The sequence below is a fragment of the Vigna unguiculata genome, chromosome 7 (assembly GCF_004118075.2).
Source record: "Vigna unguiculata cultivar IT97K-499-35 chromosome 7, ASM411807v1, whole genome shotgun sequence".
Lineage (NCBI taxonomy): Eukaryota > Viridiplantae > Streptophyta > Magnoliopsida > Fabales > Fabaceae > Vigna > Vigna unguiculata.
Genome location: NC_040285.1, coordinates 29,998,777 through 30,070,734, shown reverse-complemented (window position 1 = coordinate 30,070,734; position 71,958 = coordinate 29,998,777). Strand labels below are relative to the sequence as shown.

The following is a 71,958-nucleotide window of genomic DNA, read 5'->3' as shown; positions in this document are numbered from 1 at the left end:
TAGAAAAAAATCCCCCTTAGAAAAGTACCATCTTATCATAACCTTATTTTGTACTATCCATAATGCAAATTTGAAAGACAATTCAGAATACAAATTATATTTCGAACTTTACAACCCGTAATGCAAATCTAGATTCTGAATTGTACGATCTGTAATGCAAATGTGAAAAACAGTAAAAATGCAAAATATATTCCAATTATATTCCATAATATAAATTTCCGTTCCAGATTGTAAACCTCGTAATGCAAATTTACATTCCAAATTATCTAATCCATAATACAAATTAGAAAAGTAACATTGGATACAAAAAAATTTTAACAGAGGATAACAAAATCATTTCACTCAAACTATTGGGGATATAGAAAAAAATCCCCCTTTAGAAAAGTACCATAACAAAATCATTTCACTCAAACTATTGGGATATAGAAAAAAATCCCCCTTTAGAAAAGTACCATCTTATTTTGTCAGAGACCCCAATATGAGCCCATCCCATATTTTATTTACATAATGGTCTAAAGAATTATATTTTTCTACATCTTACACAGTACCTGCCAGCTTAGGACAGTCATCATTCAACCCGGTAACTAACTTGTAGTGAACAGATCTAGGGATTTTTGCTGAGGATGGAGGGAGTAATCATGTGCCTAGAACTTCACTATCATGTACGATGAGGAGAAACAATGACTAATAGAGAGGGGAGAAGATTGGAAAAGATACAGAACGAGGAAATTAAAAGAGAGGGAGAATAAAAGAGCTCAATGACAATCAATTCTAAATCATAAGTTTTTAAATCAAAGCACATAGTAACAGCTAAGAAATCCACTTGCTAAATAGAAAGCTATAATTAAATGGAGCTCTCAAATCCCTAAAAAAACTCAGTTAACTGCACATTTTTTCTGTGTGTGAATCAAGAGTATTCCACAGCGGACCAATTCCTTTCTAGACAAAAAGAAAAATCACTAAGTGGATAAAATTTCTCAACAAATATTTTTTTTTTCTCATGCACAACCAACAATAACATATTAAGGACCCACCTCCCTACCCACTGTGCTGGGAATTATTAGTACCAAAATAACCAAGCTTATAATCCTAATGTTCCTTTAGCATACACCATTTGTCCTACTTCATCTTGTTACCTTGAAAAGGCTTAATATAATTTCAAGCAAATTGCCTAGAGAGAAATCAGTCATTCTAGGTAACAGACTCTGCAAACCTAGGATTTAAATTTTAATTCACCGAAAAAATAAATTGCAATATCATCACTAACATTAGTCTGAAATAAGATTTGCTAGTTTCAACAAAATGCCGAAAATGTTTTTACTCAACAATGTTATTAGAGTCAGGTTAAAGCCTATCTTAGCAAGATTTTTTGGACATTCTGTTCTACTCACTATTTCGAGCCATTATCGAACCACCCATTAATTTCTAGTCCCACGCACAAGATGTATATACCTCGACTTGAGAGGATTTGTTGAAAGTCCCACATCCACTAGAGATAAGGTAATTTCATAATATATAAGTGGGGTGCAAACCTCACCTTACAAGCCAATTTTGTGGGGTTGAATTAGGTTTAAAGTCCAATTCCAACAACAATTACTAAAATGCAGTATGGTGACAAATATGGTAAACATTTGCCAGAAGAATGTATATTAAAGGTTCTTGAAAATGAATTTAATTAAACGTCACAATTGAAACGAAACTTTCATCATAACACCATTTTAGAGGACTAAAAGCAAGCAACAACAGTGTAGTATCCCAAAGTAGTTGAAGTCTTGAAGGCTAAGGAAATTATCATTGTACAATCTTGCACATTTTTTTCTTCTCTGGGCTAGAAGTTTTCATACAAGAGAAGAGGGATTACACAACTAGAGAATGGATAAGGTGTTGTCTTGAACGAAAAAATATGTTTCCACGAACCTAAAGTTGCCTCAATATAGAAGAAATGGAATCACTTTGAGACAAAAATGGAAAATAAAAAATGTAACTCCTTTTAAAAGAACAAGAGCAGAACACATAAGAATTCTTCATAGCTTTTTGCACCTTTCCAAGTTTAAGGGCGAAGGCACACACTCAAAAACATTGTATTCCTAATATACTGACATTAGTAATTGAAAAGGTTAATAATTTTGATGAAATGAAATTTGAGTATAGTCTTTATCCAGTTTAAGAAGACTTTATAAGGAAACAGGTACAAGAATGGATGAAACAAACGCCAGAGACAAAAAAATTATCCACCAAGAGACAGATTGAGACACTTTTGTTTTATGAACTATTCAAAGAAGTTTTTTTATTCACGGGGGTTGTCAACTGGTGGGAAAAGGGATCCAAAACTAAACAAACCAATGAACACAAACCTGTTGGAATGAACCTCTCAATGGCTAGACAGCTTAATTAGAGTACCAATTTCAAAATCAATAAAATGTTCTGAGATGTGAAACCTCTCTCCATTAATCTTCAAATTGTGTGTGCTTTTCCAAAGCAACAAGTTTCCAACAAAATTCTAACTCAATTTAGACGTGTTAAAAGCTCCCTCAAAATTATATGTTTCGAAAGGACAACCTAATCTTTATGCTTGAGACACCAAGTATTCATGGAATAAAACTAAAAATTTCAAATATATTGACCAGATATAAATGCAAAGCTCACAAGCTTAACATAAAAAATAAGTTAATGAAAATTATCATCTCAAAGCTAAGAACAGCTATTGCACAAGCAACAAAGGGAAAATATCAAATTTACTGCCACTGAACTTTGCTTGTAAATATCAGTCCTCCCTCCACTTACAAGAAATTGGAATCAATACAACAAACAAGGGTAGAGGTTATGATACACTAACACTTCAATTTGTTTCACATATCCATATTTGATACCGATATTTTCAGATACTTCACCAATATGTATTGATAAAGTGTACAAACTTTTAAAGTGTCTCGTTAAAAACCAATACAACTGCATCTAACACATAGGCATAAGCATGTATGATATATAGAAACAAACAAAAAATTGTCCTGATGAATAAAAGGTGGAAATCGTTCTCTATATGAATGATTTCAAAGAAGAGATGAGATGGATATATTGTTCCTATATGTAAATAATTGAAAGTAAATTATAATGACAATAAGATACAATTTTGTTGCTTTTAGTAAAGTCTAAGAAGTATGTTTTTAATTTGAATATGTAGAATAACAATTATATATTTATTATTTTATGAATTTTTATATATTTCTAAACGTGTATCTCATGCATATAATATCCTATATATTTTTAAAATAATTGTATTGCCGTACTGTATATCTGCATCATAGGGTGGAGGGTATTCAGAACATAAAAAGCCTACTACAATATTCAAGTTTGCTCTTCTTCTAATAAGAACGTGCCTATTTTTCTATCTCCATAATTGGGCATGCAAGTGCTTGCTAAATAAATGAGCATTCATGCATTCAAGAGAGAAGGAGAAAGAAAGAATATTACCTGCAAACTAATATAGTTCAGTGAACCCTGATGAACAAGCTGCCATATACATTTAACCAAAAACACGCAATGAACCAAATCATTTTTCCTTAGAGAAAATATCACAAGACTAATAATTGTTAAACTAAAAACAAAATTCCAAAACGGTTATGCAACCACACCTGAGAATTTTGACCTGCAAGGCCAACTTGATCTGGTCTACCAGATCCATCACCACCTCTAGCAGATCCTTTGGTGTCACCCTATAAGAATTTGTGTCCCCAAACATTAACATTTCCATTGGCAAAAATAGTCCAAGATAAATTACAAATAACACAATTAAACCAAGAGGAGGGCTGACTAACTAACCTCCGCCTGTGATATTGCGCACATTCCAAAGTCACCACCAAATAAAAAGGAAAAGGAAAAAGTCAGTTAATTACAGTGTCATAAGCAACATTATCAAAGCATCATCATTTAAATGAAGGGGATGGAAGAGAACTTTATGAATTTTTTCCTTGAAAAGTTTCCCCATGCACCTGGCTCATCCAACCATCCACAGTTCAAGATGGAAAGGGAAATGAAAACTGGGATGAATAATTCATATTCTACACTTGCATTAGACAACAATTTAATAAACGAGTCCAATTGTCTCCTGAAGTTTTAATACTGTGCGTGTGTGTATATATCCCAGTGTCCTATTTGTATATCAACTCAGAATAAAAAACAAAAAAGACAGAATTTTTATATATATGAACAAAGAATTTATTAAGATAGAAAGAGCAGACACTGCAAACCGATAAGTAAAGAACCCTCAAACACTATACCAAGAAAGACTAAAAAAGAAAAAGAAAAAATACCTCTCTGTACCTTGCCAGGTACACCTTAAGCGGTTCTATGTAGTCTTCAAAACCCAAAGTGGCCATTGCCCATAACAAATCGTCTCCATTGATAGTCTTTCTCTTCTCTTTCTGACATTTGTCACTCGCCCTGCACGTAATTCAGTAACCAAAAATCCTCAGAAACCCCCAAATGCCAAAAAAGACAAAAAAAAAAAAAAAAAAACTGAAAACAAATCATTCTGAGCTACAAATGTTTGATATATAATGTTTAACCAAACATTCTCAGAAACCCCAGTTACCAAACCAAAATAAAAAATAAATAAATAAAAACCGTGAACTCAAACTTTTGTTATATATAGTTGCGAACTAACTCGCTGGTAATGAAGCTGATGAACTCAGAAACACATTCTTGCATGGTATCTTTGGCGTCTTTAGCAATCTTGCCGTTGGGAGGAAGACCCTTCTTCATGATGCGGCTGATATTGGCAATAGGAAGAAAGCGGTCTTGTTCCCTCGCACCAGACGAAGAACCGCGCGGGCTCTGCTCGCCCCCACTCTCGTGACTCGGGCTGGCTGGCGCATCCGACATCTCACAAACCCTACAAAACGCAACGACTCAACAGCGAAACAATGAGAAAGGAAGAAGAAAAAATTCAGAGTCTGTTTATAGACATGGATGAATGTGCGTGTGGGAAAGGAGAGGGAATGGATTGATTGGTGATGAGATCCAAGATGTGACATGGGTGGACGATGTTTAACAGAGCGAAGTTAAATTATTACCGGTGTGGGAGTGAGAGAGGAAGGAGGAGAATGGAAAATGGTGGTGGTTTTTGTATTTGGCGCGAGAAGGAGAGCGATGATTGGTGGAATCGGGTTACAAAAACAAATTTATGCAGACAATAAGACACAGAACAAAGACGATACTCAATTTCGCTATTTTTACCTAACTTCAATATACACCCTTCATTTTCTTTAAAGATTGTTCCGTCAGTAAATTATATGCACTATAATTCACTACTTGAGCTTTTATAATATAATTATAATATGCCACTGAATTAAAACCATGTATATACGAATTAATTTTACATTAGTGTCTATTTATATATAATCTAATTTAGAGTAATGTATAAAAAGCTTTTTGTAATTATTTTTTGTATATACTGTATTTTTATTATTGGGTTAATTATGTATATGTATTTGGTTTATGAACTTTTACATGAAATTGAAATTTATAAAATTTTTATATATTTTATCTTCAAATTTGAAAAAGAAAATGAATATAATATTTTTATTTTGATTAAGTTAAAATTTGTCAAACAATATAAATAATTTAAATACTAACATAAAAAATATATTTGACATAAAATCAATTAAATTTAATAAAATTAAGTTAAAATTATTATATTTATTAATTTTTTAAATTTAATAATTAAAATATATAATTTAAAATAAAAATAAATTTCAATTTCAATTAAAATTTAAAAATTAAAAATTAAAAATTAAAAACATACTTAATATTTTACAATTTTATTGTAAAATATAAATTTACTTTAAGTTTTATTAAGCATCTTGTAAATTTTTATATTTTTAATTAAGTTTATATTACATTTTTGTTCACAAATTTTTTATACTTTGAAATTAGTTTTCACCGGTCAATATCTTGCCCCTAAGTGTTAAGAGTTGTGATATTTTCTTGTTAATGAAAAACGTTGTTGTAATTAAAGTAAGATGACAAATGATTTTATTTAATTAAAAATAAGTTGGATTGTCATATTTTTCTCATGACTTTTGTGTCATTATTTATAACCACGAAGAGACTTTTGTCATCATGAACTTTGAGGTAGACGACCAAGATGTTTCTTTATTATATTATTCATTTCTAATAAAAATTAAATTCCTACTTTTAGTATTAATTACAAAATTTTACATTTATATAAAATTAAATAAATAAACGATGAAATAAAATAGCAATTACATCTAGAACTGTCAAAATGGGTTAGAACCCGTGAGCCAATATGGCTCATCACAGGTTTTGGTCGAGTTAGGTTCAAATTTTTTTACAAATTTGAATACGGGTTGATTTTTGACCCGACTCATCTAGAACCTAGCTCACTCGGGTTGAACCCATGGTGAGCCGGGTTGACTCACCAACCCGCAAATATAGGGGTCACACAAGTGTTTTTTATTTTTTTTATTGAGTTGGGCTTTATATTTGGATTATGTTAGGTTGTTTTTTCTATCCAATACATAAATAATTTGTATTTTTTTTATTTTGGTTTATATTTGGATTGTCTTAAACTTTATTTATATTTTAATTAGAATTACAATTTAGTTTTGATTGAAAAAAAATAAAAAAAAAATTATTTTTTTTAATTAAGTAAACCCGTGAGCCAACTCGTTTAACCCGCCAACCCGTGGTGGGCCGAGCCGGGTTCAAATTTTTTTGACTTGTTAAGAAGTAAGCCGGATTGAATTGACTCACTAAATCATCAACCCGTGATGGGTCGAAACAGGTCGGACCAAATTTCGTATTTTGAGAACTCTAGACATCACCAAATTAAATGTTATAAAGTCAATTAAATAATATTATATATATATATATATATATATATATATATATATATATATATATAAAATGTTAAGATTCTCAAAGAGACACAGGAGTTGTAACTCCAAATAATATAAGTTAGGTTCGTAAAAATTCTCTTTTAACTTATTTTACAATTGTGTCTTAAAATCAATAAATAATTCTAATACTTAATAACAGTTGTTGGAGGTACATGACTAGTGAATAGGACAAATTCGGTAAAATTCTTTTGAAAATAAATGGCTATGACATATATTAACAAAAGGAAGTATTAAAACAAATTGTAATTTTTTCGACTATTATCATTAGAATTTTGATATTATAAGGCCCAAAAAACAATGGGTAGTGATACTTTAACCCCGTAAATCTTACTCTTTCTTAATCTACCAATGTGTCACTTTAATTGATATTTTAATTTTATTTTAATTAATTTTTTATCCGTGATGTGGTAATTGAGTGAAGTGTAAGCACGTGTGTGCGTTTGAAATTGTACGATAAAATTGAGTGATGGAATGCATCTCCTAAAGGAAACAGCAAAAATTAAATATATACCTAAAAAAATATAAATGCATTTAGGAAAGAAAGTTTTTGACTGAAATGGTCCGCATAAAAAAAAAATGTGATATCAGTGGTTGTATAAACATTTTTAATTTTATACCTATAAATTGTATATATTATTAAAATTATATAATAATAATTTGATAAGTAAATTAAAAATAAAAAATATACATATTTATTTATTTAAATAAATAAGTTTTAATAATAAAATTTTTTAAACGATTTAAAATGAAATTTATTTTATATAAGAAATCAAAAATATTATTTTTGTTCATTAATTGAATTATTAATAAACATCTAAAAATTAAGAATAATAAATAATATATAATTGTATAAAAATGTATGAAAAGATAAGAAATTTTTTAAAAGTCATTAGCTATATTATTAACAAATAGTATAAAATTAAAAAAATATGGTTATATAAAATTTTAAAAATATAAAAACTACAAACTTCTAAACATATATAAGTAATAAATAAATAAATAAAATAAAAAAAATGTATGCCAGAACCACAATTTGTATAAGTTAAAATAAAAATATACATACAAAATGGTAGATGTGATAGTTAAAATAAAAATATACAACTCTTTTGTATAAAGGTATAAGTCTCACTTTTTAAATACGACTTTATTGTTGAAATCATGTTCTTTGAACCCAACTTTAGACCTATTTTGGTAATACTTTTAAAATTTGCCTACATAGGTAATTTAAAAAAAAAAGAGTACAGTAATTTGTTAAAAAAATGTGAAAAATGATTGTTTTACATGACCTATTAATTCAAATGTGATTTTTCTTTTTTACAAAAACTATGAAACAAAGAAACACTTTCAAAAGAAATTGTTTTTAAATTTACAATTACGTGTCTTTTTCTGCATAAAGACTGCTTATATATTAAATTGTATATTGAATAGTTTCTTAGACGTGGTACTAATGAGATAAAGTTCACTAATTTCATCCTGAGATTGACAAAATATCAAAGTGCATAAATTGTTCCACAATCAATAAAATAGACTTTTAATATTGTTTATTTTATTTTCGGATCTTTTAACTTTTTCGTACTTTTAAATTGTTCCAAAAATTTTTTCTTTTGTTCATTTTTTATTTATATACTAGCATTTCTTTAGAATTTTTTAATTTTTTCATAATTTAATCCGTCATTATTAAGAAAAAAATATATTGAATTATGAAATTATAAATATGGGTAAATAATAATAATAATAATAATAATAATAATAATAATAATAATAATAATAATAATAATAATAAGATAGTATTGAATTATGAATAGGATTGTGAAGTAACCATTTTGTACGTGGGAACTACGTGTGTGGAAACTACATAATTATATTTTGTGTGGAACTACTTAATTGAACGAGGATGACTATGTGCACAAAACCTTACAAAGAAAACGACATATATTTGTACACAAAAAAACAAGTTTGTTACTAATATTGTGGTGTGGAGATAGCTTTTCAATTGTGAGTTTGTGGTGTCAATGAAGACGTTAGTTGGTAAAGCAATTGATCAAAATTTATGGCCTACTCGAAATAACCATTGAAGTAACACAAAAGAGAGACTTTCTACACATATTTTGTCAACTTCACAGTGAAGTTAGTGATTTTATCTCATTAGTAACACATCTAAGAAACTTTGATATTTAGTGTGCAATTTAATATATACAAAATCTGAAGCAGAAAAAAACACATGATTGATTGTACATGTTAAAGACAATTTCTTTTGTAAGTGTTGATTTGTTTCATAGTTTTTGTAAAAAAATCCACATTTGAATTAGTTGGTCATCCAAAACAATCATTTTCACTCTCTTATTTGTAGTTTTTACCAGACTAGTGTACTTTTTTTTTTTAAATATTACCTATTAGACAGATTTTAAAAATATTATCAAAATAAATTTATGATAAATCTAAAAACTTTGCATGTAGCTCTTTAATAAATTTAAAAACTTTGTAGGTTGATCTCGAATAAATTTAAAAACTTTGCACGTAGCTCGTTGATAAATTTAAAAATTTTCAATTACGTATACGATAAAGTTAAAAATTTTCAATTAAATCCCTGATAAATTTAGAAATTTTGCAGTTAGGTATCTGATAAATCTAAAAATCTGCAGATAGGTCATTGATAAATTTAAAAATTGTGCATGTAGGTCCCTAATAAATTTAAAAACTTTTGAGGTAGGTCTTGATAAATTTAAAAATTTTGTAGATAAGTCTCTAATAAATGTAAAAACTTTACAGGTAAGTCTCTGATAAATTTAGAAACTTTGGGGTTAAGTCCCTGATAGATTTAGAAACATTGTAGTTAAGTCTCTGATAAATTTAAAAATTGTTGATTAGGTCTACTATAAATTTAAAATTTTTTAATTAGGTCCATGGTAAATTTAGAAACTTTTGAGTTAGGTTCCCGATAAATTTAGAAAATTTTAATTAGGTATTTGATAAATTTGAAAATTTTCAATTAGGTCCACAATAAATTATAAATTTTGGAGGTAGGTCCCTGATAAGTGTAAAAACTTTGCAGTTAGGTCTTCAATAAATTTAAAAACTTTGAAGATAACTAACTGATAAATTTAAAAAAAAAAAACTTTACAGGTAGGTCCCTAATAAATTTAAAAACTTTGCAGGTAGGTCCCTGATAAATTTAAAAAATTTGCAAATAGGTCCATGATAAATTTAAAAACTTTACAGGTAAGTTCATAATAAGTTTAGAAACTTTGCGATTAGGTCTTTGATAAATTTAAAAATTGTGAATTAGTTCCTTTATAAATTTAAAATTTTCCAATTAGATACTTAATAAATTTAAAAACTTTTGAGTCAGGTCCTGATAAATTTAGAAAATTTCAATTAGATTTATGTTAAATTTGAAAATTTTCAATTAGGTCCTTGATAAATTATAAAATTCGGAGTTAGGTCCCTAATAAGTGTAAAAACTTTGCATTTAGGTATCAGATAACTATAACAAACTTTGCAGCTAGGTTCCAGATAATTATAAAAAACTTTGCATGTAAGTTCCTAATAAATTTAAAAACTTTGCTTTGCAGGTAAGTCCATGATAAACTTAAAATTTACAGGTAGGTCCATGATTAATTTAAAAACTTTACAGATAGGTCCCTCGTAAATTTTAAAATTTTGCAGGTAGGTTCGTGATAAATTTAAAAAGTTTGAAGGTAGGTAGGTCCTGATAAATTTAGAAACTCTGCAGTTAGGTCCTTGATAAAATTAAAAACTTTGCGGGTAGATCCCTAATAAATTTAAAAACTTTATAGATAGTTGTTGATAAATTTTTAAAAAAACTTTACGAGTAAGTCATGATAAATTTTAAATTTTGTAGGTATGTCCCTGATAAATCTAAAATTTACAGGTAAGTCCGTGATAAATTTAAAAATTTTGTTGGTAAGTTCTTGATAAACTTAAAAATTTGCAGATAGGTCCTTCGTAAATTTAAAAACTTTGCAATTAGGTTCTGATAAATTTGAAAACATTACCGATATGTCCTGCTAAATTTTAAAACTTTACAGTTAGGTCCCTTATAATTTTAAAACTTTGCAGGTAGGTCCTTGATAAATTTTAAAAATTTACCGTTAGGTCCTTGATAAATTTAAAAATATTACGGGTAGATTCTTGATAAATTTAAAAACATTGTAGGTAGGTCCCTGATAAATTTAAAAACTTTGCAAGTAGGTTCTTGATAAATTTAAAAACATTGCAGGTAAGTCCCCAATGAATTTAAAAAAATTATTGGTATGTTCCTGATAAACTTAAAAACTTTGCAGGTAGGTCTCTCATAAATTTTTAAATTTGGAGTCCTCATAAATTTAACAACTTTTCAGGGAGGTCCTCAATAAATTTTTAAAAACTTTGCAGGTAGGGTTCTCGTAAATTTAAAATTTTTTAATTACATCTATGATAAAGTTAAAATTTTTAAATTAGGTCTATGATAAATTTAGAAACTTTGCAGTTAGGTCCTTTATACATTTAGAAACTTTGCCGTTAAATTTCTGCTTAATTTAAAAACTTAGCAAGTATGTTAATGATAAATTTAAAAACTTTGTAGGAAGGTATCTGATGAATTTAAAAGTCTTGCAAGTAGGTCTTTAAAAATTTACAAACTTTGCAGGTAGACCCGTGATAAATGAAACGCTTTGTAGGTAAGTCCCTGAAAAATTTAAAAATATTATAGGTAGGTCCCTAAAGAATTTAAAAAAATTGTAGGTATGTTGCACATAGGTCTTGATGAATTTAAAAAATTTGCAATTACATTCATGATAAATTTAAAAACTTTGCAGTTAGGTCCTGATAAATTTAAAAACTTTGTAATTAGGTATTGATAAATTTAAAAGCTTTGCAAGTCTCTAATAAATTTAAAAGTTTTGCAGTTATGTTCTGGATACATTTAAAAACTTTGCAATTAGATCTCTGATAAATTTACAATTTTACATATAAGTCCTTGATAAATTTAAAAACTTTACAAATAAATATTTTTAAATTTATTTTTCGAGTAGAATTTCTTATAAAAAAACATTGTTAAAATTTAATAAATTTATTGTCACCAAAATACCAAACGATTACTTTTTAATATGAGCGAGTGAAGATACTTAATATAAAGTGGTTTTAATTTATCATTTACTTAAGTTTAATCACTTTCTAAAGTTTCATAAAATACTTTTAAATTTTTCATAAATTTATAAAACTCTTTTTGAATTTTACTATATAAATTTTTTAAAATTGAAATTACAAAAATGTTAACATTTTAAACAAATTTGAGTAATTACAGTCGAACATATATTTTAAATTATGTAAGATGTTCTTATGTAAAATAATATTTCGGAATACCAACCAACTCATTTGCCTTTTTGAGACAATTTTAGTTTATTTATTTATTTTTCATTCTAAAAGCATATAAATAAAAAAAAAGTTTTTTTTAAGGGAGGGAAAAGGAAAGAAACACTTTCAAAAGCAGGAGAAAGAAACCATAGTCATTCGTGGTCTCCTTCATGCGCCTCGCAGAATACCCTGTCAGTAACCGCGGCAGGGTTTGACGTTCTGAACTTCCCACCGAAATGACGGACCAAAGAAGTGGCCGAATCAGCGCTTATTTCAGTGCTTCGAAGCCCATTCTCTCTCGAAAAAGACCTTCGGATTCTTCTCCCCTTCACTCTCACCGGTAACCCTCTTTCTCTAATCCTTCCAATTTTCCATTTTATCGAATGCGATATTTCTTCTTTAACTCTATTTTTGAAGATCGAATGCAAGAAAGAGAAAAAACGTTAATGCATTTTTAAACGCCTACGCGCGAATTAATTTCGTTATTTGAAGTTCCGTAATCTTTTTGTTGTTCGTAGAATCAAGAATGCGATATTTCTTCTTTAACTCTTTTTTTTTTTTTTTTGAAGATCGAATGCAAGAAAGAGAAAAAAACGTCAATGCATTTTTAAACGCCTACGCGCGAATTAATTTCGTTATTTGAAGCTCCGTAATCTTTTTGTTGTTCGTAGAATCAAGAATGCGATATTTCTTCTTTAACTCTATTTTTGAAGATCGAATGCAAGAAAGAGAAAAAACGTCAATGCATTTTTAAACGCCTACGCGCGAATTAATTTCGTTATTAGCTCCGTAATCTTTTTGTTGTTCGTAGAATCAAGAATGCTGGTGATGTTGGTTCCGATTCTTTTGCGAAGAGGGTTCCTCTTGCGGAGGTATCGCTGAATATGTTCAATGCGACTGGGAATTACCATGGTCCATCGTCTGAGTCAATTCACGGCAGCTTCAATGCAAGGAGTGTGTCTCTTTCTGCACTTGGTTCCGCGAATGAGAATCTGTGTCGAGCTTTGTTTGAAACTCCAAGGAGAGAACCTGAAGGCTCTAAACCTAAAGAGCTGGATTATTTTGCCGCGAGTGGCCTTCTCGATGACGATTTTGATGACTCTTTTTTGGAGCAGATTGACATTTTGGTCGAGCAGAAATCTGCAGAGAAAGCAGCAGAGCAGCAGTTCGATCGTATATGTGACGAGAAAGTTTTGAACCAGAGCAATATTTCTGGTGAGGTTAGTCTGAGTTCAGGATGCAGTACTGTTTCTGTGGGTTTAGGAAATGATTACCTGCTTAACTATGGGGTGGATCTGGATACTATACAAGAGGAAGTGGATACAAGCTTGCAAGGTTTACTAAATAGCAACAGCAGCATGCCTGAGGAATATTTGAAATACTTGCAGTCCCTAAATGACAGGCAAAGAGAAGCAGCTTGCACTGATATTTCAACCCCTTTAATGATTGTAGCTGGTCCAGGAAGTGGAAAGGTCTTCTACTTTATGCCCTTTTTGGTCCTATTGAATGTGGACAATTTTCTTTTCCCTTTGAGTTTTTGGATTTTCATATTAAAGCTGAATTGTCCTTTTTTTTGTTATGATGTATTTTTTTATATCAGACATCCACAATGGTCGGGCGTGTATTGATGCTGCTCAATGAGGTGATGCAAAAGAATCGTTCCTAAGAGCTACACGCTTTTCACTTACGTATCTTTGATACCTGTCCATCTTTTCTACCTTTATGTATTTAAGTTTCTTTTTTTACTCTGTAAATTTTGTTGCTCAATTGTTTGTAATTTCTATTCTCTGCTAAACATGAGCAGGGCATTAGTCCATCAAACATTCTGGCTATGACATTCACAACAGCAGCTGCTTCTGAAATGAGAGAACGTATAGGGGCTATAGCTGGGAAGACAACAGCTAAAGAACTTACTATCAGTACTTTTCATTCATTTTCCTTGCAACTTTGTCGTTCACATGGAGAAAAGTATGTTGCTCTGAATTTGATCCAGATTTCACTTTAATTTGTCCTTGATATGCTGGTTATTACATATAACTTGTGTCCTTCTCTGTTTTCTTTTATAGATACTAAAGTTGCTGTTAATTTCCTTGTTATTTGAATGCTAGTTGTCGCATTTATCGTGGTTCACAATTCATCAATTCACTAACTGATAGCCAAAATCAAGATCGTAACAGGGATTGTAAGATCTTACAAATCTTATGAAATTTATATATATGTCCACAAGAACATTATCATATCTCATTCAAAATTCCCAATTGAGCTTCATAATATATAAAACACTACATCATTAGTTGTAAACACCACATCCTAGTTACATAGGAGTAACTCCTTTCTAGCCACTAAATAGTAAAAATTGGGCCTTGACTGAGAGGTAGTCACGGTTCTTTCAATTTTTCAATTGAGCTTTAAAAGAAAAAAAAGTTTTTTCTATGTTTTGCGTTACACGTCAATTCATGCATCCCAACCTAATAAAAAACCTAGAAGCTTGCCCGAGAACTATCGCTAGAGGTGTTTCTTAGTGCAGCATGAGAGGCGTCTTGAGCAATGTTGTTAAACTCAAGATCGTAAGAGAATCGGGAAGGGAAATGAAAACTCGTAACTCTAGGATTGTAACTTGACTCGTAAGAGTTACGAGTAGATAAAAAAATATATTCATAAATAGGTGCATCATTTAAAAAAATATAAATGACAAAAACAACTCATACATAATTCATAAAATGAATCCATAACAATTAAAATAGTTTCATAAGTGTGGCCAAGCTTAAAACATTTAACAAATTGTTCAATGTTTAATACAAACTATCCAAGAAATTCTTTCATATCAAAAGTAGGATAATCATCATTGTCCTCCATAGCATCTTCATTTTCATGTATGTCCTCTCCTTTAGGACCTTGATCATTATCAACAATTGGAGGAACCTCCAAATGATCCATAGGTGCAACAACACCACCTCTACTAGCATCTTCATTCTCTCCAACTTGAAGTAAGACTTCTTCATATTAAGCATCCAAACTTGAACTTGCTTCATTTTCCTCCACAGTCCATTCATCATCAATGGCTAATTCAAGATTGAAAAAGAAGGATGTTAGGAAAACAAAGGACTATAACATGGATGATCTTGCTTCTGATGATGAATGAACTGTGGAGGAAAATGAAGCAAGTTCAAGTTGGATGCTTCATATGAAGAAGTCTTACTTCAAGTTGGAGAGAATGAAGATGCTAGTAGAGGTGTTGTTGTTGCACCTATGGATCATTTGGAGGTTCCTCCAATTGTTGATAATGATCAAGGTCCTAGAGGAGAGGACGTAGATGAAAATGAAGATGCTATGAAGGACAATGATGATTATCCTACTTTTGATATGAAAGAATTCCTTGGATAGTTTGTATTAAACATTGAACAATTTATTAGATGTTTTATGCTTGGCCACACTTATGAAACTATTTTAATTGTTATGGATTCATTTTATGAATTATGTATGAGTTGTTTTTGTCATTTATATTTTTTTTAAATGATGCACCTATTTATGAATATATATTTTTTATCTACTTCTAACTCTTACGAGTCAAGTTACAATCCTCAAGTTACGAGTTTTCATTTCCCTTCCCGATCCTTTTACGATCTTGAGTTTAACAACATTGGTGAGAGGTTCCGCCACAAGGTACGAGCCCAGGAAAGGTGCCACTCAAGGAATGTCGAGGCTGTGAGAAGTGCTGTCGTGAGGTACATCGAGTTTGCAGGAGGGAAGCATTGTCGTGAGGAATGTTACCATAAGGTGCATAGAGATCGAGAGAATTGCACTGCAATGAACATTAAGGTTGCAAGAGGTGATGTGAGCAATGTCAAGCTTGTGAGAGGCCCCGCTGAGGGATTACATTTCCAAAATTGTCACTCACACTTGAGTTATGATTCATAACGGTGATCCAACGCTCCACCAAAATTGTGACTTTTAGGCAATGTGAGATCCAAGAGGGAGAAGAAAGATCAGACTTTCGTACTAACAACATGTAGAAAATAGAAATATATAGAGAAAGAAGAATAACTGGTAAAACTGAATCAATTACTTTCTTGTGATGTCCAATTCATGCATGGAGAGGAGTGTTGGAGATTTTCCATCAGTGAGACATGACCAAATTTTTTTATATGCAAACCTCATCTTATATGTTGGTTTCGTGAGGTTGATCTAGACTTAAAGTTCAATTTCTAAAATAAGTATGATAGTTTTGACATTGTAATAATGCTAAATTGTTTAGCTTTCGTTCTTTCACATGCATGAAATAAAAGTAGTGTGCAGAGTTTCATGTGTTTTCTTAAACTTGCAGTAAGTAGCCTAGATTAGATATATCTTCTGACGACAAATGATCCTAGATTTGAAGATAGGGAAGGGAAAAGATGAAGCAGAAGGACAAGGATCTGTGATTGTGATTGTGTTGTTTAAGCTGCATAAGCATGCTGCTTTTTACACTGACTGGAGTGCTTTAAGGTAGCAGAGCCAAGTTGAAAACGTAAAGGCTATTAAATGTGAAGGTATTGTATATAGATGTGCTTAAAAAGGTTTGCTCAGGCCGATTATCTATGCCGCTCTGCCGATGAACAAGATCCAAACTTTTGCTCATTGTGCTTGAGAAACCTTATAAATCAGTCTTCTAATAATCCAACTGAGCATTTTTACTGCAATCTACTTGAAAAATTTGCTCCTTCAGTATCATAGTTCCAACTGCAAGGTCCAATTCATCACTGTGTTACAGAACAAGGGAAATGGGATGAAACATTGATAAGATAAAATTCATTAAATTTCTGATTAATTAATGACTTGACAGAATGGTGGTTTGTTTATCAATCATCAAGCTTGGGAACTTGATGAAAAAGAAGTTTCATGAAAGGAACAATGAGATATCATCCAAAATAGAAAAAAAAGGGAAACAAATCAAATAATCCTTTCAATAATGCAATAAAGCTGTCAACTTTGTCTTACTGTCGTTGATAGAAACTGCCATGAAATATTATGAATATTGGGCCAAGGAGAAACCAAAAAGATTAGTCCTACCTTATAGCTGATCTAGGGCAAATACACATGCTTAAAGACACATATGACTCTTTTCAACCAAATATAAACATAATGCATTAGCCCTCAAAAATTTGAATTGACTTGTTGATGCTCATTACTATGGGGTGTCACTTAGAGCCATGGAAGAAACTTTTGTTGTGAAAAGAGAGAAAGACATACAAGAACAATATTTAAGATCATTAAAAATGGTGTATCACATCTTGTTTTAAAGCCATATTGCCAGTTACTTAATCATGAGCATTCATTTATTATATGACTGGATCTGTGTGAACTATTTGCTGCATCTGTAAGCTTTTTTTTCTCTTATTGTTAGAATGATTCCTGAATAATATTCAAATTATGCTGCAGGTTAGGTCGTACATCTGAATTCTTTATTTATGGACAGGGTCAGCAGCGAAATGCAATTATTGAGGCCATCAGATTGTTAGAAAATGAAAAGAGTAGAAATAAAGATGGTGCATTATTAATGGATGATTTATCCAATAGTCCAAAGAATCCTAAACAGTTCAAGGATAAGGCGAAGAAATGGCAAAAGTTTGTGGCTCAGGTACTCAGTCTATTCAAAGAGTCAGTCATTCCAAACCTCCGTTTGAAATGCTTTTGCAAAAGCTACGTTAACCTCTCTCAATTCTGTTGTAAAATTATCATCTCACTCATTGTATATATTTAAAATCAAATTGTATGTTTACAAAAAGTCCGGTTTGCTGTAGAATTTGTTTTTTTTTTAATTTATTTATTAAAAGTATCTAGTGTATGTGTACGGTATAGAGTTTTAATTAAAGTGAAAATCACTATTGTAATTTGTAATTAAAACTTTGCGAGTGTAAATATATCATGTGTGATGTGGCGCTATGGCTTAGATACAATTTTAGCATACTCTTTGATTTAAGTAGGTAGTAGGGCGGTTTGACGTCTTGCTGCTGATATGGCAAGACCTCATGTATTCCCTGCTCAACAATGTCTCAGCACTTGTTTTTTGAGAAGGATATTCCTAATTAACAAATCATAACTAAGTAAATTGCAAATTTTAATTTGAAGAGAAATTTCGTGCTAGAATATTGAATAACAACATATCTTTGTTGGAATAATGTCAAGGAAAGAGCTCTCACTCCATTATCCTTGATATTTTTATTCTAAAGTGTATGTACGTGAAGTAAATTGTCATTCCACTTATGCTATTCCATTCATCTGGCTTGAAGGGGGTGTCTTTACTCTAACATAGACTAAAGATATGATATGACTTAATTAGATCTTATAAACATCCTCAATGTACAAGTTGATTATATGAGGTTGAGTTAGCTTTAAGCCCAAATTCTAATTCTTAGAAAGTGGTCTTGAAGTCAACCTCACAATGCTTGTATATGTACTATTATATTTACACCCAATACTATAATATGACCATGTCTCTAGTCAATATAATATTTCCAACACACTTTCATGTTGAAAACCAGACATCTTGACTAAATATTTGTGAGTGGTTTGATAATGAGTAACATGATTGATCCACAAATTTTACTAGGATAGACTCTGATACCATCGTAGAAAGCAAAATTTAAGCTTAACTCAACCTTAAAAATAGGTTTGTAAAGTGAAACTTGCACCTACTTATATAATATAATACGATCGTATTTCTAATTGAAGTGAAATCCTCAACGCACCTCCTAATTTTGAAGATTGGACATCTCAAGTGTGAGAGTAGATATTTGTGGGTAGTCCAATAGTAACTTAAGGGGCCTAACAAACGTTGCTATGATAGACTGCGATATCATATTAGAAAGTGGACTTTGAGTGTAACTCAACCTCTTATAACTAGCTTCTAAGGTTGGGTTTATACCCACTTATATATTATAATTTGGTTATATCTTTAGTCAATGTGAGATCTCTAACATTAATAATCATGAATAGTTTTATTTCTGACAAGCACAAGCTACTTCATGTATCATGTTTCTTTGACTAGTATACTTAATCTGAGAAACATTTGAAATTAAATATTTGATTCTATTATGTAGTTTAATAAAAAGGTGTCTTACTGGACAAATCAATTATCATGCACAAAATTACTCTAAACTATAATTTCACCGGTTTTATATTTTCACTATTTTCTTAATTTGGGTCATGCGACTTCCCTTGTATCCATGACGATTCTTGGCAGACATCTACCTGTGTACAAATTTCTTTGTAATCCAAGGCTTGATAGTTCATTAATCTTCACCAGGCAGTTGGTTGTTTATGTTGTTAGGGACTGGAAAGTTGAGCTGTAAGCTGTTTGCTTCTAAATTATTAATCAGAAATTTTGTGGCAAAATTATGCATATCTTATAAATTAAGCTGTCACCTATAATTGCTTGGTAAGGATCTTTTAATTCTTGTGCTTAATAGGTAAAGTTTTATCCTGTCACATGCAATAATATTACACTATTTCAGGCCAAAGCTTCGGGAAGAACTTCTGCAGAATGTCGTGCAATGGGCAATGAAATTGGAGTAAGTTAATAAATAAAGGCTTTTCCACATGCATGCACACACAAACACCAATAACATGTTTTGTGGTTTTCATACTTTTTTTTTTCTGGTCTATAACCAGGCAGAAATTCTTGAGAATTATAACAACATATTAAAATCTTGTAATGCTCTGGATTATCATGATTTGATCAACTGTTCTGTGATGCTACTTAGTGATTTTCCTGAAGGTAATAATTTCATTTTCATAAATATACAACTATTTAAAATCTATTCATTTGTTACAATTAGTTGAACTAACTTGTGTTTGTTTAAACTATGAATAAGTTTTGAAAGAATGTCAGGATTCATGGAAAGCTATTGTTATAGATGAATTCCAAGATACCAGTGCCATGCAATACAAGTTTCTAAAGATACTTGCATCTCATCATAAAATAACAATTGTTGGTGATGACGATCAGGTTTGAATGTTGTCTTCTTGATACCTAAAGTTTGACAAGTCTGTGGTCGGATATTTGTATTGTTTTTGTTTCTGTCTGGTCTCTTAAACGGTCATCCTATTAACAGTTGGTCTAAAGCCTTAATTTTTCTTGCAGTCTATTTACAGTTTCAACGGAGCTGACATTTCTGGATTTACGTCATTTCGAACTGATTTTCCAAACTACAAAGAGGTTTCTCCTTCTCTTGACTTATTATGTTTGTGCTAGATACTTGACTTTTGTGTGTTTCAAACAAATTAAAATAAAATATTATCATAAAAAGTAGATTTTAAGTCTAACTCAACCTTATAAAATAATTTGTTGGGTGAAATTTGTACTAATTTATATATTGTAAATTTGTTTTATTAGTAGTCGATATGAGATATCCAACTCCTCCCCTCGCACTGAGACATACATCACAAGTTTGAGACTAAATATTTATGGGTAGTCTAATAGTGGGTGGCATGATAGGCACAACAAACAACAAATCTCGTTAGGATAATCTTATCTTTTTAAATGGTTTGAAACCATCTTAACATGTGAACTTTAAACTTAATTCAATCTTACAAAACCGACTTGTTCGGTGATGTTTGCACTTATTTATATATTGTAAATTTTCTTTATCATTAGTCAACGTGGAATCTCCAACATTCTATGTAGAGAATATATCTAACAAATCTCAAGACAAGACTTAGAAGGACAACCACTGTTAACCGACAATGCTTTCGAAAGTGTTTTATAGGGAGAGGGGATGACTATTTATGGCCATGAAAATTTTAAAATTTAAATGAAACACAAGAGGGAAATTCAAAATTCAAATTTAGACTTGAATCTAGACTATTCTAAGAAATAGCTGAAAATGTGAGGTGGTGTGATTTGTCCCATGCTTTCGTTTCCCATGCTTGTGTTGCTTGCATGTCAAGGCACAAATCAGAACATGCTTTCCTTGCCTCATCTTATCATCTTAGTTGAAGTTCTATCGCTCCGATTAGGCTTGATTGAATATTCAATTGTAGCCCAATTTGAACTAACTATAATTACAATTAAAACTCAAATTTAGAGAAATTAAATTCTACAGTTACGAGCCCAAGAAATAGAAAAGAAAGTCAAGAATTATTTTTTTGAGCAAGAATGTTGTCTTTTGTCATGTAACCCTCCTTGGGATTTCTTTTGTGCACTCTCGGTCTTTTTCATCTTCTCCATTCATGCATTCTTTAGACTGGTACAACTAAATAATGCCAACTAATTCCTTAATTAGTGTTGGCTAATTTTTTTTTTCTATTTATATTCGAGGCCATATGGAGTGATTGGTTTTACCCATATACATTCATGATTCTGTAGAATAATGGTTACATTGTTTCGTTATTAAATTTCTTCATTGGATACCTCCTTATTATTATTGTTTTTTTTTTCAGATTAGGCTTAACAAAAACTATCGATCCACACGTTGCATTGTCGAGGCTGCATCTTGTCTTATTCAAAACAATTCCAAGCGATGCCAGCTAAAGAATGTTCTTACCGATAACTCTTCTGGTTCTAAGGTTACAATCTTGCTATGCTGGTTTGAAAAGTATGTTTAATTGTGATTTTTGTATATATAGTTAAAATTTGTGTTCTCAATAATGTGTAGATAGTTATGAAGGAGTGTCACAATGAGGATGCACAATGCGCATTTGTTGTTGACAAAATCTTAGAAATGTCATCAAATCATTCAACAGATAAGTGTTGTTTTGGCAACGTTGCAATTCTCTACCGTAGGCAGGTGATGTTTATTGCTATTACAATTATCTATGAACATAATTTCCCTTTTTCTGACTGAATGTTATTTTCTATTGCCTTTCTTCCTCTTTCAGGTATCAGGGAAAGCCTTCCAAATGGCTTTCCGTGATAGGAAAATACCATTTAACATTCACGGTGTGGCTTTTTACAGAAAAAAGGTAATTAATTTTACAATAAGATAAAACTGCATTTATATTGAACAATTCATAATTGACCATTGTTAAAGATATACATTTCTAGGCCTTTGCTAATAACTATAGCCTTTCGATTTGTAAGTCTTTGGATTGCTTAATTCTCTGGGGGAATCTGGTCAGTTTTGTAACTTACTATTTTATGGTCTATGTGGAGTAACCTTCTTGGTATGTTGCTCGGAGGAGTTTGCTTTGTTTTGTAAATTGCTTCGCTCTCCCTATGGTCTCAAGTAATCCTTGTGTGTTTTGTTTGGAAAATTAAACCACTTTGTTCAAACCTTTGGGAAGCAAATCCTTTAGTTTTCTATCGTCTTACCTTCCATGGAAATGTGTATGCTTAATAATGTATGTTAATGATATAGTCATTACGGGGAATAATGTTTCTAGAATCTCTCAGCTAAAAGAACACTTATGCAATAATTTTCAGACCAAGGATCTTGTTAGTCTTAAATACTTTTTGGGCATTGAAGTAGTTCAATCAAAGGAAGATGTTGTATTTTCTCAAAGGAAATATGCTTTAGATATCCTTCAATAGACATGCATGATTGATTGTAAACCAATGGATAAGTTGTATGGACCCAAATCAAAATTTAATGGCAGGGTGAAGCTTTCTCTAATTAAAAAAGATATGGAAGATTGGTTGGAAAACTCATTTATCTTACGATTACCACACCAAATTTATCTTTTGCATTGGTGTTGTGAGTTAATTCATACATACTCGTTGTATTGATCATTGGAAATATGTCATTTGTATTCTAAGATACCTCAAATGGCTCCAGAACAAGGTCTACATTGTGAAAATAAAGGAATTTCCCAATTTTCTAGATATTGTGATGCTGATTAGGTAGGTTCTTCTATAAAGAGACACTTTGCTACAAGTTATTATGTTTTCATTGGAGAGAATATTATTTTTTTGGAAGAGCAAGAAACAAAATACAATTGCTTGATCAATAGAAGTTGAATATAGGGTAATGACATCTCTCACTAGTGAGCTTGTATGGGTAAAATAGTTTCTCCAAGAATTAGATTTTTGTGAGATTGAATAAATGAAGATGTATTTTTATATAATAAAGTGGTTCTTCACATTGCTTCTAATCACGTGTTTCATGAGAAGACCAAACACACAAAGATGTACTATCATTTCATTTGAACAATGTTGTTATCCAAAGAAATTAGAACTGATTTTGTGAGTCTAATGATCAACTTGGAGATGTGTTGACAAAATCATTGACAAGACCACAAACTGAATTTATTTGTTCTAAGTAGGCTAAGTAAGCTTTATTTGAAAGCTGATTTTTTGGTAGTACCTATTTGTAGCTAGGATTGTATGTGTTTTACTCTTTCCTTTCTCATTATTGTATCACAGATCCGTTGTATGAAAATATGACCACCTAAGGGAGACTTTTTTAAGCTCTTAATATATTTTCTCTCGTTCTTTACTTTCTCAAATTATGTGTAACTGTGTTTTCAACCAGAGCTGTATTTTTTCCAAGATACCACGTTACCTCCAACAAGAAAATAATGGGTCACATGTATCCTATCAGCAAAAACCTTCCTTAGTCTGCAACAACAAAACTGTAAATTCTATAGTGGACAATAATCTTGTGTAGAATCCTGCGCCAGGTTTTCCTTGAGATATTTCTAGGATGTGAAGAATATCTAGGGGCAAGTCATAGAAAATTAATATGAACTGGCTATTTTCGCACCCTAGGATTCCTATCTGTCAAGCTAAGCCATTGTATATATGTCTTGCATCCAGCTTCTTACATGTGTAAGTTATCTCTAGGGCTCAACAAGATTTGTTTAAGATATGTTCTAGACTATTTTATCATTGAAGTTCACAAGCTGTTGACAGTTTTATGATTATAAGTTTATAATTATTGGGCTTACAAATGATGGTATCTTTGTCTTTGCATGTATGCATAATTTGTTTACTTGTGCCTTCTTATAATAGGTAGTCAGAACTATCATCGCCATGCTTCGAACGACACTGCCTGGTTGTGATGATGGGTCATATGGTCGAGTATTCAAGGCTTTATTGCCGTTGGAGAAAGATAAAAAAAAGAGGGTACAACTTTTATAAAGGTTTTCAGTTTTAACCTTCATAACAGATGGACCATATTGTGGCTTCAAATACCTTCTTTAATTTGCATATATTGTTTCAGTGTAAATGTTTCTGATTGGTGTTTTTCCCTTGCAGATAATTGACCATATCAACAAAATATCAACAATTAGAAAATGTAGTTTCTTGTCAGCTGCCTATGACATATTTAGTGCGAAGATTTCTGGTATCTTTAAAAGGTTTTGCAAAGGATTCTCTCCTAAAATGTTATCATGCTATATTAATTTTTTCAAAAAATAGTTACTGTGTATTAGTGTGTATGGCACGAATTAAGAAAAACGAAACTTTGCATATTACACTTGTTGATCAACTCAACTATTTCAGTACAAGAGAAAGCCATTTATAAGACTGAGGATACAAAAGAGAGAAGAAAAGCTAACGGAAATAACAGAAGAGAAAGTTAACTAACTGATACTGTGTATATCTAATTGTAATAGCCCCCCTCAAGTTGGGTGATAGATATTGATAGGGCACAACTTGGCAATGTTGGCAGCAAAGGGTGTGGGATACAAGGATTTAGTGAAAGCATCAACAAGCTGATGTTTTGAAGGTACATGAGAAAGAACAATGAGCCCATATGAGATTTTAGAACGAATGAAATGACAATCGACCTCTATATGTTTTGTTCGTTCATGGAAAGAGGGATTCTTGGCTAAGTGAATGGTGGATTGGTTGTCACAATAGGTGGGAATAGGCAAAGAAACGTCAAGAGAAAGATCATCAACAATGTACTTGAGCCATTGGAGCTCACAAGCAACAGTAGCAAGGGCCCTGTATTCAGCTTCAGTGGAACTTCTTGAAACAATATTTTGCTTTTTAGATTTCCATGAAATCAAACAATTACCGTAGAAGACGCAATAACCAGTGACAGAATGTCTTGTAGTACTACAAGTTGCGCAGTCAGAGTCGGAAAAAGCTTGTAGCCTATTGCAATTTTGAACAGGATAGAAGAGCTCCTATCCAGGTGCATTCTTGAGATAACGCAAAATGTGAAAAGCAAAGTGTAAATGAGAGCTGCAAGGGTAGGCCATGAACTCACTAATCTGTTGCACGACGAAGCTGATATTGGGGCGAGTATGAGTGAGATAGAAAAGTTTGCCAACCAAGCATCTGTAATTGGTAGGATCAGGAAGGATATCACCTTTCGTTTCATTAATTTTGCCAGATGAGTTTGTAGGAGTGGGAGCAGGTTTACATCCAGTTAATCCAAACTCAGAGAGGATGTCAAGACAATATTTGTGTTGATGCAACACCAGCCTGCGGTGAGAACGAGCAACTTCAAACCTAAGAAAATACTTCAAGTTGCCTAAGTCTTTGATATGAAACTGAGAGTGAAGATAAGACTTTATGTTATTGATAGCGCTAAGATTGTTGCTAGTGAGTGCTATGTCATCAACATAGACCAATAGGGCAGTGAAAGAATCAGAGGTCTTTTGAACAAAGAGAGTAATCAACTGTGCTTTGAACAAAACCATAGGAAATAAGAGCTGTGGTGAGCTTGGCATTCCACTGTCTGCTGGATTGGTGCAACCCGTATAAAGATTTATGAATTTTGCAAACCATTTTTGGAGAAGGAAGACGCATACCAGGTGGGGGCTTCATAGAAACCTCTTAATCAAGTTGGCATGGAGAAAAACATTATCAACACCTAGGTGATGTAAGAACCAACCATAGGATACGACAAGGGCGAGAACAAAGCGAACTGTGGTGAGCTTAACCACCGGAGAGAATGTTTCAAAAAAATCAACACCCACTATTTGCGTAAAGCCCTTGGCAACAAGCCGTGCTTTGTGACGTTGAATGGTGCAGTCTGCATTAAATTTGGTGCAGTAGACCTATCTACACCCCACTGCTTTCTTTCTTGGTGGATGGCTTACAAGTGACCAAGTGTTGTTTCTATCAAGAGCTTCTAATTCAGCAAGCATAGCCTTCTGCCAACACTCAAGTTGATTGGCTTCCTTGAAGGAAGTGGGATCAAGAGTACCAGACAGAGATAAAGAAAAAGCAGTGTGATGGTTAGAACATTTAGCATATGACAGATACGAATGCAAAGGATAAGGTGTGGTATGAGTAGTATTAGATGAAACGACAGTTGAACAATGGTAATCAGAAAGATATGCTGGTGGCCTTTTTGTTCTCCTAGAATTTTGTTGGCAATCAGTGGCTTGATGGGAATCCTGTGAGAGTTTCATCATGTGATGTAGGTAAATCACAATTTGTAAAAGAAGTACTATTAGAGCCATTGTTATTTGTGTTGTCGAAAGGAAGAAGAGTATGAAAACGATCCATGTCAGAAATTGTACTATTAGGTGTATTATCGATAAAATCATCTTTTGCAGTAAGTTTTGGATCATAAGGAAAATGATTTTATAAAAGGTGACATTACGGGATATGAACTTAGAGTTTGTGGTAATGTCATACAAAATATAGCCTTTGGTGCCAGTTTTAACACCTAAAAAAATGGTTTTGATGGCTCTTTTATCAAATTTTGTTCTGCCAGCAAGAAGGGTAGTAGCAAAACCCAAGCATCCAAACACTTTTAATTGTGTTAGGTATGGAAGAGTTCCATGAATTAATTCATATGGGGATTTGAATTTTAAAAAAGGGTTGGGAAGTCTATTGATGATATGTGTGGCATGTTTTACAGCAAAAGACCAAAACGAAGTAGGTAGATGGGATTGAAAAAGTAAGGCACAACTGACATTAAGCAAGTGTTGATGCTTTCTTTCAACAATACTGTTTTGTTGTGGAGTTTCAACACAATATGTTTCATGAATAATGCCTTTATTGTTGAAAAAATCAGTTATTAGGAACTCTTTTGCATTGTCAGATCTTATACGTTTTAATTTCAAGGTGAATTGAGTTTCTATTTACTGAACAAAGCCTGGCAAAATAGTTTTAACATCTGACTTGTGTTTTAAAAGATGTATCCATGTAAAACGTGACAAATCGTCAACAACAGTTAAAAAGTATTTAAAACCATCAAGAGAAGAAATAGCCCGAGGTTCCCACACATCCACATGAATTAACTCAAAAAAAGATGAGCTTTTGCTATTACTATGGGGAAAAGATAATTTTTTTTGCTTAGCAAAATGACATGTATCACAAGGTTGAGAACAATGAAAAGTAATGTCACTATACTTTGTAGACAAATGTTTTAAAATGTGATCAGAAGTGTGGCTTAATCTGTGATGCCATAATGTTGACAGATCTTTGGAAACAACATGTGAAAAAGAGTCACTGGATTGGAAACCACTGATTTGTTGGAGGTAAAATAAGCCATTGAAATATCTAGCTGCACCAATCATCCGAAATTGAGTTTTCTGCATAAGTAAACATGTGGTATTAAAAAACACAATCATGCGGTCAGAATTAGACAAAAGTTTGGGAATGGAAATAAGATAGGCAACAAAATCTGGTACATATAAGACGTTTGAAAGAACTAAATTGCCTAGAATGATTGTGCATGAGAAATTTGCAATAACATTAGTATTATTAGGCAACTTAATATGTATAGGAGAAATGGTATTTAAGGTCTGAAAAAGATTTTTAGAGGGACATATGTGATCAGTGGCATCACTGTCCAAAATCCAAGGAGTTAAGGAAGAGATATCACCTAATGAATTTGCAGATGATGGCTGAATAGAATGGGTAGAAGCCGAATTAATTTGAGACTGCTAGAGAAGAGCTAGGATAGCATTGTATTGCTCTTTGGAGAAACTGAATTGATCAGGAGTAGAGCCTTCAACCAGTTGGGATTGCAGTGGAGCTGTGTCAAGTTCTGCTTCAGCCAAACTAGCAGAGGAAGTGGCACCAACCGAAGAACAAGAAGCTTTTCTGTATCCAGGAGGGAATCCAATGCGCCAAAAACAAGTTTCGATTGTGTGATTCGTCTTTTTACACTTTTCACATAACTTATTGTTTTTGCTAGTTTTGCCAAGATTGAGATTCTTGACAGTGGTATTGAGGGGTTTATTGGATTGTTTGGAGGATTCATTGGATTGTACAGAAAAAGCAACTAAATCTTGATTAGAGGAAGAAGGTGTGCTTACAAATTCTCTTTCGTGTTGCAGGATTAGAGGAAGAAGGTGTTGCTTGATTAGAGAAAAGGTTTTGACAATGGAGGGCATTAGGTCCATCATCATCACTTGAGAGCGAACCTGCGAGTAATCATCATTCAACCCTCGTAGGAACCGTATGACACAATCATCCTCTCTTTCTTTGTGTAACCTTGGAAGGAGGCCACATGAACAGGGTATGGAGCACGTACAAACCAAAACGCACCGATATAGCTCGATTTCTTTCCACAAGATCTTTAATCTTGTGTAATATTCAGAAACGGTGGACGATCCTTGTTTACAACTTTGAATTTGATCTTGAAGATCCGCTACACGAAACTTATCGGAATGGGAAAACCTTTCCTTAAGATCATTCCAAATTTCGAGCGCATTGTCCATCCACATCACGGATTGCTTGATGGAGGGTGTCTTTGATCGTATTAGCCATGACATGACCATTCGGTTGGATCGCCACCAAACGTTGTGCAGAGGATCACTGAGCAGAGGGTAAGGAAGAGTGCCTTTGACGAATCTTTTCTTATTCTTTGTTTCTAGAGCAACCAACATTTCACGTTGCCATTGATGAAAGATGGTCTCTGTTAATGGTGGTGAGATGAGTACAACAGCTGGATTTTCACCAGGATGAAGGTAAAGAGGGTTTGCTGGATTGATAAGATGATCTGGTGGTGTGTTGTTTTGGCTGGATTGAGCAATGGTTGATCAAAGATAGCAAAGAAAGATGCGGAAGCAAGGAGGGAAATTCCTAAACTGATACCACAACATGGATTAAGAAAAACCAAACTTTGCATTACACTTGTTGATCAACTCAACTATTTCAGTACAAGAGAAAGCCATTTATAAGGCTGAGGATACAAAGTAGAGAAGAAAAGCTAACCGAAATAATAGAAGAGAAAGCTAGCTAACTAACTCAAACAGAAAAACTTTGTATATCTAATTGTAATACTGTGTTTTGTTGCTTTGTAAGAGCGTGCATGACACATCTTATTTTCTAAGAGGTTGCATTTCTTTTTATAAGTAAAGTATTTTTATTTATTCCGTTTTAATGTGAATGCCATAGAAAGTAATCTACTTATCCATGTTTAATTGAATAACAATGGCTTGTTGTTGAAACTAGGATAATCAGCCCTATACATCAAGGCTTCCCCCTGGAATATTGATTATTACAAAAATAATTTTAATGAGCAATATTTCTTTTGAATGTGGGTGTTTTTATTTATTTATTTATTTATTTAGGGCGTGTTTCTTGCTTTTGTGGTTGTCCCTTAAACTTCAATGTGAATTTCTTAGTTCCATGGCATCTTGATAATTACCTAAGCTAGTCCTTTGTGCTTTGAATTAGTTCATAGATGCGCTTTTTCTGTATTAATTTGCTGTATAGTGTCTTTGATATAATGACATTCATAGCTGTTATTGATAACAGAAGTGAGCTTACTCATGGAAGGAAGGTTTTAACGACTCTAGAGATGATATCAAAACTTACTCAGAGGGTAAACTCTTTCTGCAAACTTCAATCACTAATCTAATTTATATTTGCAAATTGCAATTATTGAAGCAATCTTTGTTGGTAAATGGAAAGAAACTATATCTTGGTGATGTTTGGTCGTTCTATCTTAGATATGTATGGAGAACATTGAATAAGAAATTTTTTTATAACAGAGGATAAACACAGACACATGCATAGAACATCTGGTCATGCACTAAGCATTTGTACTAAAAATATTTCTTCAACGATTGTTAGAAATATTAGGTTATGATGCTTACTGCAATCAAGTGCTGGATATTGTGTCCTGTTCTAGCTAGTTAGTTATGAGTTACTGAGAGTTGGGCTTTCAGTTGCAGTTAGTTAGACTTTGTTGTGGTTAGGATTAATGTAATAAATATCCCTCGTGAATAATTGTGTACTCCAACAACTTAATATATATACCCTGTATCAAATTCAGTTTGAATTATTCTAGAAAATGATCTTTTTCAGAAATTTAGGTGGCATTTACTTTGAACATTTTCTGTTTTAATTTCCAAAAGACAACAGAAAATGAAGCTGAAAATATGTTTGATAGAATATTAGAAAGCATTTTCTGAAGAAAATGATTTAAAAAATAAGCCAAATTTGTAAACCTTGAGAAAGGATTTTAAGCGATACTTAGTCTCACAATCAATTTTTACGATGATATTTGCAACTATTTATTATTATAATTGTCATTTTTAGTTGATGTGAGATTTTTAAATCCCCATCCTCTCTAGCATTGTATGGCTTGGCACATGTTTAACTTGAGTGACTGTTTAATAGATCTAGGGTAAGTTTGATACCATCGTAGAAAGCATTATAAGGCTTGGCACATATTAGTCGATATTTGTACCCACTTATGAGATCTCTAACAAAATTAAAGGAGAATGTTTTCATTTTCTTTTGTTGTTCCTCTGCACAAGTGACAATCAACTCCTCATCCTTGCGATCATGTTCATCAAACATCACTCTGCTAATGGTTTCTGACATAGACATTATAGTTGTCTGCAACGGTGCCTAATATGATGTTGGTGCCATGTCACATTTTTTGTACAACATAGCTATTTGACAGCAATGAAATATACTTTAAGTTGGGGGTGGCACTGGATGTGGATGTGGTGGTGCTGTAGGACACGACAAATGTTGGAATCGGTGGTGAATGATGGGTAGACAGGCGAGCGTGAGTTTATGGTGTGCTAAACTACAAATTCAAAACGAAAACTAAAAGTGAAACCAGACAGGTTTTCGATTATAGGTTTAAGATATTAGATACGTTCCCAATTTTTTGTATTATTTTTCGTCATTTTAGTAATAAAGAATCATGGAAAACATCCTTGTGTGACGGTCTTAATGTAGTGTTAATTACAAATATCTCTTTTGATTATAAAATTCACTGGTGAAAATCATCATCCACACTAGTTTTGTGTTTTTAGTCATTACTATCATGACCTAAAAGATATACTTGAATTTTAGATAGATGAAAATAAGAAGTATTTATTATGGATGAATTTAATATATTCGAAATTTTATAGAAGTGCAAAATCACATTTTACCTTTTTCTTTTTACAAAGCTCGATGGTATCTATTTCTCGATGTTGCTAATTTACTAGGTTATTGTAGTACCTTTGTTTTTCTAGTAGTTGTTGGTTTTCTTTTGAACTAAGAGAGGATGCCTTATCAGTATGTTTAATTCTCTCCTCTTACTTAATAGTAATTTAGTCGGGGCAATATTTATATTTTTTGGTGACAGGAAAAATCAATCTCAGCTATCATAACTTCTGTGGCAAACATGATACCCGAGGTTTGTCTGGCATCTTTTCTTTACTTGGAATCTTTTCTATAGTATCCTATTAGTGCATGGGTTATTGCATTTCCTTAAAGTGCTACAATCAATTTGCTTAACTTACTGGTAGCTGTTGTTTGAACGGTTTCTGTTTATTTTTAATCATTTGTTGATATTTTATAGCTCTAACTCTACGAAACATTCTTGTGTGTCATACAATTGTATTAGTGTACTACCTAACATTTTATTTAAGATTTCTTGCTTCTTTTGTTAGATAAATATGAAGATTTTGACATAAATTTGGATGGATTTGACAATAAGCAGATAGCTTTTTTTTTTTTTTTTTTTATCAAATTATTCCTTACAAATACAATGTCATATTCTTCAATATCTATTTAATAATCATTCCATGAATTTTGAATTTCAGAAATACCTTCTTGAGCAACGGGCAATCACTGATGTTGATGGAGGCACATTCCTTAATGAAGACTATGACATCAGATCTGTAAGTTTTAGATGCAAGAGGAAAACTTAGGTTACCATTAGAGATTGTTGTGTCAGGAAAAAAATGGTTGTTGTGTTTGTAATGTACATATATCGAAAACTTAAAAAAAAATATTAATAGTAATCATCGTGTATGCTTTTGCTCTTTTAACTGTAACTCTAGTTGGACTCTTGCATTACACTCGTGTTCTACATATTACTCACATACCCTTTTACTACTACAACAATTTGGGTGTACTTATATTTTCGAAAACATGGGATCACTCTTACACATGGTATTAGATATTGGGGTAGAAGTCTGAAGTTTTAATCATTTTGATCCAGACCTTGTTCATCCATGGTTTCTTCAGGTTCTTCAATACCTATTAGACGATGTCTCTGAGTTTCTATCCACTAAATTTGTTGAGGTAGAAAGGGAAAGGGAAATATCAGAAGATAAGGGCTGCGTTTTTGTTTTAAAAGCATTCATTGATTATTTATTTGAACGTGAGAGAGAAAATTTTCGAGCTCGAAGGAGAGACAATGAAAACTCTGTGACACTGACTACCATCCATCAGGTACTTGTCTCACTTGATTAGCATCTAATTGAATTTAGCTCAATGATAACGAAGGTTTAAGTTTCTTTACTTGCAGGCAAAAGGTTTAGAGTGGGATGTTGTCTTCATAGTTAAGGTATATTGCTCTTTGTCAAAGCTCTTAACAGAGGGATATGTGATTTCTTATGTTTCTAAGAAATATATCATAACAGTTTTATACCTCATTTTTCATCTTAACCTTGGATGACTATATGGCTATATTTACACCTGAATAGACTGCAACATGACCATGCTGCTCATTGGAAGTCAGTGAGTCAGCATACTTGGTGAAAAGGTGCACCAAAAATACTTTTTTTCCCTTTCAGAAATTAATTGGATATTGAGTTACAACCATTATCAATTTGTTGCAGTTTAGAACTAGAGGAACACATCTTTGTTGTCACCTGAATCTTTATATGTGATTACCTTTTTCATGATAGTAACTTCTTGCTGTGTTTGGCATATTCTTTTATTGTTATTTAAAAAGTTTGTTATTTTTTTTTTGTTTGTGATCCTTTAACAATATATTGACCGACATTTTAACCTGGTCATCTGCAACATGTCCTTGCAATTACTCATTGGAAGTCACTAACTGATATTAATTTATTTGGTAAATCGTGTCACAAATTTAACCAGGTTTCTTGTGAATTAGTTTTTAACTAATCCAATTGTTGTTGTATGGTTTATGCAGCCTACCTCACCCAGTAAGATTAGACTATTTTGGTTAATGTTCACTTTTGTTGTTTGATTACCTTGTGTGGGGGGATCATAGGTCCTTGGTTTGTTCAACAACTTACTACAATTTTTTTTGAATTACCTTTGTTTTTTGGACTGTGTTTCCTTCACTGGTAATTTGTTGTATCAAATAGGCAAATGACTCTGAGATCCCGCTGATACATAATTTCAAGGGTACCTTAAAGGACACTGCAGCCTTGGTTGAGGTATGTTGTTATTGTTTTATAGTTGGATGGATTATTTGTATGTTCATTTGTCTTCAACTGGATTGTTTTTGTTGAAATATGGGTGTAAATATTGCACATTTACTGTACAAAAAATATACATTTATTGAATAATAAATATAGATTTGATTGTAAGAAACCCCTAAAATTAAGGGATTGAGATTAGGAGTTTATTTGGTAGATTTGCTCCTATTTTAGAGTCTTTATTTCAGGAGATTTATTTCCTTTATTTCAGGATATTCCTGTCCTTTTATTAGGATTTCATTTTCCCTCTAAATACCAATGTATTGTTTCTTTTTGATATCAAGAAAAATAATACCATAATTGTTGGTTACAGCCTACACATTTTTTCACGGTTTTAAATTATGATTCTACTTATTGTGTCATTCCTAGGAAGAAAGACGCTTGTTGTATGTTGCAATGACTCGTGCTCGGCAGAAGCTTTTTATGCTTTACGTATTGATGGACTCAAACTGGCAGGTTTGTTTAGTATAATTTTAAACTCAACTTCTTAATTGTCAGATTTTGCTAATGCTGTGCATTTCTAGATGCTTCAACCGTCAAGATTTCTGAAAGAAATCCCTGGTAGTCTTATAGAAGTTCAGGTATTTTTCTTGCCTTTTTATAAATTATTTTTGCTATTAAACTGTAGTACAATAACTGTTTTGAAGTACATACCCTTTTTGTTGTCATGGTCCGCTCTAAAACCATGACTAGCAGAATGGTTAACACCAACTCAAATTACCTTTAGCTTGAAAAGCTTACGGATCACACTGAATAAGGAGTACATGCTCCAACAAATAAAAAACGAAATTAATGGAAATTTGATGGAGATTTCTCTGTATTTCCAACATCTCAAGGATAATAAACACATGTCAATCACTTAATGGAGGTAGCTAGGATTCATCAAAGAAGTTCCTATCATTTAAATATTTAAATATAATTAATAAAAAGGAGAGTTCTCTAACAAAGGTATTCAACCATATCACATCAAGCCCAATGAGTTATATGTATTGCAAAAATTAAACACTCTGTCCTTATATACTTGCATTATATAATAATTTATACTAAATTTGAACCACAATAACGGCCACCACTCAAAATGATGGGTCCTAACTAGTGAAACTTTGAAATCTTTCCTTGAGCTAGGTTTTGGGATGTGCCTTGCCTCTGCAGTTACATTTTCCAAGAGAAGAAGGAACAAAGACTTCACAAGTTTCCTGGACAATTATAGGAACAAAAATAGATGACAAAGCATAGAAGCGGGATTAATGGAAGGGAGTGTGACAGCTTAATAAATTATAGATAGGATGAGGATTGCAATTTGTCAGATTTAATCTTGAACCAACCAATTGACATTAAGCAAAGTTTCCTTTCATATATATAAGCCATACTTCAAGAATTGAAGTAGGTGATGTAGGACTTCCCACCCCAGCCTTCCAGAGATGGTAGGCGAGCCTACCAAATAGAAAATTTATTAAGATGAACTATAGACTTTGATACCATTTCAAACTTGATCTTAAAATTGACATTAAAAGAATTTGTCCAGAAGATATAGAAGCCACACTCCAAGAATTGAGGTAGGTGATATAGGATTTCCCAACCCAAATTAAACATATAACATCTCAAATAGCCAAGTCAGCGTCTTATAGTGGTTTAGCAAAAGAATGGATTATCTCAAGTTTAGAAGAAAACAATTTCTCTCTTATTGAGTTTCATTACATGCATCTGATATATATGTATAGACACACACACACACATTAACTGGATAAATTTTGAAATAAGCATTGCCTATTCTTCTAGGAAACAAATTCCTAAATTGTGGGATTGATATGCTAGTAATAAAATGAAGATACAGTCAAAAGCAATAAGAATCAAATCTGAAACTTCCTAAAATATTTCAACATATTATCTATTCGTGTATTTGAAATAATATGTTAATTCTAGAGGCGAGGTTGAATACAGTTTAAATTTTTTCACAAATGCTTGGAAAACAGTAAGCAAATGGTAGACTATTAATAGATGAGTGCCTATATTCTTAAAAAGGATTTTGGCAAAAGCAACTTTCAGAAAACTTGAGTGTAAAGGTTTATTTAAATAGACAGTCTACAAACACAGTTCCCTAGCATGTATCTTCTTCCTAGCATGTATCTAGGTTCTGGGAATATCACATTTATGCTTAAGTATAACAACAGAGGTCCAGTGAATTGTATATTCTTGTGTAGGGTGAAACAAATTTACAAGAACTACAAATAAAGCACGAAGCTTTTCAAAAGGAACCTACCCCTTGTACCACTGACTTGTTGATAAAAGAGAGACAAACTGAAGCAGATGTGGTCCCTATGCCTCCTGAAATACTTGATAATCATTCCAGTGAGATTTCCAATGAGCTTGCGCTATTTGCTGAGGCAAACAGTGGAAATGATTTCTTAAGAAGGTTTCGCTATTTCATTAATCATATTACTGTTATTTGTTATTGATCTAATATGTATTTAGTTTTAGAACATTAATGTTAATGATTACGTATTAGTTTTTGGCAGATTTAGTGTTCAGGACAGATCTATTGTTTCCCATTTATTCCATCAATGGGCCAAAAAGAAAGCATTTCAAGATCCAAAGAGATTGCTTGACAAGGTGATTGTTGATAACTGCATGTAATTTTATTTTAAATTAAATATCAAGATCAGGTAATTGAAATTGGATTTTTTATTTACTCTAGAATAGTTAGTAGTTAAGATATTTAGGTCTAATTTGTTTTTGTTTTTCACTTTCTTCCTATCTCATCCTTGAATTTTTTATGTAATCATGGTAGTTAGGAACTCTCCTAGTCATCTCTGCTTAATTAAGAATAAAGCCGCCTTATAATATATAAGTGGGGTGCAATTATCACATTACAAATAAATTTTGTGAGGTTGAGTTAGGCATACACCCACTTACTAAGAGGATGGAAGTCATACAACATGACCTTAAAGTGAAGGTTGACATTCCCATGCAATTTTGATAACAAGTCATCCATGAGCGTTGCCCACAATCCAAAACATATCAATTTGATAGGCACTTCATCAAAGATAATCTTGATAGAGGTCTTGTGGTTACAACCTATTGTACTACTAAGAGTCTACCTCATGGTAGATTCCTGGATCTTCTAGCCAAGTTGGGAATGATTGATATTTATTTACCAACTTGAGAGAAAGTGTTGGAAATAGCCTATTGTTAGAATAAAAATATTCTCAATATTCCTATACTGATTAGAGGGAAATTTTTTTCACAATGCCATATTCATTTCAACATCTTTTTGTTTCCTTTTTCTGGAGAGTTTGATTGCTACAAATAGAGGTGATGTGTGTATTGTGTATAATTGTTATCATTGAAATAATTTTTTATTTTCTTACACAGTTCGAGTATGGTACATTGATTAGTGTCAGCGTGACTTTCACCTGTTTTCTAGCTAGTGAACAAAACAGTTGCAACAATCTGTCCCTACAAATCGATGCCTTTCCATGCAACCAAACTTGCATCTCATCCACAAATCACCTCAAATCATCCATGGTTACAGTACTCACCCTGATTATTAGCGAAGTGTTAGAGTCCGTTTGGGGTGGTTGCACTCATTACATTACTTATTGTTATTGTTTGTCCTTATGAAAAACTTTAAAGATTAGTATTTTGAAATGGAGGGAGTAGTTTTATAAATGTCAATAATGTTACATTCATGATTCTGAGGGTCTTAGTTGTTATATTAGTTAACTAAGAACATCTAAAATTCAAGGGTCTTATAATATGCACATAAGGAGTCTTACTCTACTTTAAATGAGTCTTACCATGTCACATCACTTTTAAGCAATTTACTATATTTTTGCTAATTTACTATATTCAAATATTGTATTTTATTTTTGAGATTCAGGTTCTGATTACAAGCCTAGTTCTTAATTTTAAGGCCCCATCGTACCACATCAGCTTGCCCCAATAGGAGTTCCTTATGAAATTGGTTCCTTCAATTTAATGCGCTTTTTAAGACTTCCACATTGGAGATGTTTAAAGGTCTTTCATAATCAACAAAATATCCCCAACTTTTATTGTTTAAATTTCGGAAATTTGTGGGGATTGTACAAAATCCCTTTGCAAAAATTCATATAATGAAACACATATGAAAGTAAGGCCATTTTATCTTTAAAACAGTGGTGGAACTCAATAACTACTGAGACTTCTATGGGGTTTTTTAATGGTTGGACTTGGGAATTACAAACTAAGTGATTGATCAAGTGCCTCACTATCGATTTCAAGGAAATAGTGCTTTAAATGCCTGTTAGTGTTCCTTATGCTGTTATTATAAAATACATATATTTCATTATATTTTATCTTCATTTTATATATAATTAACAACGATTGGTAGCTTAAGCATTTCTAGATATTGTGCGCTATAATATTAAGATATCGTTTTAGATAAGTATTGTAGGATGTACACCGTGAATATAATTTATATTTTCTTATATGGTAACTAAATCACTTTTTCCTATCAACAGGTTAGTTTTGTAATTGATGAACGCCTGAGACAGAAGAAAAACAAAAACAAGGTCCAGCAATATCCATATTTTTCTGAGCTCTGTTTTATGCTGCCTATTGTTCCCTCTTTCTTGTTTGTGTACTTTGTATTGACAGACTTTCAGTTATGTGGAATGAACCCTGTTACAAAGAGACATGTCTCTAACAAACCCTTTGGATGCTTTTTTCGTCATTTACATTGAAGTGCATGTGCATATTTTATTAAGCTTGTGTTGAATATTTCCACTATTTAAATTTAAATGTATTGGACATGAAATATGGGAGCTACTTAAGAACAGTGTTGTTGAATAGTTGCTATAACACTGTTACGTTGCGGAATCCCTTGGATCTGCAATTGCAACCATGTCCGCTTATGTGGACACTGAGGTTTCTTGGCTGTCACATGCATCCTGTTGTCATCTCGGTCAAGTCTCCAGACAGTAGGACTTTTGAGTTAATATTGTGCCAATTTTTTGTTCATTTTGTTTTTATTTGCATACGGCTTAATTTGTATACATGTATAATAGATATATCTTTCAACCATTATGAAAATTCCACTATTTGCCCGCTGTGATATCTGCTATATGATGTGGATATAGCGGATTATTGGGTATCCGCCACTTTCTCCGGTCTGCAATTGGTGACACTGCTTAAGAATAAGATTACTGTGCTTAAATGCTTTGGGGCTCATGTGTTGATATTCATATTCTTCCCAAAGTATCTTGATAATTGCTTGGGTATCTGTCCAATATTGTTCTCATTTAATGAAAGTTCTCCAATCTCACATGACAACTGTTTATGGTGTAAATGTCTTATTTTTCGTTTTACAAAAATATCTTGATAATTGCTTTGGATCCTAATTTCTAATTTCGTTTTCAGGACTTATTGAATACATTAAAACCTTGCTTAAGCTGTGACGAAGCATTTCAGTATGCTCAATATGTAAGCACCTTTATATATTATTTAAACTAAACATGATTCCATTTCTAGGATACTGCATCTTTAGAACAAATCTAATATTTATTTCCTGATAGGTTTTGAGATGGGAGCAGATTCCTGCTGATAAACGTGCTTATCTTATGAGAGAAAAACAGGTTTTCTGGATTTTCACTAGTTACTATTTGGCTTAGAAAATTAGTATAGATTAATGTGAATAATTTGTATCTTACATCATCTCGTATTATATTTTTTAGATTTTTAAATTGTTTTCTTCTGTTGGAAATATTTTAGTTAATACAGATAGGAAATAATATAGTCATGCATCACATGATAAATGCATTTACCATTTAGTACTAATGGGTTTTATTTGTTTGAAGAAGTTTTGCATAGTTAATATTAGCCTAGAGTCTCTTGAAGACACAAAAGATGAATAAATACTTCCTCTGAATCACACAGAGAATAGATCAACTTTCCTAGCAATAGTAGTAATACCTAAGAACCCCTTTAGGAAAAGTTATCGCTCTACCCACACTAAGTTTTTCAAACCTATTTTAAGAACACTGAGATAAACTCTTTGCAATCATAGCACTAGAACTCTGGTTCTCAAAAGGTAAGTTTTCAAGTGAAAAGGAGTTCTATTTAAAGCCATTCGAGATTTGGTTCTGGTAGCTGAAAAGGCAAATCCAAAACTGCCATTGATAATCGATTATCATAATCGATTATTTCAGTGCATTTTCTAAAAACAAAAGTTTAAATAGATAATCGATTATCCAAGGAAATAATTAATTATTCTAGTGGGTTTTTGAAAAATTGAACACAATTTAAGATAATCGATTATCCTTAAGTGATAATCAATTATCATAACGAATTTTACAAAAATAAGAGAATCCAAAAAGATTAAGAGCATGCTGATGATTGTGAGTCAATCTAAACTACTTTACAACATGATTAACTTATTTACAAGAAGACTTTAAACATTAAAAGCTTGTTTTCAAATTATCTTTCGATTTGTTTGAGATTCTTTGTCATCATCAAAATCTTTAAGTCTTTTGCTCTCCACTGAGATACCATCCACATGCAACTTAAATTCTCTTACCAAAGCTAGGTAGTGTCAATCGTAAACTGAGCTTTGATTGTGAGTTCTTTTTACGCATCAATCAAGTTTCTGGAGGTGAGTATAAATGTCTTCCTCTAGTACGAGTCTCTAGTTTCTCTCATTGACGGCAAACCAGGGCTGTTCGCATTTGATGAAATAAAGACGCATAATAGGAAACTCAACTTGAACAGTTGGCAATCCTGTTCGGCGCTCACCTGATTAAGTTGCACGTCCTGCTTGTATTCTGTTCACTCACATGCAGACCAATTCTGTTGATAATTCTTCTCACAATCGATTTACTATTAATACACTATCATACAATTCTATTATATGTCTACACTTGGATCTTATTTATGATCACATATTAGGGTACAAAATAATCGGTCATAAATACAATTATACTAGAGAAAGAATCAAGTCCCTAAATTGCAGATACTGGATCCCTAATTTATAGTGATAATTATTTCCATATTTAGTGCGTATCAAATATGCTTATCTTTCATGATTAATTGGCCTTGATTTTCAGGTCTTGTATGCTCTCTTTAGTTTTTTTTTAAACCTAGTTCACCTGTTCACATTAAAAATATGTTTTCCATACTTTTTGGGTCTTTTGGGTTCAAACTCGAGGTAATACTTGTCAGGTGCTTCTGATAAGTTGGGGCTGTGCTAATGTAGTACTTCTTGCTTGGTCATGTAACATTACATGTGTTCCTTCCGTCTTGGGATTTGTCATTTTTGATTTTGTCTCTCATGTAATATTTTGTAATTTAGGGACCTTGGTATTTTTTATTTATTTCCTGAGAAAGTGTGTTTTAGGAATATTAGGTTTCTTAATTGCTTTAGGAATCTGTGTTAGAAGTCTTATTAGGATGGGGCAATGGGCAACACAGAATTGTAGTGATTGTATATCTGTAGGCACTAGATTGAATCGTTTATATTAATAGGTGCGAGTGGCTCAACAAGATCCTATAATTGTTGGTCTAAATAAGTCGATACACTAAACCAACACTATGCAAAGCATTTATGTAATTTTTCCGCTGCTACTGAGTGATATGCATAAAAAGTATTTTCGTGGGATTGAGGTATGTCGTTGTTTTCATATTCAATATGAGACTTAGGAGTATGTTTTTCACTTTTTCAGGAACATTTTCTGAAATTAAAGATTGAGAATGCAATGGGTTCGGCAACGCCGACTGTCAAGCAGGTAACAATTCTTGGTTAGAAGACATTTAATTTTTTGGAATTCATGTCTTGTGGTATATGGTTAATTAAAGTTAGGATATGAAGTTATTCTTCATAATGAACTTCACAAAAATTCAGAAGACTTGGATAAAATATTGTGTTGCATTTCTTACAAAGTAGTTTATATCTAACTTAAATCTTATAAAATTGGTTTCTAAGGTGATGATTATCCCCACTTATATATTTATATATAGTAATTTGGAATGATCTCTAGTCAATGATGGACTTAGTGTTTTCCCCGTACACCCCTTCACATCCATCACTACTAGGCCTGGAACATAGATAATACGATGAGCGACCTTTTTAGTGGATCTAAGACGATATAATCTTACAAAGTGATTTAGACTTAACATACCTTTCGTTTACTAACTTAATACCTAATGGTGGTGGTGTCACATTTCACAAGAAGTCTCCATCTCCAATGTTTTCATTCCTTAGTTAGCATTGCTAATGATCTGTGTCAACTTTCACATAGAAAGACGATTAAAACGAAACTTTTCCAACTATGGTTCATTGATTTTCTTGTTGAAACTTCAATATTTTCTTAAGCATCAAATTGTTTTCTTCGCATGCCTTAGAATACTTTTCATATCACCAATTTTTCCATTTTGAGATTCATAGTTTGTTTCGGTAGTGTAGATAACTTGCATTTATTTCTTGATAATGATTCGGTGTACAAATGGAGATTATTGTGCTTTATTGTCTTTTGGGGGTATTGTTAGGCATGTAAATTTGTAGTTTGAATATGACATACGTAGCAATTGTTTTCGCAGATCTCATATTTGAAAAAACTTGGTTGCACCGTTACCCCTACATCTCGTCTTCATGCGTCTCATCTTATTGAGCAGTACAAATCACTGTAAGAATCCAGAACTACGAAACCTTCCTTTCGGTCTCCATACACTGAATTTCAATGTAAGATTATATTGCAGAATTGGTTTGCAGCTTGCTTACAATTTTTTTTTAACTAAACGGATGGACCTTTTTGAATTCCAACCATCTACTAAATTTTTTCTATTGTTATGGAACAGTTATTTTATGTTATCGCATTTGTTTTCTTTCTGTAAGTTGTTCATACAATGTATGTATGTTGTCAAATTTATAGAAGGATTACTACAAAAAGTAGACACTGGCTATAATTTTATATAATATATACGTCTTTTGAATAGTATATAATTACTAAAGGAAATTATACTTGTTTTTATTGGGTTATTAGGATTTCGTCCTATACCTCTTCTATGTTTTCAGATCAATATAAAATTCTTTTAATTGTTTTAATATTATACTAACACTATAAATTATATTAATTCTTCTTGATTGGTAGAAAAAATATAATTTAATATTATAAGAGTGATTATCGTAAATGTGAAAACATTTCGGAATGTAATTGTGACTTCCTCTAATTATAAATACGGTCTCAGTTAACGATGGCTGTATAAATGTTTTTAAAGAACAAAGTTCAGGAAGTAGAATTACGATGCTGACACGTCTGCCTTAAGCACCATTGTACATCAAAATCTTGAGAGAAAGAACTTATTTCCTCTTCTTATCTTGATTATATCACAAGAGTCTTTATAATGATTAAAAAACAAGTCTCAAAAATATCATCCATTGCAAAGTAGCTTAAGCTCCTCCAGAAGATATAGAAATTTTTTTGTTTGAACGACAGTCTTATGGGGATAGTTTATTTTTCAGAGGATTTAAAGTGTTTTATTCAGTTAAGAAAAAATTAAATGGTAAAAAAATATTGCAAAATTAAGTTCTTATAACTATAGAATTTTAAATTTCACTGAAAAAAAAAATTAAATTATTTACTTTCTGGTCTTATTCTATTGTCTTGATTCACCCTTGTTTAGTTCCTCTCATTTTCTTTTAATCTTTTCCATTTATATATGAAAAGTAACGTAGAAGAGTCAATATATGTATATTTATTTTCTTAAATTTTTGACAACAACAAAATGTAAAGTATAAAGAGTTCGAATTATTTTTAAATTTTAATATTTCAAAATCTTGTAAATTCATTGTTTTAACTGTATTTAATGGGTTATTAATTGTATTTTTTTCTTTCTATTGTACAAATAATTTCTTAGGAGATATTTTCTTCTCCGACAAATGTAAATGAAAAAATATTATGAATGTCTAGATTATTTGCACATGATTATATCAATGATAATCACCAATAAATATAAACCTACTCAGAATCACATCATCACATCTCTCCTCACCTGTCCTTATTAGTCACCTAGTGCAAGTAATAATGGTTGATTTTTGTAATTTATAATAAAACTTGTACATAAGAAGTGCATCCATTTGGATAATAAAAAAAAAAGTAATTCGTCAATTTTAAAACTTTGTACGAAAATTAATACGTAGCTCTCCACTTATTTGTTTATTATGCCCAACTTATTTGTTTATTTTGTTTGCCTATTCTTTTCTTCAAGTCACCATTTAGTACAAGTAATAATGGTTGATTTTTGTAACTTATAGTCAAACTTGTGATACATAAGAAATGCATTTCTGGATAATAAAAGAACAAAATGATCAGTAAATTTTTAAATTTTGTACGAATATTAATACGTAGCTCTCCACTATTTGTTTATTATGCCCCACTTATTTTCCTAAATTGTTTGCCTATTCTTTCCTTTAAGCCACACCTAGTATAAGTAATAAGGGTTGATTTTTGTAACTTATTATCAAATTGTACATAAGAAGTGCATCCTTTGAATAATAATAAAAAAAATGATCAAAAAATTTTAAAACTTTGTACGAAAACTAACACGTAGCTCTAAACTTATTTGTCTACTATGACCCACTTATTTTATTTGCCTACCTTGTTTGCCTATTTTTTTGTTCAAGTCTGCGACCCAGTGCAAGTAATAAGGATTGATTTTAGTATCTTATAATCAAACTTGTGGTACATAAAAAGTGCATCCCTTTGTATAGTAAAAAAAAATTGATGTGCAAATTTTAAAACTTTGTACGAAAACTAATACGTAGCTCTCCACTTATTTGTTTATTATGCCCCACTTGTTTGTTTATTTTGTTTTTCAACCTAGTGCAAGTAATAAGAGTTGATTTTTGTAACTTTTATCAAACTTGTGATACATAAGAAGTGCATCCTTTGGATAATAAAAGAAAAAATTGATTAATAAATTTTAAAACTTTGTACGAAAACTAATACGTAGCACTCCACTTATTTGTTTATTATGTCCCACTTATTTGCCTATTATTTTCTTCAACAAAGCCGCCTAGTGCAGATAATAATGGTTTATTTTTGTAACTTATAATAAAACCTGTAATACATAAGAAGTGCATCCCTTTGGATAGTAAAAGAAAAAATTGACCAGTAAATTTTAAAATTTTTAAGGAAAATTAATTCGTAGTTCTCCACTTATTTGTTTATTATGCCCCATTTATTTGCTTATTTTTTTCTTCAAGGCAGCCACCTAGTGCAAGTAATAAGCGTTGATTTTTGTAACTTATAATCAAACTTGTAATACATAAGAAGTGCATCCCTTTGGATAGTAAAAGAAAAAATTGACCAGTAAATTTTAAATTTTGTAAGGAAAATTAATTCGTAGCTCTCCACTTATTTGTTTATTATGCCCCATTTATTTGCTTATTTTTTTCTTCACCTAGTGGAAGTAATAAGGGTTGATTTTTGTAACTTATAATCAAACTTGTGATACATAGGAAGTGCATACCTTTGGATAATAAAAGAAAAAATTGACCAGTAAATTTTAAAACTTTGTGCTAAAACTAGTACGTAGCTCTCCACTAATTTGTTTATTATGCTCCACTTATTTTCCTATTTTTTTCTTAACTTTAAAACTTTGTATGAAAACTAATACGTAGCTCTCCACTTATTTGTTTATTATCCCCCACTTATTTGTCTATTTTTTTTTTCTTCAAGCCAAGCACCTAGTGCAAGTAATAAGAGTTCATTTTTTTTTCTCCACTTATTAGTTCTCCACTTATTTGTTTATTATGTCCTATGTATTAGTACTAAATCAAGTAATAAGGGTTAATTTTGTAACTTATGATCAAACTTGTGATAGCATCCATTTGGATAATAAAAGAAAAAATTAATCAGTAAATTTTAAAATTCTTTACGACACTTAATACGTAGCTCTCGACTTATTTGTTTATTATGCCCCACTTATTTGCCTATTTTTTTCTTCAAGGCAACCACCTAGTGCAAGTAATAAGGGTTAATTTTTGTAACTTATAATCAAACTTGGAGTACATAAGAAGTGCATCCCTTTGGATAATAATAAAAAAATTGATGAGCAAATGTTAAAACTTTATACCAAAACTATTTCGTAGCTCTCGACTTATTTGTTTATTATGCCCGACTTATTTGCCTATTTTTTTTCAAGGAAGTCACCTAGTGCAAGTAATAATGGTTGATTTTTATAACCTTTATTAACCTTGTGATACATAAGAAGTCCATCCTTTGGATAATAAAAGAAAAAATTGATAAATAAATATTAAAATTTTATACGCAAACTAATACGTAACTCTCCACTTATTTTTCGATTATGCCCCACTTATTTTCCTATTTTTTTCTTCAAAGCAGTCACCTAGTGCAAGTAATAAAGGTTGATTTTTTTAACTTATAATCAAACATGCATAAGAAGTCCATCCTTTGGATAATAAAAGAAAAAATTCATCAATATATTTTAAAACTTTGTACTCAAACTAATACATAGCTCTCCACTTATTTGTTTATTATGCCCCACTGATTTGCCTATTTTTTTCTTGAAGGCAGCCACCTAGTGCAAATAATATTTATCTTTGTAACTTTTATCAAACTTGTGATAGATAAGAAGTGCATCCATTTGGATAATAAAAGAAAAAATTGATCAGTAAATTTTAAAATTCTTTACGAAAATTAATACGTAGCTCTCGACTTATTTGTTTATTATGCCTCACTGATTTGCATATTTTTTTCTTCAAGGCAGCCACCTAGTACAAGTAATAAGGGTTTATCTTTGTAACTTTTATCAAACTTGTGATGCATAAGAAGTGCATCCATTTGTATAATAAAAGAAAAAATTGATCAGTAAATTTTAAAATTCTTTAAGAAAATTAATACGTAGCTCTCGACTTATTTGTTTATTGTGCCCGACTTATTTGCCTATTTTTTTCAAAAAGGCAGCCCCACCTAGTGCAAGTAATAATGGTTGATTTTTGTAACTTTTATCAAACTTCTGATACATAAGAAGTCCATTCCTATGGATAATAAAAGAAAAGATTGATCAATAATTTTTAAAACACGCAAACTAATACGTAGCTCTCTACTCCTCTATTTATTATGTCCCACTTATTTGCCTATTATTTTCTTCAAGTAGCTACTTAGTGCAAGTAATAAGGGTTGATTTTTTTAACTTACAATCAAACTTGTAATACATAAGAAGTCCATCCTTTGGAAAATAAATGAAAAAATTGATCAATAAATTTTAAAACTTTGTACGCAAACTAATATGTAGCTCCCCACTTATTTGTTTATTATGCGCCATTTATTTGCCTATTTTTTTCTTCAAGGCAGCCACCTAGTGTAAGTTATAAGGGTTGATTTTTGTAACTTTTATCAAACTTGTGATACATAAAAAGTGCATCCCTTTGGATAATAAAAAAAATTGATCAATAAATTTGAAATTTTTTTACGAAAACAACTACGTAGCTCTCTATTTCTTTGTTTATTATGCTCCACTTATTTGGCTATTTTTTTCTTCAAGGCAGCCAGCCAACTAGTTCAAGTAATAAGGGTTAATTTTTGTAACTTTTATCAAACTTGTGATACAAAAGAAGTGCATTCCTTTGGATAATAAAATAAAAAATTATCAATACATTTTGAAACTTTGTACGCAAACTAGTAGCACTCCACTTATTTGTTTATTATGCCCCATTTATTTGTCTATTTTTTTCTTCATGGAAGCCACCTAGTGAAAGTAATAAGTGTTAATTTTTGTAATTTATAATCAAACTTGCATAAGAAGTCCATCCCTTTGGATAATAAAAGAAAAAATTGATCAATATATTTTAAAACTTTGTACCTAAACTAATACATAGCTCTCCACTTATTTGTTTATTATGGCCCATTTATTTGCCTATTTTTTTCTTCAAGGAAGCCACTTAGTGCAAATAATAAGGGTTGATTCTTTTAACTTTTATCAAACTAATGATACATAAGAAGTCTATCCTTTGGGTAATAAAAGAAAAAATTGATCAATAAATTTTAAAACTTTGTACGCAAAATAATACGTAGCTCTCCACTTATTTGTTTATTATGCCCAACTTATTTGCCAAATTTTTTTCTTCCAGGCAAACCACCTAGTGCAAGTAATAAGGGTTGATTTTTGAAAATTATAATCAAACTTGTTGTACATGAGAAGTGCATCCCTTTGGATAATAAAAGAAAGAATTTATCAGTAAATTTTTAATTTTTTTACAAAAATTAATACCTACTTCTCTACATATTTGTTTATTATGCCCCACCTATTTGCCTATGTTTTTCTTCAAGACAGCCACCTACTGCAAGTAATAAGGCTTAATTTTTGTAACTTATAATCAAACTTGTGATACATAAGAAGTCCATCCTTTGGATAATAAAAAAAAATGATCAATAAATTTTAAAACTTTGTACGAAAACAAATATGTAGCTCTCTACTTCTTTGTTTATTATGCCCCACTTATTTGCCTATTTTTTTCTTGAAGGTAGCTACCAGTGCAAGTAATAAGGGTTAATTTTTTTAACTTATAATCAAACTTGTGATACATAAGAAGTGCACCCATTTGGATAATAAAAGAAAAAATTGATCAACAAATTTTAAAACTTTGAACGAAAACTAATACGTAGCTCTCGACTTATTTGTTTATTAAGCCCAACTTATTTGCCTATTTTTTCTTCAAGGCAAGCCACCTAGTGCAAGTAATAAGGGTTGATTTTTGAAACTTATAATCAAACTTGCGGTACATAAAAAGTGCATCCCTTTGGATAATAATAAAAAATTTGATTAGCAAATGTTAAAACTTTGTACGAAAACTAATTCGTAGCTCTCGACTAATTTGTTTATAATGCCACACTTATTTGTCTATTTTTTTCTTCAAGGCAGCCACTAATTGCAAGTAATAAGGGTTGATTTTTCTAACTTATAATCAAACTTTTGATTTATAAGGAGTGCATCCTTTGGATAATAAAACAAAAAAATGATCAATAGATTTTAAAACTTTCTACGCAAACTAATACATAACTCTCCACTTATTTTTTTATTATTCCCCACTTATTTTCCTATTATTTTCTTCAAGGCATCCACCTAGTGCAAGTAATAAGGGTTGATTTTTTTAACTTATAATCAAACTTGCATAAGAAGTCCATCCCTTTGGATAATAAAAGAAAAAATTGATCAATATATTTTAAAACTTTGTACCCAAACTAATACATAGCTCTCCACTTATTTGTTTATTATACCCCACTGATTTGCCTATTTTTTTTTCAATCCAGCCATCTAGTGCAAGTATTAAGGGTTTATTTTTGTAACTTTTATCAAACTTGTGATACATAGGAAGTGCATCCATTTGGATAATAAAAGAAAAAATGGATTAGTAAATTTTAAAATTCTTTACGAGAATTAATACGTAGCTATCGACTTATTTGTTTATTATGCCCCACTTATTTGCCTATTTTTTTCTTCAAGGCAGCCACCTAGTGCAAGTAATAATGGTTGATTTTTGTACATTATAATCAAACTTGTGTACATAAGAAGTGCATCCCTTTGATAATAATAAAAAAATTGATAAGCAAATGTTAAAATTTAAAACGAAAACTAATTCGTAGCTCTCGACTTATTTGTTTATTATGCACAACTTATTTGCCTATTTTTTTCTTCAAGGCAGCCACCTAGTGCAAGTAATAACGGTTGATTTTTGTAACTTTTATCAAACTTGTGATCCATAGGAAGTCCATCCCTTTGGATAATAAAAGAAAAGATTGATGAATAAATTTTAAAACTTTGTAAGCAAACTAATATGTAACTCCCCACTTATTTGTTTATTATGCCCCATTTATTTGCCTATTTTTTTCTTCAAGGCAGCCACCTAGTGCAAGTAATAAGTGTTGATTTTTTTAACTTATAATCAAACTTGTGATACATGAGATATGCATCCCATTGGATAATAAAAGAAAAAATTGATCAGTAAATTTTAAAATTTTTTACCAAAATTAATATGTAGTTCTGCACTTATTTGTTTATTATGCCCCATTTATTTGTCTACTTTTGTCTTCAAGGAAACCACCTAGTAAGTAATAAGGTTAATTTTTGTAACCTATAATCAAACTTGTGGTACATAAGAAGTGCATCTCTCTGGATAATAATAAAAAAATTGATGAGCAAATGTTAAAACTTTGTAAGAAAACTAATCCGTAGCTCTCGACTAATTTGTTTATTATGCCTCACTTATTTGCCTATTTTTGTAACTGTTATCAAACTTGTGATATATTAGAAGTCCTTCCCTTAAGATAATAAAAGAAAAGATTGATCAATAAATTTTAAAACTTTGTACGCAAACTAATACGTAGCTCTTCACTTATTTGTTTATTATGTCCCACTTATTTGCCTATTTGTTCTTCAAGACAGCCACCTAATGTAAATGATAAGGGTTGATTTTTGAAAATTATAATCAACTTGTGATACATGAAAAGTGCATCCTTTTGGATAATAAAAGAAAAAATTGATCAGTAAATTTTAAAACTTGGTACGACAATTAATACGTAGCTCTGGACTTATTTTTTTATTAAGCCCCACTTATTTGCCTATTTTTTTCTTAAAGGCAGCCACATAGTGCAAGTAATAAGGGTTGATTTTTGTAATTATAATCAAACTTGTGATACATAAGAAGTGCATCCATTTGGATAATAAAAAAAAATTTGATGAGCAAATGTTAAAACTTTGTACGAAAACTAATTCGTAGCTCTCGACTAATTTGTTTATTATGCCCCACTTTTTTGACTATTTTTTTCTTCAAGGCAGCCACCTTGTGCAAGTAATAAGGGTTGATTTTTGTAACTTTTATCAAACTTGTGATACATAAGAAGTGCATCCCTTTGGATAATAAAAAAAAATTGATCAATAAATTTTAAAACTTTTTACGAAAACTAATACGTAGCTCTCCATTTATTTTTTTATTGTGCCCCATTTATTTCCTATTTTTTTCTTCAAGACAGCCACCTAGTGCAAGTAATAAGGGTTGATTTCTGTAATTTATAATCAAACTTGTGGTACATATGAAGTGCATCCCTTTGGATAATAATTAAAAGGCTTAAATATACATTTGGTCCCTATTTTTGTTGATTTTATTCAATTTGGTCCCTATTTTCGTTTTATGTTCAATTAGGTCCTCATTTTCGTCAAATTGTGGTCAATTTGGTCCTTTTCACTAACGGTGTTTAAATAGTTAACGTTTTTGAACAGTACATGCCACGTGTCAGCTCCTGGTTTTTTTGATTTTTTTTTTAATTTTTTTTTAATTTTTTAATTTTTTTAATTTTTTAAAATTTTTTTAATTTCAAAAAAGTGTCCACGTGTCAAGTCAAAATTGTGCCACGTGTCAATTTCTGCTAGTATTATTTTTTTTGTTCAATTTAGTCCCTATATTCGTTATTTTTGTTCAATTCAGTCCCTATATTCGTTATTTTTGTTTAATTTAGTCCCAAATTTTGTGAAAATAGAACCATTTAATTTTTAAAATTGACATTATTATTACTTATTTTTTAAATTTAATTATAAATTATAATATTTAATTATTAATTGAATATAATTCTTAGATTCAATTGTTAAATAGAATATAATTATTTAAATATTATTAAAATATAATTATTTAAATATTATTAAAATATAATTATTTAAATATTATTAAAATATAATTATTTAAATATTATTACAATATAATTATTAAAATTTTAAAAATATATATTAATATTTGTAAAATTTACATTTAAATTTAAAGTATTTAATATTTTTATTGCATTTTAGATATTAAAATCTAAAATATTTTATATGTAAATGTTAATTTTACAAATATTAGTTTATTTTTCTAAAATATTTTGAATATTTAAAATATTTTTATATATCAATTTTAAAAATATTTTAGAATATAAATATTAGAAAAAAAATTAATAATTATATTTTCATAATATTTTAAATAATTATATTCTATTTAGAAATTAAATATAAGAATTTATTCAATTTATAATTAAATTTAATAATTTATAATTGAATTTAAAAAATAATAAATTTAAAGATCAATTTTAGAAAAGATATTAATATAATTTGTATAAAAGATATTAAATTTAGTGTCAGACTAAATTGAACAAAAATAACGAATATAGGGACTAAATTGAACAAAAATAACGAATATAGGGACTAAATTGAACAAAAATAATAATACTACCACAACTGACACGTGGCACAATTATGACTTGACACGTGGACCATTTTTTTGAAATTTAAAAAAATTAAAAAAAAATTAAAAAAAAAATTAAAAAAAATTTAAAAAAAAATCAAAAAAACCCGGAGCTGACACGTGGCATGTACTGTTCAAAAACGTTAACTATTTAAACACCGTTAGTGAAAAGGACCAAATTGACCACAATTTGACGAAAATGAGGACCTAATTGAACATAAAACGAAAATAGGGACCAAATTGAATAAAATCAACAAAAATAGGGACCAAATGTATATTTAAGCCTAATTAAAAAATTGATGAGCAAATGTTAAAACTTTGTACGAAAACTAATTCGTAGCTCTCCTCTTATTTGTTTATTAAGCCCCACTTATTTGTCTATTTTTTTTTTCTTGAAGGCAGCCACCTAGTGCAAGTAATAAGGGTTGATTTTTGTAATTATAATCAAACTTGTGATACATAAGAAGTGCATCCATTTGGATAATAAAAAAAAATTGATCAATAAATTTTAAAACTTTTACGAAAACTAATACGTAGCTTTCCACTTATTTTTTTAATGTGCCCCACTTATTTCCCTATTTTTTTCTTCAAGACAGCCACCTATTGCAAGTAATAAAGGTTGATTTTTGTAACTTAGAATCAAACTTATGGTACATAAGAAGTGCATCCTTTTGGATAATAATAAAAAAATTAATGAGCAAATGTAAAAATTTGTACCAAAACTAATTTGTAGCTCTCCACTTATTTGTTTATTATGCCCCACTTATTTGTCTATTTTTTTCTTCAAGGCAGTCACCTAGTACTAGTGATTAGGGTTGATTTTCGTAATTTTTAACAAACTTGTGATACATAAGAAATCCATCCCTTTGGATAATAAGAGAAAAAATTGATCAATAAATTTTAAAACTTTGTACGCAAACTAATACGTAGCTCTCTACTTATTTTTTTATTGTGCCCCACTTATTTCCCTATTTTTTTTCTTCAAGACAGCCACCTAGTGCAAGTAATAAGGGTTGATTTTTGTAATTTATTATCAAACTTGTGGTACATATGAAGTGCATCCCTTTGGATAATAATTAAAAAATTGATGAGCAAATGTTAAAACTTTGTACGAAAACTAATTCGTAGCTCTCCTCTTATTTGTTTATTAAGCCCTACTTATTTGTCTTTTTTTTTTCTTGAAGGCAGCCACCTAGTGCAAGTAATAACGGTTGATTTTTGTAACTTATAATCAAACTTCTGATACATAAGAAGTGCATCCCTTTGGGTAATAAAATAAAAAATTGATCAGTAAATTTTCAATTTTTTAACGAGTATTAATACGTAGCTCTCCACTAATTTGTTTATTATGCCCCACTTATTTGCCTATTTTATTCTTAAAGGCATCCACATAGTACAAGTAATAAGGGTTGGTTTTTGTAACTTATAATCAAAGTTGTGGTACATAAGAAGTGCATCCCTTTGGATAATAAAAGAAAAAAATGATCAGTAAATTTTAAATTTTTTTACGAAAATTAAGACGTAGCTCTCCACTTATTTTTTATTATGCCCCATGTAGTTGCCTATTTTTTTCTTCAAGGCAGCCACCTAGTGAAAGTAATAAGGGTTGATTTTTTTAACTTATAATCAATCTTGCAGAAGAGGTCATTCCTTTGGATAATAAAAGAAAAAATTGATCAATAAATTTTAAAAGTTTGTACCCAAACTAATACGTAGCTCTCCACTTATTTGTTTATTATGCCCCATTTATTTGCCTATTTTTTTCTTCAAGGCAGCTACCTAGTGCAAGTAATAACGGTTGATTTTTGTAACTTTTATCAAACTTGTGATACATAAGAATTTCGTCCCTTTGGATACTAAAAGGAAAAATTGATCAATAAATTTTAAAACTTTGTACGCAAACTAATACGTAGCTCTCCCCTTTTAATGGTTTATTATGCCCCATTTTTTTGCCTATTTTTTTCTTCAAGGCAGCTACCTAGTGCAAGTAATAAGTGTTGATTTTTTTAACTTATAATCAAACTTGTGATACATGAGATATGCATCCCATTGGATAATAAAAGAAAAAATTGATCAGTAAATTTTAATATTTTTTACCGAAATTAATACGTAGTTCTCCACTTATTTGTTTATTATGCCCCATTTATTTGTCTACTTTTTTCTTTAAGGAAACGATCTAGTACAAGTAATAAGGTTAAGTTTTGTAACTTATAATCAAACTTGTGATACATAAGAAGTGTATCCATTTGAATAATAAAAGAAAAAATTGATCAATAAATTTTAAAACCTTTTATGAAAACTAATACGTAGCTCTCCACTGATTTCTTTATTATGCCCCACTTATTTCCCTATTTTTTTTTTTATCAAGGCAACCACCTAGTGCAAGTAATAAGGGTTGATTTTTCTAATTTATAATCAAACTTGTGTTACATAAGAAGTGCATCCCTCTGGATAATAATAAAAAAATTGATGAGCAAATGTTAAAACTTTGTACGAACATTAATACGTAGTCCTCCACTGATTTCTTTATTATGCCCCACTTATTTTCCTATTTTTTTTATCAAGGCAACCACCTTGTGCAAGTAATAAGGGTTGATTTTTCTAATTTATAATGAAACTTGTGGTACATAAGAAGTGCATCCCTCTGGATAAAAATAAAAAAATTTATGAGCAAATGTTAAAACTTTGTATGAAAACTAATTCGTAGCTCTCGACTAATTTGTTTATTATGCCTCACTTATTTGCCTATTTTTTTTTCTTCAAGGCAGCCACCTAGTGCATCTAATAAGAGTTGATTTTTGTAACTTTTATCAAACGTGTGATACATTAGAAGTCCATCCCTGTAGATAATAAAAGAAAAAATTGATCAATAAATTTTAAAACTTTGTACGCAAACTAATACTTAGCTCTCCACTTATTTGTTTATTTTGTTCCACTTCTTTGCCTATTTTTTTCTCCAAGACAGCCACCTAGTGCAAGTAAAAGGGTTGAATTTCTTAACTTATAATCAAACAAACTTGTGATACATGAGAAGTGCATCCCTTTTGGATAATAAAAGAAAAAATTGATTAGTAAATTTTAAAATTTTTTACGAAAATTAATACGTAGCTCTCCACTTATTTATTTATTATGCCCCATTTATTTGTCTATATTTTTCTTAAAGGCAGCCACCTAGTGCAAGTATTAATGGCTGATTTTTGTAACTTATAATCAAGCATGTGATACATAAGAAGTGCATCCCTTTGAATAATAATAAAAAAAATTTATCAGTAAATTTTAAAATTTCTTACAAAAATTAATACGTAGCTCTCGACTTATTTGTTTATTATGTCCCACTTATTTGGCTATTTTTTTGTTCAAGGCAGCCATCTAGTGCAAGTAATAAGGGTTGATTTTTTTAAATTATAATCAAAAGTGCGATACATAAGAACTCCATCCCTTTGAATAATAAAAGAAAAAATTGATCAATAAATTTTAAAACTTTGTACAAAAACTAATTCCCAGTTCTCCACTTATTTGTTTATTATGCCCACCTTATTTGCATTTTTTTTCTTCAAGACAACCACCTAGAGCAAGTAATAAAGGTTGATTTTTTGAAAATTATAATCAACCTTGTGATACATGAAAAGTGCATGCCTTTGAATAATAAAAGAAAAGAAAAAATTGAGCAGTAAATTTTAAAACTTTGTATGAAAACTAATACGTAGCTCTCCAGTTATTTGTTTATTATGTCGCACTTATTTCCCTAATTTTTTCTTCAAGGCACCTAGTGCAAGTAATAAGGGTTGATTTTTGTAACTTATAATCAAACTCTTGGTACATAAGAAGTGCATCCCTTTAGATCATAATAAAAAATTTGATGAGCAAATATTAAAACTTTGTACGAAAACTAATACGTAGTCCTCCACTAATTTCTATATTATGCCCCACTTATTTCCCTATTTTTTTTATCAAGGCAACCACCTAGTGCAAGTAATAAGGGTTGATTTTTCTAATCTATAATCAAACTTGTGGTACATAAGAAATGCATCCCTCTGGATAATAATAAAAAAATTGATGAACAAATGTTAAAACTTTGTATGAAAACTAATTCGTAGCTCTCGACTAATTTGTTTATTATGCCTCACTTATTTGCCTATTTTTTTTCTTCAAGGCAGCCACCTAGTGCAAGTAATAAGGGTTAATTTTTGTAACTTTTATCAAACTTGTGGTACATAAGAAGTGCATCCCTTTGGATCATAAAATAAAAATTGATCAATAAATTTTAAAACTTTGTACGCAAACTAATGCGTAGCACTCCACTTATTTTTTTATTATGCCCCATTTATTTGTCTATTTTTTTCTTCAAGGCAGCCACCTAGTGCAAGTAATAAGGGTTATTTTTGTAACTTTTATCAAACTTTTGATACATAAGAAGTGCATGACTTCGGATAATAAAAAAAAAATTGATCAGTAAATTAAATTTTTTTTACGAAAACAAATACGTAGCTCTCTACTTCTTTGTTTATTATGCCTCACTTATTTGTCTATTTTTTTCTTCAAGGCAGCCACCTATTGCAAGTAATAAGGGTTAATTTTTGTAACTTTTATCAAACTTGTGATACATAAGAAGTGCATCCCTTTGGATCATAAAATAAAAATTGATCAATAAATTTTAAAACTTTGCATACCCCAACTAATACGTAGCTCTCAACTTATTTGTTTATTATGGCCAACTTATTTGCCTATTTTTTTCTTCAAGGCAGCCACCTAGTGTAAGTAATAAAGGTTAATTTTTTTAACTTATAATCAAACTTGTGATACATAAGAACTCCATCCCTTTGAATAATAAAAGAAAAAATTGATCAATAAATTTTAAAACTTTGCACCCAAACTGATACGTAGCTCTCCATTCATTTTTCTATTATGCCCAACGTATTTGCCTATTTTTTTCTTCAAGGCAGCAACCTAGTGCAACTAATAAGGATTGATTTTTTTAACTTATCATCAAACTTGTGATACATAAGAAGTGCATCCTTTGGATAATAAAAGAAAAAATTGATTAGTAAATTTTAAAACTTTTTACGAAAACTAATACGTAGCTCTTGACCTATTTGTTTATTATGCCCCACTTATTAGCCTATTTTTTTCTTCAAGGTCGCCACCTAATGCAAGTAATAAGGGTTCATTTTTGTAACTGATAATTAAACTTGTGATACATAAGAAGTGCATCCCTTTGGATAATAAAAGAAAAAATTGATTAGTAAATTTTAAAACTTTGTACGAAAACTAATACGTAGCTCTCTACTTATTAGTTTATTATGCCCCAGTTATTTGTCTATTTTTTTCTTCAAGGCAGCCATATAGTGCAAGTAATAAAGCTTCTTTTTTGTAACTTTTATGAAAGTTGTGATACATAAGTCTACCGTTTTGGATAATAAAAGAAAAAATTGATCAATAAATTTTAAAACTTTGTACGAAAACTAATACTCAACTCTTCACTTATTTTTCACTTATTTGTTTATTATGCTCCAGTTATTTACCTATTATTTTCTTCAAGGCAGCCACCTAGTGCAAGTATTAAGAGTTGATTTTTGTAACTTTTATCAAACTTGTGATACATAAGAAGTTCATCCCTTTGGATAACAAAAGAAAAATAAAATTGATAAGTAAAGTTTAAATTTTTTTACGAAAAATAATACGTAGCTTTGCACTTATTTTTTATTATGTCCGTGTATTTGCCTATGTTTTCCTTCAAGCCAACCACCTAGTGCAAGTAATAAGCGTTGATTTTTCTAACTTATCATCAACTTGTGATACATAAGAATTGCATCCATTTGGATAATAAAAGAAAAAAATTGATCACTAAATTTTAAAACTTTTTACGAAAACTAATACGTAGCTCTCACACTTATTAGTTTATTATGCTCCACTTATTTGCCTATGGTTTCCTTCAAGGCAGCCACCTGGTGCAAGTAATAAGGGTAGATTTTTTTAACTTATAATCAAACTTGTTATACATAAGAAGTCCATCCCTTAGGATAAAAAAGAAAATATTGATCAGTAAATTTTAAAACTTTATACGAAAACTAATACGTAGCTCTCACACTTATTAGTTTATTATGCTCCACTTATTTGCCTATTTTTTTCTTCAAGACAGCCACATGGTGCAAGTAATAAGGGTATATATTTTTTAACTTATAATCAAACTTGTGATACATACAAAGTCCATCCCTTTGGATAATAAAAGAAAAAAATGATCAATAAATTTTAAAACTTTGTACAAACTCTAATACCTAGCTCTCCACTTTGTATACCTAAACTAATACGTAGCTCTCCACTTATTTGTTTATTATGCCTAACTTATTTGTCTATTTTTTTCTTTAAGGCCGCCACCTAATGCAAGTAATAAGGGTTGATTTTTGTAACTTATAATCAAACTTGTGATACATAAGAAGTGCATCCCTTTGGATAATAAAAGAAAAAATTGATCAATGAATTTTAAAACTTTGTATACCCCAACTAATACGTAACTCTCCACTTATTTGTTTATTATGGCACACTTATTTGCCTATTTTTTTCTTCAAGGCAGCCCACCTAGTGCAAGTAATAAATGTTGATTTTTTTAACTAATAATCAAACTTGTGATACATAAGAACTCCATCCCTTTCAATAATAAAAGAAAGAATTGATAAATAAATTTTAAAACTTTGCACCCAAACTGATATGTAGCTCTCCACTTATTTTTCTATTATGCCCAACTTATTTGCCTATTTTTTTCTTCAAGGCAGCCACATAAGGGTTGATTTTTTTAACTTATAATCAAACTTGTGATAAATAAGAAGTGCATCCTTTGAATAATAAAAGAAAAAATTGATTAGTAAATTTTAAAACTTTTTACAAAAACTAATACGTAGCTCTTGACTTATTTGTTTATTATGCCCCACTTATTAGCCTATTTTTTACTTCAAGGCCGCCACCTAATGCAAGTAATAAGGGTTGATTTTTGTAACTGATAATTAAACTTGTGATACATAAGAAGTGCATCTCTTTGGATAATAAAAGAAACAATTGATCAGTAAATTTTAAAATTTTTTACGAAAACTAATACGTAGCTCTCACCTATTTGTTTATTACGCTCCACTTATTTCCCTATTTTTTTCTTCAAGGTCCGTCGCTAGTGCAAGTAATAAGGATTGATTTTTTTATCTGATAATCAAACTTGTGATACATAAGAGGTCCATCCCTTTGAATAATAAAAGAAAAAATTGATCAATAAATTTTAAAACTTTGTATACCCAAACAAATACGTAGCTCTCCAATTATTTGTTTATTATGCCCAACTTATTTGCCTATTTTTTTCTTAAACGCAGCCGCCTAGTGCAAGTAATAAGGGTTTATTTTTTTAACTTATAATCAAACTTGTGATACATAAGAAGTCCATCCCTTTGGATAAAAAACGAAAATAATGATCAGTAAATTTTAAAACTTTTTACAACGTAGCTCTCACACTTATTTGTTTATTATGCTCCACTTATTTGCCTTTTTTTTCTTCAAGGCAGCCACCTAGTGCATGTAATAAGGGTTGATTTTTTTAACTTATAATCAACTTGTGATACATAAGAATTGCATCCATTTGTATAATAAAATCAAAAATTGATCAATAAATTTTAAAACTTTGTACAAACTCTAATACCTAGTTCTCCTCTTATTTGTTTATTATGCCCCACTTATTTGCCTATTTATTTCTTCAAGGCAGGCACGTAGTACAAGTAATAAGGGTTGATTTTTTTAACTTCTAATCAAACCTTTGATACATCTGAAGTCCATCCCTTTGGATAATAAAAGTAAAATTGATCAATAAATTTAAAAACTTTATACCGAAACTAATATATAGCTCTCCACTTATTTGTTTATTATGCCCCATTTATTTGCCTATTTTTGTCTTCAAGGCAACCACCTAGTGCAAGTAATAAGGGTTAATTTTTATAATTTATAATCAAACTTGTGATACATAAGAAGTGCTTCCCTTTGGAGAATAAAAGAAAAAATTGATCAGTATATTTTAAAATTTTTTACGAAAACTAATACGTAGCTCTCACATTTATTAGTTTATTATGCTCCACTTATTTGCCTATTTTTTTCTTCAAGGCAACCACCTAGTGCAAGTAATAAAGGTTGATTTTTTTAACTTATAATCAAATTTGTGATACATAAGATCTCCATCCCTTTGAATAATAAAAGAAAAAATTGATCAATAAATTTGAAAACTTTGCACCCAAACTAATACGTAGCTCTCCACTTATTTGTCTATTATGCCCAACTTATTTGCCTATTTTTTCTTCAAGGCAGACACATAGTGTAAGTAATAAGGGTTGATTTTTTTAACTTATAATCAAACTTGTGATACATAAGAAGTGCATCCTTTGGATAATAAAAGAAAATATTGATTTGTAAATTATAAATCTTTTTACAAAAACTAATACGTAGCTCTTGACTTACTTGTTTATTATGACCCACTTATTTGCCTATTTTTTTCTTCAAGCCAGCCACCTAGTGCAAGTAATAAAGGTTGATTTTTTTAACTTATAATCAAACTTGTGATACATAAGAAGTCCATCCCTTTGAATAATAAAAGAAAAAATTGATAAATAAATTTTAAAACTTTGTATACCCAAACTAATACGTAGCTCTCCACTTATTTGTTAATTATGCCCAACTTATTTGCCTATTTTTTTCTTCAAGGCAGCCACCTAGTGCAAGCAATAAGGGTTTATTTTTTTAACTTATAATCAAAATTGTGATACATAAGAAGTGCATCCTTTAGATAATAAAAGAAAATATTGATTAGTAAATTATAAAACTTTTCACGAAAACTAGTAGGTAGCTCTTGACTTATTTGTTTATTATTCCCCACTTATTAGCCGCCTATTTTTTACTTCAAAGCCGCCACTTAATGCAAGTAATAAGGGTTGATTTTTGTAAATTATAATTAAACTTGTGATACATAAGAAGTGCATGCCTTTGGATAATAAAAGAAACAATTGATCAGTAAATTTTAAAACTTTTTACGACAACTAATACGTAGCTCTCACATTTATTAGTTTATTATGCTCCACTTATTTGCCTATTTTTTTCTTCAAGGCAAGCTATCTAGTGCAAGTAATAAAGGTTGATTTTTTTAACTTATAATCAAACTTGTGATACATAAGATCTCCATCCCTTTGAATAATAAAAGAAAAAATTGATCAATAAATTTTAAAACTTTGCACCCCAACAAATACGTAGCTCTCCACTTATTTGTCTATTATGCCCAACTTATTTGCCTATTTTTTTCTTCAAGGCAATCTAGTGCAAGTAATAAGGGTTGATTTTTTTAACTTATAATCAAACTTGTGATACATAAGAAGTGCATCCTTTGGATAATAAAAGAAAATATTGATTAATAAATTTTAAAACTTTTTACGAAAACTAGTACGTAGCTCTTGACTTATTTGTTTATTATTCCCCACTTATTAGTCGCCTATTTTTTTCTTCAAAGTCGCCACCTAATGCAAGTAATAAGGGTTGATTTTTGTAACTTATAATTAAACTTGTGATACATAAGAAGTGCATGCCTTTGGATAATAAAAGAAAGAATTGATCAGTAAATTTTAAAATTTTTTACGAAAACTAATACGTAGCTCTCACACTTATTTGTTTATTACGCTCCACTTATTTCCCTACTTTTTTCTTCAAGGCAGGCCGCTAGTGCAAGGAATAAGGATTGATTTTTTTAACTTATAATCAAACTTGTGATACATAAGAAGTCCATCCCTTTGAATAATAAAAGAAAAAATTGATAAATAAATTTTAAAACTTTGTATACCCAAACTAATACGTAGCTCTCCACTTATTTGTTAATTATGCCCAACTTATTTGCCTATTTTTTTCTTCAAGGCAGCCACCTAGTGCAAGCAATAAGGGTTTATTTTTTTAACTTATAATCAAACTTGTGATACATAAGAAGTGCATCCTTTAGATAATAAAAGAAAATATTGATTAGTAAATTATAAAACTTTTTACGAAAACTTTTTACGAAAACTAATACGTAGCTCTCACACTTATTTGTTTATTACGCTCCACTTATTTCCCTACTTTTTTCTTCAAGGCAGGCCGCTAGTGCAAGTAATAAGGATTGATTTTTTTAACTTATAATCAAACTTGTGATACATAAGAAGTCCATCCCTTTGAATAATAAAAGAAAAAATTGATAAATAAATTTTAAAACTTTGTATACCCAAACTAATACATAGCTCTCAACTTATTTGTTAATTATGCCCAACTTATTTGCCTATTTTCTTCTTCAAGGCAGTCACCTAGTGCAAGTAATAAGGGTTTATTTTTTTAACTTATAATCAAACTTGTGATACATAAGAAGTCCATCCTTTTGAATAAAAAACGAAAATATTGATTAGTAAATTTTAAAACTTTTTACGAAAACTAATACGTAGCTCTCACATTTACTACTTTATTATGCTCCACTTATTTGCCTATTTTTTTGTTCAAGGCAGCCACCTAGTGCTAGTAATAAAGGTTGATTTTTTTAACTTATAATCAAACTTGTGATACATAAGAACTCCATCCCTTTGAATAATAAAAAGAAAAAATTGATCAATAAATTTTAAAACTTTGCACCCAAACTAATAGTAGCTCTCCACTTATTTGTCTATTATGCTCAACTTATTTGCCTATTTTTTTTTTCAAGGCAGCCACCTAGTGCAAGTAATAAGGATTGATTTTTTTAACTTATAATCAAACTTCTGATACATAACAAGTGCATCCTTTGGATATTAAAAGAAAATATTGATTAGTGTTATAAAATAAAAGTAATAAGAGAGACAAAGGAGAGGAAGAATAGAGAATGAGAGAGTAGGGAGCAACTTCTGTTTGTATGTGTGTCTTATTACTGATAGGACGAGTCCTATTTATAGATACAATATGGTAACCCAAAAAGGATATAAAATCAAATAGTAAATACAAAATATTACATAAAGAGTAATGAATAATATGATTATCAATCATATGAGTAATTGTATAAATCAATGGACGACCATTAATTCATAACACTCCCCCTTGAGTGTCCATTGATAAAAGAATGTGCCTCGTTAAAATCTTACTAGGAAAAACCCTTTGGGATAAAAACCTAGTGAAGGAAAAAGAGTACATCATTCTATATAATATTGTTCTTTGCATCTTCTATTTCTCCCCCTCATGTAAACTTACATCATTAAGATGGCGGAGTCCAATCCTGTGAACCAATTGCTCAAAAGTTCTCCTTGGCAAAGACTTTGTAAATAAATCTGCTAGATTTTCACATTAGCGAATCTTTTGGATCTCTACATCACCATTTCTTTGAAGATCATGAGTGAAAAAGAATTTTGGAAGAATATGTTTTGTTCTGTCTCCTTTAATATATCCTTCTTTCAATTGAGCAATGCATACACTATTATCTTCATATATCGTTGTTGGTTTCATTTTTCCCAAGGATAAACCACAAGTTTGTCGCACATGTTGAATTATAGACCTTAACCAAACGCATTCACGACTTGCCTCATGTAATGCTAAAATTTCTGCATGATTTGACGATGTTGTTGTTATTGTTTGTTTCACAGATCGCCATGAAATCGCTGTGCCACCACATGTGAACAAATATCCTGTTTGTGATCGACCATTATGAGGATCTGATAAATAACCTGCATCTGCATAACCCATTAGATCTAATTTTGAATCATTTGGGTAAAACAAGCCCATATTCATAGTGCCTTTAAGGTAACGGAGTATTTGTTTTACTCCATTCCAATGTCTTCTTGTAGGTGAAGAACTATATATTGCTAACAAATTTACAGCAAATGCTATATCGGGTCGAGTATAATTAGCAAGATACATTAGTGCTTCTATAGCACTAAGATATGGTACTTCAGGACCAAGTAGTTCTTCATCTTTTTCTTGAGGTCTAAAAGGGTCTTCATCAACATCTAATGACCTCACCACCATTGGAGTGCATAGTGAATGTGATTTGTCCATATAGAACTTTTTAAGCACTTTCGTTATATAAGCTTCTTGATGTACAAGAACACCTTTGTTTAAATACTCAATTTGTAATCCCAAACAAAACTTTGTCCTTCCAAGATCCTTCATCTCAAATTCTTTCTTTAAACAATCAATTGCCTTTGTGAGCTCATTAGGAGTTCCAACTATGTTTATGTCATCTACATAAACAGCAATTATGGCAAATTCATTCTCGGATCTTTTCATATAAATACAAGGACAAATAGGGTCATTTTTATACCCTTCTTTTAATAAGTACTCACTTAGACGGTTATACCACATACGTCCTGATTGTTTCAATCCATAAAGGGACTTATTCAATTTTATTGGATAATCCTTTTTAGAATTTGCTTTGTTGGGCACATTAAATCCTTCAGGGAGTTTCATATAAATATCATTTTCCAAAGAGCCATACAAATAGGCTGTAACAACATCCATGAGGTGCAAATTCAAACCTTCTTGTGCAACAAGGCTAATTAAATATCTAAATGTTGTTGCATCCAATACTGGAGAATATGTCTCTTCAAAATCAATACCAGGTCTTTGTGAAAAACCTTGAGCAACTAACCGTGCTTTGTATCTAACAATTTCACCATTTTCATTTCGTTTTTGTACAAAAACCCATCTGTTCCCAATAGGTTTTACACCCTCAGGTGTGCGAACTACAGGTCCAAAAACCTTTCGTTTAGCAAGCGAATCTAATTCTGCTTGGATTGCATCTTTCCATTTTGGCCAATCATTTCTTTGCCGACAATCTTCAATTGTCATTGGTTCTTGATCATCATTGTCACTTATAACATCCTTTGCTACATTATATGCAAAAACCTCGTCAATATTGACTTTATTTCAATTCCATATTTTATGATTCATGACATAATTTATTGAGATCTCATCATTTTCAACAATTTCAGGTACTTGAGGTTCTTCTGGAACCGAATCATTGATTATGTCAAAAGAATCTTTTGGGACTTTTACCCCCTCGATTAGGCCATCTTGCCTTTTTTCCCTTTTTCTCACACGAGGATTTTTATCTTTGGAACCCAAAGGCCTACCACGCTTTAGGCGTGTTTGAGATTCATTTGCTATATTAGATTGTCCAACAGGAATATCAATTCTGATTGGAGTATTAGCAGCGGGTATATGCGACTTAGTTACCCTTTTTGTGTCAGTAAAAGCATCTGGTAATTGGTTGGCCAATTTTTGTAAATGAATTATCCGTTGAACTTCTAGTTCACACTCTTTTGTACGAGGATCAAGATGAGATAATGATAATTCATTCCAACCAATATCCTTTTCCAGTTTCTTTCTTTCTCCCCCTAATGTTGGAAAAATTGATTCATCAGAATGACTATCAGCAAATCGAGCTGTAAATAAGTCACCTGTTGATGGTTCAAGATATTTTATTATCGATGGAGAATCATATCCAACATATATTCCCAAACGTCTTTGAGGACCCATCATAGTCCTTTTTGGTGGGGAAATTGGGACATATACAGCACACCCAAAAATTCTTAAATGAGAAATATTTGGTTGTTGACCAAAAACCAACTGTAAAGGAGAGTATTTGTGATAACTTGTTGGTCTGATGCGAATCAATACTGCAGCATGCAGAATTGCATATCCCCAAGTAGTCATTGGAAGATTAGCTTTCATAAGTAAAGGTCGTGCAATCAATTTTAGACGTTTTATCAATGATTCTACAAGTCCATTTTGAGTATGAACATGTGCTACTGGATGTTCAACTTCAATTCCAATTGACATACAATACTCATTAAAAGCATGAGATGTAAATTCACCAGCATTATCAAGACGAATTTTCTTAATTGGATAATCTGGGAAGTGGGCTCTTAACTTGATCAATTGTGCTAATAACTTAGCAAATGCTTGATTTCGAGTTGATAGTAAACAAATATGTGACCATCTAGTGGACGCATCAATTAATACCATGAAATATCTAAATGATCCACATGGTGGGTGTATTGGACCACAAATATCACCTTGTATTCGTTCTAAAAATGAGATTGACTCATTTCTAATTTTTTCTGGTGATGGTCTTATTATCAATTTTCCCTGCGAACATGCAGTACATGAGAAATCATTGGACTGAAGAAGCTTTTGACTTTTAAGTGGATGTCCACATGAGTTTTCAGCTATTTTTCGCATCATGATATATCCAGGATGACCCAACCGATCATGCCAAACAAGAAATTCATTCTTATTTGTAAGCTTCTGGCTTACAATAACATGCGTCTCAATCGCATTAATATATGTGTAGTACAAGCCATAAGAGAAGGCTGATAATTTCTCCAATACACATTTTTTATTTGACTCAATTTGAGTGATATAAAGATATTCAACATCTCTTTCATTATTTGTCTCAATATGATATCCATTTAGACGAATATCCTTGAAACTTAATAAGTTTCTATTGGACTTAGGAGAATAAAATGCATTTTTTTAATATGCAATCTTGTACCTCTTGGCAGAAGTATTGTAGCTCTTCCAGAGCCTTCAATTATATTTGTAGTACCAGAAATAGTACTAACATTGCCTTCTCGCATTACCAAAGTAGAGAAAAATTTATTACTCTTGAGAATTGTATGAGTTGTTGCACTATCAGCAAGGCACAGATCCTCATCATTGGTGTTAATGCCAATATTCATTCTTCATATAAACATAAATATCAATATTAGAGATTACTTTGTAAGAGGAGAGAAAAAAAATAAAATAAAATAGAGGATTTTATTCATAAAAACATAAAAACTTGTACATATAAAAGCAACATGAATTAAATATAAAACATTGTCTTAAAATTTAATCATAAAATAAAACTATTTTCTAACACTCCCATCACCAATAAGGTGATCAATGCTTCCATCGGGTTTAGAAAAGAAATCACCAATATCAAGATGAGTAGTATCCATATGACCATAATCAGAATCACCATTTTCATAAGCAAAGTGTGTTTCTACACTCTTCTTTTTAAGTGATTCTTGGTAGAGTTCAACAAGATGCTTTGGTGTATAACAGGCACGGGTCCAATGACCTTTACTACCACAACGGTAACATATATTTTCAGCCTTTTTGCCATTATTTTCACCCCTTTCTTTTTCCTTTTTCGCATTCGTGTTCCACTTCTGTTGATGAAGTTTCTCTTTGAAATTTCCTTTATAACCATGTCCACGACCATGATTAATAGCACGACCACGACCACGACCATGGCTACGACCACGGCCAAAATTACGACCACGATTATTATTATGGTCTTGACCTCGTCCATGATTATATGGATCAGATGTTGCTGCATTCACTTCTGGGAATGGAGCAGAACCAGTTGGTCGGGCCTCATGATTTTTCATCAAGAGCTCATTATTTTGTTCAGCCATAAGAAGGCATGAAATCAATTCAGAATATTTGTGAAAACCTTTTCCATGATACTGTTGTTGCAAAAGCAAATTAGTTGCATGAAAAGTTGAGAATGTTTTTTCCAACATATCATCATCAGTAATTCTTTCTCCACATAGAGTCAATTGAGAAGTAATTCTAAACATTGCAGAATTATATTCACTTACAGTTTTAAAATCTTGCAACCGTAAATGCATCCAATCATAACGAGCTTTTGGCAAAATCACGGTCTTTTGGTGGTCATATCTTTCTTTTAAATTTTTCCATAATACAGAAGGGTCTTTTATAGTAAGGTATTCAATTTTCAACCCTTCATGAAGATGGCGACGAAGGAAAATCATAGCTTTAGCTTTATCTTGTTCAGATGCTTTATTTCCTTCTTTAATAGCATCACCCAGACCCATTGCATCTAGATGAATCTCAGCATCTAAAATCCATGATAAATAATTCTCCCCCGAAATATCAAGGGCCGCAAATTCAAGCTTTGCAAGATTTGACATGTTTTAGAACTAGCACATAAAATATTAATATAATCAAATTTCATGTATGAAATTATTAAAATCAAATAATAATAATAATAATATGACAGAGAAAAATAAATCAAACAATTATCATTAAACAAAAAAACTTTTTACAAAATCAAATCATATAAAATATGGTAAATAGTAACCCAGAAAGGATATAAAATCAAATAGTAAATACAAAATATTACATAAAGAGTAATGAATAATATGATTATCAATCATATGAGTAATTGTATAAATCAATGGACGACCATTAATTCATAACAATTAGTAAATTATAAAACTTTTTACAAAAACTAATACGTAGCTCTTGACTTACTTGTTTATTATGACCCACTTATTAGCCTATTTTTTTCTTCAAGGCCGCCACCTAATGCAAGTAATAAGGATTGATTTTTTTAACTTATAATCAAACTTGTGATACATAAGAAGTCCATCTCTTTGAATAATAAAAGAAAAAATTGATAAATAAATTTTAAAACTTTGCACCCAAACTAATACGTAGCTCTCCACTTATTTGTCTATTTTTTTCTTCAAGGCAGCCACCAAGTGCAAGTAATAAGGGTTGATTTTTTTAACTTATAATCAAACTTGTGATACATCAGAAGTGCATCCTTTGGATAATAAAAGAAAATATTGATTAGTAAATTATAAAACTTTTTACAAAAACTAATACGTAGCTCTTGACTTACTTGTTTATTATGACTCACTTATTAGCCTATTTTTTTCTTCAAGGCCGCCACCTAATGCAAGTAATAAGGGTTGATTTTTGTAACTTATAATTAAACTTGTGATACATAAGAAGTGCATCCCTTTGGATAATAAAAGAAAGAATTGATCAGTAAATTTTAAAATTTTTTACGAAAACTAATATGTAGCTCTCACACTTATTTGTTTATTACGCTCCACTTATTTCCCTATTTTTTTCTTCAAGGTCGGCCGCTAGTGCAAGTAATAAGGATTGATTTTTTTAACTTATAATCAAACTTGTGATACATAAGAAGTCCATCCCTTTGAATAATAAAAGAAAAAATTGATCAATCAATTTTAAAACTTTGCACCCAAACTAATACGTAGCTCTCCACTTATTTGTCTATTATGCCCAACTTATTTGTCTATTTTTTTCTTCAAGGTAGTCACCTAGTGCAAGTAATAATGGTTGATTTTTTAAAACCTTTTACGAAAACTAATACGTAGCTCTCCTCTTATTTGTTTATTATGCCCCACTTATTTTGTCTATTTTTTTTTCACGGCAGCCAGGTAGTGCAAGTAATAAGGGTTGATTTTTTAAAACTTTTTACGAAAACTAATACGTAGCTCTCCTCTTATTTGTTTATTATGCCCCACTTATTTTGTCTATTTTTTTTTCACGGCAGCCAGGTAGTGCAAGTAATAAGGGTTGATTTTTTTAACTTTTAATTAAACCTTTGATACATCTGAAGTCCATCCCTTTGTCTAATAAAATAAAAGTTGATCAATAAATTTTAAAACTTTGTACCCAAAGTAATATGTAGCTCTGCACTTATTTGTTTATTATGCCCCATTTATTTGCCTATTTTTTCTTCAAGGCAGCCACCTGGTGCAAGTATTAAGGGTTGATTTTAGTAACTTATAATCAAACTTGTGATATATAAGAAGTGCATACCTTTGGATAATAAAAGAAAAAATTGATCAGTAAATTTTAAAACTTTTTACGAAAACTAATACGTAGCTCTCACACTTATTTGTTTATTATGCTCCACTTATTTGCCTATTTTTTTCTTCAAGGCAGCCACCTCGTGCAAGTAGTAAGGGTTGATTTTTTTGAACTTATAATCAAACATGTGATACATAAGAAGTCCATCCCTTTGAATAATAAAAGAAAAAATTGATCAATAAATTTTTAAATTTTTTACGAATATTAATACGTACCTCTCCACTTATTTGTTTATTATGCCCCACTTATTTGCCTATTTTTTTCTTCAAGGCAGCCACATAGTGCAAGTAATAAGGGTTGATTTTTTTAACTTATAATCAAACTTGTGATACATAAGACGTCCATCCCTTTGGATAATAAAAGAAAAAAATGATCAATAAATTTTAAAACTTTGTACGCAAACTAATACGTAGCTCTCAACTTATTTGTTTATTATGCCCCACTTATTTGCCTATTTTTTCTTCAAGGCAGCCACCTAATGCAGGTAATAAAGGTTGATTTTTGTAACTTATAATAACAGTTGTCATACAGAAGAAGTCCATCCCTTTGGATAATAAAAGAAGAAATTGATCAGTAAATTTTAAATTTTTTTACGAAAATTAATATGTAACTCTCCACTTATTTGTTTATTATTCCCTAATTATTTGCCTATTTTTTTCTTCAACGCAGCCGCTTAGTGCAAGTAATATGGGTTCATTTTTGTAAGTTATAATCAACTTGTTGTGATAGATAAGAAGTGCATCCATTTGGATAATAAATAAAAGGATTGATCAGTAAATTTTAAAACTTTGTACGAAAACTAATACGTAGCTCTCCTCTTATTTGTTTATTATGCCCCACTTATTTGTCTATTTTCTTTTTCAAGGTTGTCAGCTAGTGCAAGTAATAAGGATTGATTTTTTTAAGTTATAATCAAACCTTTGATACATGTCAAGTCCATCCCTTTGGATAATAAAAGAAAAATTGACCAATAAATTTTAAAACTTTGTACCCAAACTAATATGTAGCTCTCCCCATATTTGTTTATTATGCCCCATTGATATGCCTATTTTTTTCTTCAAGGCACCCACCTAGTGCAAGTAATAAGGGTTGATTTTTGTAACTTATAATTAAAACTTGTGATACATAAGAAGTGCATCCCTTTGGATAATAAAAGAAAAAATTGATCAGTAAATTTTAAAATTTTTTACAAAAACTAATACGTAGCTCTCACACTTATTTGTTTATTACGCTCCACTTATTTCCCTATTTTTTTCTTCAAGAACGGCACCTTGTGCAAGTAATAAGGGTTGATTTTTTGAACATATAATGAAACTTGTGATACATAAGAAGTCCATCCCTTTGAATAATAAAAGTAAAATTGATCATTAAATTTTAAAACTTTATACCCAAACTAATATGTAGCTCTCCACGTTTATTATGCCCCATTTATTTGCCTATTTTTTTCTTCAAGCAGCCACCTAGTGCAAGTAATAAGGATTGATTTTTGTAACTTATAATCAAACTTGTGATACATAAAAAGTGCATCGCTTTGGATAATAAAAGAAAAAATTGATCAGTAAATTTTAAAATTTTTTAAGAAAACTAATACGTTGCTCTCCACTTATTTGTTTATTATACCCAACTTATTTGCCTATTTTTTTCTTCAAGGCAGCCACCTAGTGCAAGTAATAAGGGTTTATTTTTTTAACTTATAGCAAACTTGTGATACATAAGAAATTCATCCCTTTGTATAATAAAATAAAAAATTGATCAATAAATTTTAAAACTTTGTACAAACTCTAATACCTAGCTCTCCACTTATTTGTTTATTATGCCCCACTTATTTACCTATTTTTTTCTTCAAGGCAGCCACCTAGTGCAAGTAATAAGGGTTCATTTTTTTAACTTATAATCAAACATTTGATACATCTGAAGTCCATCCCTTTGGATAATAAAAGAAAAATTGATCAATAAATTTCAAAACTTTGTACCCAAACTAATATGTAGCTCTCCACATATTTGTTTATTATGCCCCATATATTTGCCTATTTTTTTCTTCAAGGCAGCCACGTAGTGCAAGTAAAAAGGGTTGATTTTTGTAACTTATAATCAAACTTGTATTTATACCCAAACTTATACGTAGCTCTCGACTTCTTTGTTCATTATGCTCCACTTACTTGCCTATTTTTTTCTTCAAAACAGCCACTAAGTGCAAGTAATAAG

General features: G+C 30.8%; 3 protein-coding genes across 4 annotated transcripts in view; 1 reads left to right on the top strand and 2 right to left on the bottom strand.

Moving 5' to 3' along the window:
• Positions 1-5,220, bottom strand: part of LOC114190502 (nuclear transcription factor Y subunit B-1-like) — a 7,184-nt gene extending 1,964 nt beyond the window's left edge. The window contains exons 1-6 of the mRNA XM_028079414.1: positions 5,073-5,220; positions 4,664-4,891; positions 4,311-4,440; positions 3,820-3,825; positions 3,633-3,713; positions 3,472-3,510 (exon numbers count right to left, since the gene is read on the bottom strand). Of these exons, the coding sequence (XP_027935215.1) occupies positions 3,472-3,510; positions 3,633-3,713; positions 3,820-3,825; positions 4,311-4,440; positions 4,664-4,881 (474 nt within the window). The 5' untranslated portion in view covers positions 4,882-4,891; positions 5,073-5,220. The remainder of the gene's footprint in view (positions 1-3,471; positions 3,511-3,632; positions 3,714-3,819; positions 3,826-4,310; positions 4,441-4,663; positions 4,892-5,072) is intronic.
• Positions 5,221-12,400: 7,180 nt separating this feature from the next.
• LOC114189612 (ATP-dependent DNA helicase SRS2-like protein At4g25120) lies at positions 12,401-42,636 on the top strand. 2 transcript variants are annotated; one of them, XM_028078230.1, is made up of 29 exons: positions 12,401-12,615; positions 13,087-13,747; positions 13,876-13,917; positions 14,080-14,243; positions 17,694-17,892; positions 19,769-19,825; positions 19,926-20,031; positions 20,129-20,262; positions 20,398-20,472; positions 21,696-21,821; positions 21,911-22,042; positions 22,134-22,217; positions 24,205-24,318; positions 24,451-24,551; positions 29,872-29,938; positions 31,706-31,756; positions 32,166-32,243; positions 32,593-32,799; positions 32,876-32,914; positions 33,687-33,758; positions 34,170-34,256; positions 34,325-34,381; positions 36,002-36,213; positions 36,317-36,410; positions 38,300-38,350; positions 39,198-39,260; positions 39,353-39,412; positions 41,495-41,557; positions 42,369-42,636. In XM_028078230.1, exons 1-29 carry the CDS (start codon positions 12,512-12,514, stop codon positions 42,456-42,458), a joined length of 3,390 nt encoding a protein of 1,129 aa, XP_027934031.1. In that variant the 5' UTR covers positions 12,401-12,511; the 3' UTR covers positions 42,459-42,636. The 2 variants fall into 2 exon arrangements, with proteins under 2 accessions (XP_027934031.1, XP_027934032.1); XM_028078231.1 differs by lacking the exons at positions 38,300-38,350; positions 39,198-39,260; positions 39,353-39,412; positions 41,495-41,557; positions 42,369-42,636 and having other exon boundaries at positions 36,307-36,411.
• Positions 27,420-28,849, bottom strand: LOC114189613. The gene is made up of 2 exons (XM_028078232.1): positions 27,989-28,849; positions 27,420-27,695 (listed from the first exon to the last, which is right to left on the bottom strand). The coding sequence occupies exon 1, from the start codon at positions 28,833-28,835 to the stop codon at positions 28,050-28,052; it is 786 nt and encodes a 261-aa protein (XP_027934033.1). The 5' UTR covers positions 28,836-28,849; the 3' UTR covers positions 27,420-27,695; positions 27,989-28,049.
• Positions 42,637-71,958: the final 29,322 nt, after the last annotated feature.

Coding starts and splice junctions, on each gene's coding strand:
- LOC114189612 (XM_028078230.1), top strand. CDS start 12,512: ATGACGGACCAAAGAAGTGGCCGAATCAGCGCTTATTTCAGTGCTTCG. Junction 24,552..29,871: donor ATTTCTGGTATCTTTAAAAG/GTTTTGCAAAGG, acceptor TATTGATAACAG/AAGTGAGCTTACTCATGGAA. Junction 38,351..39,197: donor AGAAGAAAAACAAAAACAAG/GTCCAGCAATAT, acceptor TTTCGTTTTCAG/GACTTATTGAATACATTAAA.
- LOC114189613 (XM_028078232.1), bottom strand. CDS start 28,835: ATGTGGATGGACAATGCGCTCGAAATTTGGAATGATCTTAAGGAAAGG.